Source organism: Heptranchias perlo, chromosome 26 (assembly GCF_035084215.1).
Source record: "Heptranchias perlo isolate sHepPer1 chromosome 26, sHepPer1.hap1, whole genome shotgun sequence".
In the NCBI taxonomy this organism is placed as follows: domain Eukaryota; kingdom Metazoa; phylum Chordata; class Chondrichthyes; order Hexanchiformes; family Hexanchidae; genus Heptranchias; species Heptranchias perlo.
Window position 1 is genome coordinate 12,045,307 of NC_090350.1, and position 72,089 is coordinate 12,117,395.

Consider the following 72,089-nt stretch of genomic DNA (forward strand, 5'->3'; position numbering starts at 1 on the left):
AACTGACTAAGTGGAGCAGGCTCTAGCGGCCCAGGCAATATACTGCACTCAGTTGCAATCACTGAGGCGAACAAGCAACTTCCAAGCCAAGGAAGTGGTGCAGAGAAGGGCTCTGAGGCTAATAGTGTCATAGAGCTGTATTATGATGAAAGGTTAGAAAAAAATTGGACTCTGTCTTGAAAGGAGGTAAATGAGAAGGAACATTACTTAAGTATACAAGATACTAAGTGGAATTGAAAATGTTAATCCAGAGCACTATTTCAAATTAAACTATGACTGCAGGATATGGGGACTTAGATACGAATTGGTAGTAGGCAAGTTCAGGATTGATATCAGGAAGCACTTCTTCCGACACTATTAGCCTCACAGCCCTTCTCTGCACCACTTCCTTGGCTTGGAAGTTGCCCATGTGCCTCAGTGTGTGCTGAGCTATTAATGGCTCAGTCTGCATTAACTATAGTTGCCCCAATAAATTTAAAAACAAACTTCTAGCAAACTTGTTGAGTAACTTTCTTTTATCGCACTGCGTTTCTTGTGGGATTGTCCCCCGAGGTTGAAATTCGGCCCTTTTCAGTGTATAATGCCTCTGGCACCTTGTGCATGGACTACTCGTGACATCTCCCACTACTTTTCCAGTAATTTTCCTGGGCAGATTTATGTGAGCTTTTGGTGAGTTTTATCCTTATGAACGTGAGGGATGTCTGTACCAGGTGTTGAAACGATTTTGCACTTTGTAAGGTTGGGTGCAGAGTAAATCTCCCATTACTGCCGATCCCTCAGAGCACTCCATCTGTACCAATGTGTTTTAATTTCTGAATGCGAATAGTCATTCATCACAAACTATGGGCAGTGTTGCAAATTCTTTTCCATTAAGACTTGTGCCAGACTTCGGTTCCTTCAGACTAGGTTAAACTTGAACCCAGGCTTCTCAAGTGAAACTGCATTGCAGCGACGTACTCCCCATTCCCTGTTCATTTTTTATTTCAACTGTTCTGCTTTTCTAACTGCTGTATGTAGATGATGATTGAGTAGAATTGAAATCTAACCTTTTGGAAAAAAAATTCTCCCAAATGTCTATAGGAATTTCGGGACCTTTGGCCTTTGTTGGGTCTTGTTGTTGACGGTGGGCCTGTTGGTAACATGATGAGCCCTGAATGTCGGTTGGGATCAACTGTGGTTAACTTGGCCGTACCTGGAAAATACAGCATCATCAGGCCTGGTTGGTAAGTATCCATTTTATGTTTTGAATGGGTAATATCTCTTTCTTTCATAGAATCATACAGTACAGAAGGAGGCCATTCGGCCCATTGTGCATTTGCTGGCTCTTTGAAAGAGCTATCCGGGTCAAACATCTTACATTAAATATACAAATACGTCACAGGTGTTAATATTTGTCATGCTCAAAATGCGTGCTACTTCAATGAATAGCAGGCAACCAAAGTCACTCAGCAGCATTAGTCAAACAGGTCCTTGTCCTTTTCTTCAAGTAGGTTGGCTGGTGCATCCAAATGGCATATCCTGTGACCTTCCTGCTCTTTTCCCATAGCCCTGCATATGTTTCCGTTTCAAGTACTTATCCAATTTCCTTTTGAAAGTTATTATTGAATCTGCTTCCACCATGCTTTCAGGCAGTGCATTCCAGATCATAACAACTTGCTGCGTAAAAAAATTTCTCCTCATCTCGCCTCTGGTTCTTTTGCCAATTATCTTAAATCTGTGTCCTCTGGTTACCAACATTTCCCCCCCCCCACCCCTGCTGTTTTTTTTTTAACTTGATTGCAACTCCTCTCCTGGATGAGTTGCAAGGGCACCAGGATCTCTCTGGTACCTTGCCCAGATGGCCACACTTGATGTGTGAACCTACAGAGTGATATTGGGGACTATATTTCCACAGGGAACATCATAGTCAAAACAATTCCAGGTCAGCTTGTTTGTATTGGTAGCATGCTTGCCTCTGAGTCAGAAGGTTGTGGGTTCAAATCCCACTACAGACTTGAGTACAAAGTCTAGCTGGCACTCCAGTGCACTACTGAGGTAGTGCAGCATTGTCAGAGGTGCTGACTTTCAGATGAGACATTAAACCAAAGTCCTGTCTGCCTGTGCAGGTGATCCCGTTATGCTGTCCAAAGAGTAGGCAGGTGTGTTGGCCAATATCTTTTCCTCAACTAACGACACCAAAACAGATTAATTAATCTTTAATTTATATATTTGTGGGATCTTGCAATGGGCAAATTGGATGCCACGTTTACCCACAGAACAACAGTCTCTGTACTTCAAAAATTACTCGTTGGTTGTGAAGCACTTTGGGACATCCTGAGAACGTGAAAGGTAAACTCAAGTATATCCTTTCTCATCCGCAATGCACATACTCACTTTTCAGCGATTACTTTGAATAGTAATCAGGAGCAGGAACCCTCTTGGGCTGGTGACTAATGTTGTGGAACTCAGGAGATTTCGGATATCCTGCACTTTTGGAAAAACTGCTGCTGCCACTTAATTGCTGGGTGGCATGGTACATTCACGTTTTAGTGGGTAATCAGCCTCACCTTATTTAGGAAACAAAACAAATTTGTGCAGCAGTACTGAAATTCATAGCTTATTGTACAATACAGTAACTAATCTTAACAAGAAAATATCTACTTTTACTGCGTTACAGTTAAGTGGAATTTTGTTGTTTGCAAAGATCGTCTCTCATTTGGGAGTTTACTGAACAAGTATGTAATTGATTTTTTTTCTTTTTTCCACTCCCCGCCCCCCGAGCAGTGCATTTGCTGCTACAGTGGGAATTCTCCAGAATGAGCATGGCTTGTCTTTGCAGTGCTAGAACTAGCAGAAACTTTATCGGAAGTGGTTTCTTTCCTACGCACAATACGTCGGACTGACTCTTGCATCTGTGTCTTTATTTTATTTGTTCTCATATAAAAGAAGAAAACTCGTCCGTTTCCTATTGATTGCACTGTGCAAGCACTACCGAATCCTCCTTGTCCCTGCTGATTGACTTCCCATTGCACGTTTACCTCGCTGTCATTCTTCCATGGCGCAGTTTTGGAAAGCGAGGGCCTGTTCCAAGAATAATGCAGGTGTGAACGTCGAACTTGTGTGCTCCATGGCCACGCTTTCATCGTACCAGGATTGCTGCACGCAGTCAAACCTTTTGTTAAATGGTCAGGACCAAGCTATGTTTTGGAATTCTGCACTTTTGTTCTGTCGCTTCCTACAGCTACCTGACCTCCTGGGATCCGGACCTGCCTTCCATGAGATACGACGGCCGAAGTCCGTGCGTTGGTTTTCTATGTGACTGCCGTTGTGGAGTCCTGTGCTGGGGAGCTCCTAACACTCGTGCTTCTTTCATTTTGTTTCAGTATTAGTTGTAAGTCAAGGAGATATTAAACATGAGTTCAGTTTGAATATTGTTATTTGCATTGAAGTTGTACGAAAGAACCTCAAATGCAGTCTGCTGTCTCAGGTACAATTACTCATATAGTTTTTAATTAAACCATAAGTGTTGCTTCGAGTGTGCTGTAACTTTTATGAATGAACTAAAAGCATAAAGTCCAGAGTAAGTTGATCTGGTGTAAGGACAAGCAAACAAAATTAAAAGATGTCTATCGTATCATAGTAGGTACAGCACAGGAGGAGGCATTCGGCCCGTTGTGCCTTTGCTGGCTCTTTGAAAGAGCTATCCAATTCGACCCAATCCCCTGCTCTTTCTCCTTAGCCTGTAAACCTTTTCCCTTCAAGTATTTATCCAATTCCCTTTTGAAAATGTTATGCTCTAGTGTCGTGTAATTAGGGGTTTAAAGGACTGGAGTTTGGGGTGTGGGGGGCGTGGGAGACCCTCTCTTTCCCTGTTTGCTGCCTGTACAGGTCGTGCTCATCCATTCCCCTCTGGAAGGTGAGTAAGTGGCCAACTTGCTCCCGGTCCTTCAACAATTTTGGTTTTCATCAAGAGCTGGGAGGTTTATGACCAGGACTTGCTGCTGACTCCCTCACTCTCTGGTTAATGACTGGTCTTTGCTCAGTACCTTTCCACAGCAGTGAGGCAGAGTGGGCAGAGGGGAATGGACCCTGTGTCTGCTCACTTGATGGCACTGGGCCATCTGCTTCTCCTCCACCCAACCCTGCCATCTTTCCATTGGAAAGGGATTCTGTTGCTTTACCCAAAAAGACAGTGGTAGTTAGTGCTCAATAGAGCAACCTCTGCCCATCTGCTCCAACTATTGGAATTACCCCTGTGCAAATCTGAAGTAATGAAAACCAAAAACGGAAACATTGAAATGACACACTTGAGGCGTTTATTTTGATCTGCAGTGTGTGACAGGTTTAGACTCTGTTTTGAGCAGCTATGCCAATTTTCAATCGAAGTTGACACTGTGCTCACTCAAAATGTTGCATTGAAAATTAAATGATTTTGTTAAATTATGAGCTTCAAGCAGCGATAGCCATCAAATGTTTTAATCTTGAATGATGATTCAAGGGGTATTAAATACTGTACGTATGAGAAATCCGTATATAAAATAGTCTTGTACCGTTGAGCAATAATGCAGCATCTTGGAAACAATGCAGAGTGTAGGGTAAAAGGGGGACTTTACCCTCCATCATGCAGTCTCCAATCAACAAGAGCAGCCACTTGTTTATCACTTACTGCACTGTGATTCTTGCCTCCTTTTAAACAAAACTGATTTTTTGTTGAATATTGTCTTAATGTGTACCTCTTAAACCACTGGTACTTTGGTTAACATCCATTTAAAATTGAAAAATTGCAGAAAAATACATCGTTAGGAAATCTCTGAAAGCGGTCTCCCTGACAGACACATAACCTGTGGTTGGTATAGTGTTCTTTATAGATGAACTAGTGGCCCTGGATTTTGTCCCCCCCCCCATTCAGAATTATGTGCTTTTTGAAAGTTAAATAAAACAGCATTTATATTCAGAAAACATTGGGTTTAATCAGCAAAATAATTGTGAAGAAATTATTTCTGGAATGGAGTGCAGAGGCTGTTGAGTGGTTTTCAAATGTTTCCATGTGGGGACCTGACACACTGAAGAGGCTCTTCCTGTTTCTAGTTCTGGAGGACAGTGTCAGTTTCCCCAAAAGCATCTTTGCAGAAAATGTTTTAGTATGGCGCACACAGAAATAGTGCACTAATAAAGCAACAAGTACAGAAATTTTAGGGGTCATAGTTTGAAAACCTAAGCTGGAAGCAAACGTGCCATTCGGCAACAGCAGCATTCTATAGCTAATTTGTTGAGTTTTTTTGGTTGAAGAAGAAATAATGACAGACATCAGAAGCATAACTTTTTATTCTAATGCTATAGGATCTTGTAAACAGGAACTCAGTTTAACATCCCAGCCACAGTATATAATACAGTATATCAAGATTACACACTTAGTCCCAGGCCTAGGGCCACGAAGTCACAACCTTCGACCCCAGCAGTGGGCGCGCTATTCAACCGAGCCATTCAAACTAAACACAGCAGCCCCTTGCTGTGTAGATCAAACCCGATTTTTAAGTGGATGATTGGCAGAAACTCTGTTTACACGGTTTATCAGAGGTTTCTGCCGAAGTTAGAGTGGCCGATTGCGAGGCAATTCCTGGCACTGGAACCAAAGGCAACATCGTTGATGAGTCTTGACTGGTTTGTGTTTTGAGTTGTGTTTGTGTGTCCAAACCAGTGCACTGAGTACACATGCACTATAGGAACATAGGAATTTGCTAGATTTAAAAAAAAAAGACCAAGGTCCATCCAGTTTGCCTTCTGCCACCCTGGTGGCCACATGATAATGGAGTTGTTGACTAATCATAGCAATCTCCATCAATTAGTCGACCTAGACGTGAGGTGAGGAAAACCCCAATAGTGGAGAACTTTGGGAATCATAGGTCAATAGTCACCTGATCCTCCCACACATGCTGCACTTACCACATGTCATGTCTCCAATTACTCATATATTGTATCCCAAAATGTTATTGCGTGAAAGAAATCGATCACATTTGCATTTGAATGAATCAGTACTAACTGCTTCCACCGTCTCCCTAGGGAACCTGTTCTATAGATTGACCACTCGCTCACTGAAATATTTCCACAAGTCCAAGGTCATCTTTCTGGGGAAAAACAACTCTGGACTACAGCAACCCTTTGCCTCTAGGTATATGTGCACTGGTGCCTTTTGCTGTTTGGCTACAGCACTTGGCTCCTGCATCCTGGGGAGACCCCACCTCACCTCACATCAGGCTACAGTTGACTCCACCATCCCCCCCCCCCCCCCCCCCACACCTCCCCACCACCACCACAGTGAGTCCCACTCACAAAGCTTCCCCTTAGATTTTAAAGATGAAATTTCCAACTGTTTGCCTCTGGTAAAGTGAACACATGGGGCAGTGTTGTCCACTAGAAATCGCTAACCATCCACAGGCGTGGCTACGGCACACCATTTTAACCATATTTTAATTGAAAATGCCTTACACAATAGGTAAATGTACGTCACTGGTATATTGACTTAACAAACATCTATCACTGTTCAGTAACTAAGGAAGTAAAGCATCCACAACAGTCATAGAATGATACAGCACAGAAGGGAGCCATTCGGCCCATCGTGCCTGTGATGGCTCTTTGCAAGAGCCATCCAATTAGTCCCATTCTCCTATCGCCCTGCAAATTTTTCCCCTTCAAGTATTTATCCAATTACCTTTTGAAAGTTACTATTGAATCTGCTTCCACCATCCTTTCAGGCAGTGCATTCCAGATCATCATAACTCGCTGCGTAAAAAGATTTCTCCTCGTCTCACCTCTGCTTCTTTTGCCAATTACCTTAAATCTCTGTTAATCGAGCCTTCTACCGCTGGAAAGAGTTTCTCCTTATTTACCCTTACTGAAACCCTTCATGATTTTGAACATCTCTATTAAATCTCCCCGTAACGTTCTCTCTCTGAGGAGAACAACCCCAGCTTCTCTGATCTCCATGTAACTGAAGTCCCACATTCCTGGTCGCATTCTGGTAAATCTCCTCTGGACCCTCTCTAAAGCTGTGGCATCCTAAAAAAACACTCTGCTTTTCCTCTTACCATTTTACTAACAAATGCACAGAAAGGTTAAAATTCACATTCATACGTTTTGCGAATATGAGTATTGAGATCACAGGCCTGAAGTCGGTGTCTATTCATTTTTTTAATTCACTAATCAAAAATGCAATTATCCACATCTGGATTTCCAATTAGCCACATGTGGCTAGTGGCTAACGTATAGGACAACACTGACATGGACTCTGAAGTTGCACACAGCAAGATTGTGTGTTTTGTTTTTATTTATTTTGCTGTAGCTAAATATGTACATGTGTAAATATTATACTCACACAGCTGTCTCCAGTTATGAGCAAGTGCACCAAGACTCCCTCGACTATTTATCTCGTCCCTTTTCTCCTGCCCTGCAAATTTCAGGGGGCTATCATAATGTCCTTCCATACACTGAGCACCCTAATGTAATTCAGTCACGGCTGTATGGACTGCTGTAGTGCTGGATGAATGCTGTATGTTATTTGTTTTAAATTCACTTCTTCCCCTCCCTACTTGCCCCAAGTTTTGCCATGATACCCAGCCTTTAAGGGAGTGAATATAGCCGATGTTTCCAGGGTGTTTTTGTGTAAAAAGCCATTAGGGGATGTTCAGAAATAGCCGGGTTAAGTTGCTGTCTGGTTAGTTTTTCTCCTCGCTGCCACCCCTTTCCCCACCATGATTACAGTATCTGGTGAACCATGGATATAAAACTGCATCTTGCAACCTCTGTCAGGATATCTAAACACCATTAGGTCTCGACCACAAATCAGCTAAAGCTAATAGCAAGGGTTGCTTGGAACCTCAGAAATGCCCTTTTGAATTGGTGAAAAAGAGATGAGTTGAACTGTATATCGAATATGCTTTTTGTTTCATTGCTGAAGGACAGGCTTGTAGACTGAAGGATCTCGCTCAACCATCTCACCCTTCAATCCAACAGCTGACTTGGCTTTTCACTGCCTAAGCGGATCAGGTAAAACATCAAGTGAATAGAAGTCCCATCACGCATTCTTGTTTGTGCAGACTGGAATCTCACACAAACCTCAGACTCTTCCCCCAATAGTGTACTTTCAGCAATGAGTACCACTGCTTGACACTAATAATTATAACCCACAGGGTCACTGGGGATGCCTGATAGGACATGCGCTACCTAAGCTACTACTTGCCACAGAGGAGCAAACATGTGGACCACAGCCTTGAATAATACCCTTAATTGGATGGTGCTCCTTACTTGAACTAGTAACCTATCCTCCCCCAAAACAGGAGCGTCTTAATTGCTTTTGAGGTCAATTTGCTACAGACAATATTTCTAACAGTTAGCGGGAGGGCAGCTTCTGGGAAAAAATAAATGCTGAACTATTTTTCTTGAGGGGTGAGTGTGGGCAAGGAGAAGGACGTGCACACTGTCACTGACTTTATCAACAGCTGAACACTGATATGAGCGGACTAAAGGCCGAGACTCCAAGCTAACCCAACTATTACATTAACTCAATCCAAAACCCTATCCCAAACCTGAACAGTGTACCAGCTGAATGGTCTCTTGGGATGTGCTATTAGCTAAAATGCCTCTGAGGCCTGCTGACATAAACTCCTCAACTCCAGCACTAGGAGCATAGCAAACTGGAACCAAAGATGCAGGGGGCTGCTAAAGGCATATTCTGTAAACTTCATAGATCAGAAAAGGCTTGTGGTAAATTTATTTTTAAAAAAACAAAGTCAAAGTTCAGTTGCGGGTATTTTAGGAGGAGCTTTTTTGTCTATAAAGCCTTACATCAGCCACTGTTCTTTCTCTTTGCAAAAGTGTTCTGCCCATTTGTGGGTCAGCTCCAAATACAGGTTCGGTCCATGTGGCAGATAGTCCAGGTAGGTGTACTGTGCGGTCTTCTTTTGCGCCGCCTTCTCTATCTGCGTGCCCTCGTGCCACTCGTTAAAAGATGTGATGGAGATGATCTCTGGCCTCACCGTGAGAGCGGCATGGAGTGCGGTTTCATAGTACTTTCCACTGACCCGGTTCCTTGTGTTATGATTATTCCATGGGCGTATCCTGGTGTCTACGTATCCAGGCCCCACACTCGGAATGAACATCAGGTTGTTGCTGTCACAGAAGGTCTTGATAGTCTTCCAGTTTTGGTGGGATGACCCAAATGAGAATCCGTTGGATGCAAAGTAGGTGTATAATCCATCAAATCCCGACTCCAGGATGTCCTGTTTGTGCTTCTCCTCCACTATCAACCCAATGAACATGCCATCATATGGCGTATTGCGGACACTGCGAGATCCTGAGGGTGTGAGGAGATTGGCCCAGGCAGCTGGGAGTGTCAGGTAGGAGTCGTAGATGTAAAACATGGGCAGTAATCTGCCAGTGCTGGTCCTGTACCTGTAAAAGGCTGAATGGGACCCATATCTACAAAAAATATATAATTAATTAGTTAAGTGTGAAGAACGGAGATCTTGGACAACAAACTATTACAGAATTTAAGCAAACGAGGAAAGATATAGCCCATGGCAAGACCTTCGTGAGCCCAGCTGGTCTTGGTCATAGCATGGCCTGTGTGGGACACTGCTCGTCCTAGCAATGGAGAGGCTTGCTTTGGAAGCTGCTGGGGTTTGGAGCATTTAACGGGGTGATTTTATCTTGGTGGTGAGCAGGGTGTTAAAAGGTAAAGATATCCCACTGAATTCCCCACAATTTCTAAATATTGTACAGGGAGGTAACTGTACACTTATCTTTGCTTTTTCATTGCTGCTGAATGGAGACAGTCTGGGAGCATCCATCATACATGTGATATTCTACCCCTGGCCCTCTCCCTTGTCTTCTTTCATGATGTCTTTGGAGTTGAACATAATGACGTTGTATTGGGGCAGTTCTACACCATATATCTGCCCCTAGCTAGCAGTTTTAAAGCATGTTAAACATGTTAATTAGGGGTGATTGAGTGACACCAAGTGTGTAGATACCTCCCTTTAGAAAATTGAATGATTATGGAATAACTTAGCACTGCGTACCTCCTCTTTTAGGTTCTGCCCACAACCAATAGTTCGCCAGTTTGGTTCCCCTCCCCCTCCTTCAGATCTGTTCTACGCAACACCTGACTCTTCCAATCCAAAGTTAGTAACACTCGTGATCCACTCATCGATCTCATGATGTTCTGAAGTGGGTTTTTTTGGTACTCGCAATCATACAGGAAATTTAAACATGTAGACACTTATATATGGAGGCATGTGATCAGTTCTCTTAACTTTTCAATTCTTTTTTCCTTCTGCCTCCATTTTTAGGGTACTGATTGTGCGTTTCCCTTGGTCCATTCCCTTCCCTTCCCCCATTCCCATCCCTTTCCTCCCTCCTTCCCTCCTCTGTCCCTAGACTCAGCTAACTCAAATCTTATGACTGCTGTATCCAAAAGGGCATATCCTTCACCCCCTCCTCTTGTCCACCTCATTCACTACAATCTTAGTCTCTGGGAGCTCATCCTAGTGTCCATCATACAGTGCCTGTAGCCCATGGACTCGCAGAGGTTCGCTGCAAGCACTCACTTGTCCACGATGTACTTGACGTTCTCGTACACCGTGTGGTCGTTGCGTCCTATGTACGGCAAGATGTGAAAAGCCACCTAGGAAAAGTGATGGGGCACACAATTAAAAAGGTGAAAGGGCACAGAGTTATTTTAGATTAAACGCCAAATGATCCACAGCTGAAATAGGACATTTGAGAAAAGTTTGTTGGAGTAATATCAGCGATATAACTGGAGAGTAACCAGTTCTGTTTCACATTAGATGGGAGCCTGTTACAGAACAGTAATTTCAGAAGAGTTTGGATGTAGCAAACCAAAGCTGCTCTAAACTCAAACAATCTTCATCTCCTACGGTGTATGCGAGTGTTCATCTGTCACCTGTGTTGCAATTTAGATTTGGCTATACTCCTGGAGTGGCATGGTAAGCAGATGCAGAATGTGGTGTAATACTCATCTGTACAGACCAGCAAGGTTCCATCCTTCATCTGTGCCGAGTTAGCTGATTTTAGCTGGGTTGCTGTCGGAAGCTCTACAATTGACCTTAGCACCCCTCTAGAGAGGGGAAACAATCAACAAGGGTTCCTGCTCCTGATTGATGTCCAGCGACCCTTGCTAGAATGGGCCTTGGCTCAGTGGTAACACTCTCAACTCTGAATCAGAAGGTCGTGGGTTCAAGCACCAGTCCAGAGACTTGAGCACATAATCTAGGCTGACACTTGAATGCTGTACTGCCAGAGGTGCCGTCTTTCTGACGAGATGTTAAATTGAGGCCCTGTCTGCCCTCTTAGATGCACATAAAAGATCTTATGGCACTTCTTGAAGAGAAGCAGAAATAGGAAATGGAAATTTCACACTGCTACACCAGGGACTCTTTGTGGGGTTGAGATTAAAACATGCTGTGGAGGTGGAGTGGAGGGTGTTTCACCCTGGATCTAACCCATGCTGTGACTGGACCTTTCCTTCCCCAAAAGGCTGTGGATGCTGGGTCAATTGACATTTTCAAGATTATGATTGACAGATTTTTGTTCGGTAAAGGGTATCAAGGGTTACGAAGAAAAGGCAGGTAAATAGAGTTGAGGTGCAGATCAGCCATGATCTAGTGGAACAGCGGAACAGGCTGAATGGCCTGCTCCTGTTCTTATGTTCCTATACCTGACCTGGGTGATGATGCAGAGTAAAAGGAGCTTTACTCTATAATAAGGCGTGTTACGTGGCCCAATTGTTTCCCTCCTGTCCGGGGAGTGTGATCTCCGTGCATCGCGCTCCCCCCTTTTACTTTTACAGTCGGATGTCGATTACACCTGACCCTGTGATAAAATGTGGAAACTGACTTGCCCCATCAGTCAAATGTGAAATCTCTGTGTTTACTTCAATGAAGCTAACTAGCTTAGTCTGAGGGCACATTTGTAGCTCTGTGTATTCATGGGTCTGTGATGTCTTTTGGTTTCCCACTATTTACACTATGGGGTGTGGCTGATAGGCAGGTACACCTCTCTCTGGCAGCACTGTGTATTAGTAGATCTCCTGTGGCAGAGCTCATGTGAATCAGAGGATTTATTGTTGTATGCCACGTAAGGGATAACATCAGGGCCACTGATATATCATGACTCAATACAGAGGCACTGGAGAAGGTGCAAAAAAGATTTAGAAGAATGATACCAGAATGATATCAGGAAAGAGTGTACAGTCTGGGAATCTTTTCTCTAGAAAAGAAGAGGCTGAGAGATGACCTAATAGAGGTCTTTAAAATCATGAAGGGGTTTAATACTACTTCATCTAACCCTAGAGCATATCCTTCTATTCCTTTCTCCCTCATTTAGCTTCCCCTTAAATGCATCTATGCTGTTCGCATTAACTACTCCATTTGGTAGCTGGTTCCACATTCTAACCACTCTCTGAGTGAAGAAGTTTCTCCTGAATTCCTTATTTGTAACTACCTTATATTTATGGGCCCTAGTTTTGGACTTCTCCAAAGTGGAAACAGCTTCTCTGCGTCTACCCTGTCAAGCTGCACTTGGGGGCAGCTCTGTGCTTTGGTATCGAGGACAATCCAAAACATACAAAAAATGGATGGAAAAGGACCAACTGGTCCATAAAGACTATCCCAGCCAGCCTATATATACCACTAACCTCTTCTCTCCCACTCCCCCACCCACACAATCTCCTAAAAGAGACAAAAAAGCAGAAAAAAAACACTAGGCCAATTTAGGAAAAGACTTATCAGAAATTCCTTTCTGACCCTCAAATGGAATTCAGCAAGCTCCAGGAGCCGACAGTAACTGGAGTCAATAATTACAGGTGCCCTTCATCTACCTCCTATAACTTGAGATGCCCTTGAATCTCAGGAACTTGTCCAGCTCCCATCTGAAGGACTGCAGTGAATCAATATTTACTGCACATTCTGGTAATCTATTTATGAGGTTGATGACGCTGTGAAAAGGAATATTTCTTGGCATCTAACCTAATACTTTGGTTTCCTGTGTATACTAATGCTTCTTAGTCCTCCCTTCCCTATGTAGCTCAGATAACCTATCCACCCAAACACAATCCATTCCCTTCATCATTTTAAAATGCTGAATCATATTAGCTTGAGAGTCTATGCTTCTCCAATGAAAAAAGGTCCAGTTCCTTAAGCCTATCCTGATAGCTAAAAGCCCTAAGACTAGGTATCATTCTAGTGGCCCTCCTCTGAACCTTCTCTAGGGTCTTTAGATCCTCTACACTGCAAGGGGCCCAAAATGGGACTCAGTATTCTAGATGTGCCTGTATTAAGGTTTTGGGCTTTGGCAGGACTGGGAATGGCCCAGTGTTTGGAAGAATTGGAATGGGGGTCTGAGGCTTGATAGTATTGCAGAGGGGCTACTGGACTTTGGCAGCATTGAGGATCCTTTGACCAGGCATCACTGTGGAGTGGAAAAAAGAGAAATATGAGTACCCAATACAAGCGGGTGCTATATGAGGTTTGACAGGACTGGGGTTGGAATGTGAGGTTTGGCTCACTGGTGGATTCCTGTTAGCAGAGTGGGGAGGGGAGGGGGCAGGGCAAAGGCCTGACAGCACAGGATGGAGGGTACCATATCTGGCAGCACTGGTTTATGACTTTCTAAAGGATCTGTGTAAACATTGAATTTGGATTCCCAGATATGTATCTCTCTGACTCTTCTTCTGTCTCTGTCTGCCTCACTCACTCATTGAGTCACACGCACACACACACCTGTAAGTAAATCTGAAAATGCTAATTACTATAAGCAAAACCCAGGTGAGAATGAAAGCTGTCAAATTTCAACTCAATTTTTTTAGTTTGAAAAAAAGAACTCAAATTATGATGAGGAAAAGCACACTGCCTTTTTCCTTCTGTGCCATACAGGTACTAATTAATTACAATGTTAACATTTTCTGACTGTCAATATAAATGCTAATCAGAGGCTTGATTGCTCTCCCCCCCTCTCTCTCACACACTCTCACTCTCACTCTCACATACTTCCCCTATCTCTGTGTAACAAGTATCACTAATTAGAATGTTATCATTTTCTACCTGTCATTGTAACACAGGCCATTATATAGAATCATAGACGTTTACAACATGGAAACAGGCCCTTTGGCCCAACATGTCCATGTCGCCCAGTTTATACCACTAAGCTAGTATCAAAGGCAGTTTGCTTCAAAATTCAACTAATTTGTTTGTTCAAAAAAATGAACTCACTTTATGATAACAAAAGACATTCTGTCTCTTTAATGCCCTTTTTGACATTTATAGAACACAAAGCAGGTGTGAAATCGGTAATCTGTTTTTTTTTTCTCTCTCACATGAATCCATGCCCACGCAGCCTCTCTGTTTTTTTTAAAAGTCAATATACACTTTACCTGAACAAAGTTATTGAAATTTGTTCTCTAGCTTTTTTTCAAATAATATTGCAAAACAACTCAGCAGAAACTTCTAGATGCTAGAGAAAAATATTCCAGCAGTTCAACTACTGAATGGTACTGATTCATCCCGGGAAGGTTAATATACTGCACATGCTCAGATTGTATAGACTAAATTTTGCTACAATCATACAGGGCTCTGGTGAGACCACACCTGGAGTTGTGTGTACTGTTTTGGTCTCCTTACCTAAGGAAGGATATACTTGCCTTAGAGGCAGTGCAACAAAGGTTCACTGGATTGATTCTTGGGATGAGAGGGTTGTCCTATGAGGAGAGATTGAGAAGAATGGGCCTATACTCTCGAGTTTAGAAGAATGAAAGGTGATCTCATTGAAACGTATAAAATTCTTAGTGGCCTGGCAGGGTAGATGCAGAGTGGCTGTTTCCCCTGGCTAGACAGAGTAGAACTAGGGGGCATAGTCTCAGGATAATGAGTGGGCGATTTAGGATTGAGATGAGGAGTAATTTCTTCACTCAGAGGGTGGGGAATCTTTGGAATTCTTTACCCCAGAGGGCTGTGGATACTCAGTTGCTGAGTATTTTCAAAACTGAGATCAATAAATTTTTGGACTCTAAGGGAATCATGGGATATGGGGATAGGGCAGGAAAGTAGAGTTGAGGTCGAAGATCAGCCATGATCTTACTAAATGGCGGAGCAGGCTTGAGGAGCCGTATGGCCTACTCCTGCTCCTATTGCTTATATTCTTATGTAATTTTGCTTACAATAGCACAGTTCTGGGCAAAAGTATCAAGCCCAGGCTTCTGAGAAAGGCTGAGGCCTTCAAGTTAAAACTTTAATGAAGGCATTAAAAGACACAAAGGATGAATCAATGGATACATTTAATTATGTTATAGTGAAATATGTAATTTTTATGAATTTTTGATTTTGTTTAAAACATTATTTTGGACATTGGGAATTTCAGTTACTGGGAAAAATGGTCAATCATTTTTTTTTCCAGCAAGAGTTTTGAGTGATTTGCAAAGAAAAGATAAATAAGATGGCTTGCAGTACACTCATTAAAACAATGTTATGTGACAGGCAAATCGTGTCACATCTAACACAGAAAATCCAAGTATCGTAGGTAACAATTTGGACACCTTTGGAATGAGATTTTCCAGAAGAGCTAGTTTGCAAAGGAGCTTTCAATGGAATGCATGCTCCACATATTAGTCGATCTCCCATAATGGGTAGTCAAGACCAATTCAAATTGTTCACATTAAGCAGGGTTAGAGGTTAGGGATAATGGAATCAATGTGAGTGTGGGGAGGGACAAAGGAGGAGGTGGTGGGTGAGAGAAGGAGAGAGAGGGGCAAGTAGAGCAGGGGGGAAGGGGAAGGGGAGAAAGGGAGAGGGGAGGTGGAGAGGAAGGATGTGCTGAGGAAAGGGAATTCAAATTGGGGTGGGTAGGAGGTTTAAGACATGGAACAATCAGCCATCAGAGGAGGAGAAATGTTGCCAGTGGGGGGGGAGGGGACGGGGTTGTTGCAGATTGGAAGTGCAGTTGAGGGGGGACAGATTGGCTGGTGGTGAGGGGGGTGGAATGTGAAATGTGGGCAGCAGGGGAGGGGGGAAGAGGTTAAAATCTTGCTAATTGGGAGAGGGACCATAATTTTGCTCATGGGGGTGGGTGGGTGGGGGCTGGAAACTTGGTCAGCGGTGGTTTGGAGTGGGACTAGGGGAGTCTTGCATCTAACTGAAGCACAACTGTATCCAGGAATACTTGTTTCTGACACTGAATCATAAAAGTTGGGAGTATTCCATTCCTCCTAAGCTCCAAATATGTTGTTCTACAAACTCTTCCCCCTTAGATCTCACTGAAATCAAGAATTATTTTAATCACTTCTTCTAATTCATTCTTTATCAGGTGCTTAAAACTGTGGAACACTTCATCCCCAGGTACCAGCTTGCCTCAGTTGGTAGCATCTAATGGTTTTGTCAGACGGCTGTGGCTTAGCTCATTCCATGATTTTAGCATAAGTTCTAGGCTAACGCTCCAGTGCAGTACTGAGGGAGTGCTGCACTCTCTGAGGTTGCATCATTCAAATGGGAGCTTAAACTGAGGCCCGGTCTGCATGTTAAGTAGATGTGTAAAAAACCCATGGCACTATCTGAAGAAGAGCAGGGAGCTCTCCCAGTGTCCTGACCAGCATTATTCCCTCAATACACATCACCACGAAAAACAGATTAAGCAATCACTCATTTCATTTCTGTGTGTGGGATCTTGCTGTGTGCAAAAACAGCCGCTTTATTATTTGTCTACGTAACAACAGTCTCTTGCACTTCAAAGTAATTCATTGTATGTGGAGCTCAACCATCTCCCCAGCCTTCAACGGCAGCATCATCACCAGGTACCCTAACAACCTGGTGAGTGTCACCATTGAAGCTTAACTGGACTAGTCGTATCATCAAGAGATAGGCTGAGACTGGGTATTATGCGATGAATGGCTCACCACTTGACCCCTCAAACCCTCTCCACTATCTACAAAGTTCGAGTCAGGAGTGTGATGGAATACTCACCATTTGGCTGGATGGGTGCAGCAGCAACAACACTCAATCAAGGCACCATTCAGGACAGAACAAATCTACTAAATCGGCGTCCTTGCCTCTGCATTCCACCACTGGCACACTCTGGCTTCAATATGTACTATCTACAGGATGCACTGCAGTAACTCACCAAGTTTACGTCGCCAGCACCTCGCAGACCTGCGACCTCAGTACTGGGTCCCTTGCTTTTTGTGGTGTATATTAATGGTTTGGACTTAAATGTAATGCATTTGGGGAGGGCAAACCAGGCAAGGGAGTACACAATAAATGGGAAGATACTGAAAGGTGTAGAAGAAGAGAGGGACCTTGGAGTGCATGTCCACAGATCCCTGAAGGTAGCAGGACAGGTGGATAAGGTGGTTAAGAAGGCATATGGAATACTTTCCTTTATTAGCCGAGGCATAGAATATAAGAGCAGGGAAGTTATGCTGGAACTGTACAAGACAAAGGTTAGGCCACAGCTTGAGTACTGCGTACAGTTCTGATCACCACAATACAGGAAGGATGTAATTGCACTAGAGGGGGTGCAGAAGAGATTTATGAGGATGTTGCCAGGACTGGAGAATTTTAGCTATGATGACAGATTGGATAGGCTGGGATTGTTCTCTTTGGAACAGAGGAGGCTGAGGGGTGATTTGATTGAGATGTACAAAATTATGACGGGCCTAGATAGAGTGGATAGGAAGGACCTATTTCCCTTAGCAGAGAGGTCAATAACCAGGGGTCATAGATTTAAAGTGACTGATAGAAGGATTAGAGGGGAGCTGAGGAAAAATGTTTTCACCCAGAGGGTGGTGGGGGTCTGGAACTCACTGCCTGAAAGGGTAGAAGAGGCAGAAACCCTCAACTCATTTAAAAAGTACTTGGATATGCACCTGAAGTGCCATGACATATAAGGCTACGGACCAAGTGCTGGAAAGTGGGATTAGGCTGGGTGGCTCATTTTCGGCCGGCGCGGACACGATGGGCCGAATGGCCTCCTTCTGTGCTGTAAATTTTCTATGATTCTACCACCAAGAACAAGAGCAGCAAGATCTACAAACATCATTACCTTCAAGTTGCCCTCCAAGTCCCAAACCATCCTGACTCAGACAAATATCCCCGATCCTTCGTTGTTGCTGGAGTTCCTAATGCCTTTGTGGGAGCACCATCACCACATGGACTGCAGCAGTTTAAGGAGAAGGCCCACTACCTTCTCTGGACCTAGGGTTGGGCCAGGGATGGCGTTAGGACTGTGCAACCTGTGTGGTTGTACGGGGCCTCGAGCCACTGAGTGGATCCAGTGACAGGACACCTGCTCAATGGTAATAGCTGTTTCCTGATCATTTGGTCAACTATTTTTATATTACCTATTGCAAACACGCCTTTTCACTATCGTACGTGTGGGGATTTGTTGCCGGAGTAAGTCGGTTGTATTTAGGATCATTGTGCAGTGAACTCTAGGGGCTCCAAACCAAACCTTTCCACGAGATCCCCACAAGGCAAATGCCCAGACCCTAAGAACTAATGCTTTAAAAAATACTCAAAAGCATTTTTTTGCAGTCATAATAAGGTGTTATATAAATGCAAGTCTTTTCTTTCTTTCATTCTTTTCCTGCTCTAATCTACAAACTTTTAAAACTCAATGGGGGCAATTTTGACTATTGATTCAGCCGTCAGCCATACATATCTCCTGATTTTTATTTCCATTGAAATCATACGGACATACGAAAATGAAGGGCAGGAAAAGACCAGCTGGTCCATCAAGCCTGCCCCACACTAATGACGCCTGGAGCATCCTAACTAGACACTTCTTACACTCCAGCAGCCATGTAATCTCCCGGGAGAGGCAGAAAACCAGAAAAGAACCCACCGCCAATAAGGGAAAAAAAATTTGGAAAATTCCTCTCTGACCGCCCCCCCCCCCCCCCCCGCATCCCCCCTCCCCCGGCGATCGAAACCAGAGAGATCACATTGACCGTGTGTAATATAATGAGTGGCTCAATCGATATCACCCGTTTTACATTATCACCCAAAGTCAAAAATACCATTTCTTGATACATTTTGTTGTCTCTCCTATTCTTTTCAATGTTAATGGTATCTAACACTACCCATTGGCCTTGCGTACAAAAAATTCTAAAATCATGAGGCAAATTGATCAAATTTCCACACAAACAGGGTGATGATAATCTGACACTTCCATTGTGAAGATTTGACAGCGTCAATCAGAGACAGTAATTGTGCGGCTGTTTCGATATTCTGTTTTGGGACACCCGGGAGTCTCTCTGTTATTTCAGTATCTCACAAGCCCACTGCTAATCTTTTGTTTAGGCGCTTTACAACCTTTTGGACTCAATACTGATTTCAATAACTTCAGATCATAACCATTGCTCCCGTTTTTTCAGACAGCAAGTGCTGGTAATGGTTCTGCTGTTGCCATTTACAGCTCCTCTAGACCCATCTTTTGTTTCTTTACTTGTCCCATTACCACCCTCCTTACCTTGCACCATCATCCCTTTTGTCATTTAATCACTCTTACCCTCCACCCTATCAGAGACCTTCCCTTTTGTTCTTTCCTCCCCTCCCTCTCCCCCCTTTTCCTGTACTTGCTTATAAACTGTTTAATCTTCAACTTCTTCCAGTTCTGACAAAGGGCCATCAACCTCAAACATTGGACTCAATGTTACCAGGGCTGCGGGTTCGCGGCGGGGGGGGCTATTGGGTGCGTGGGTAACGCACCCGGTGAAATCAGTCTGCCCCCCGCGCGATCGCTGCCTAATTGGATCCATTTACCTGTTGTTATAGAATCATAGAAGTTACAACATGGAAACAGGCCCTTCGGCCCAACATGTCCATGTCGCCCAGTTTATACCACTAAGCTAGTCCCAATTGCCTGCACTTGGCCCATATCCCTCGATACCCATCTTCCCCATGTAACTGTCCAAATGCTTTTTAAAAGACAAAATTGTACCCGCCTCTACTACTGCCTCTGGCAGCTCATTCCAGACACTCACCACCCTTTGAGTGAAAAAATTGCCCCTCTGGATCCTTTTGTATCTCTCCCCTCTCACCTTAAATCTGTGCCCCCTCGTTATAGACTCCCCTACCTTTGGGAAAAGATTTTGACTATCGACCTTATCTATGCCCCTCATTATTTTATAGACTTCTATAAGATCACCCCTTAACCTCCTACTCTCCAGGGAATAAAGTCCCAGTCTGTCTAACCTCTCCCTGTAAGTCAAACCATCAAGTCCCGGTAGCATCCTAGTAAATCTTTTCTGCACTCTTTCTAGTTTAATAATATCCTTTCTATAATAGGGTGACCAGAACTGTACACAGTACTCCAAGTGTGGCCTCACCAATGCCCTGTACAACTTCAACAAGACATCCCAACTCCTGCATTCAATGTTCTGACCAATGAAACCAAGCATGCTGAATGCCTTCTTCACCACCCTATCCACCTGTGACTCCACTTTCAAGGAGCTATGAATCTGTACTCCTAGATCTCTTTGTTCTATTACTCTCCCCAACGCCCTACCATTAACGGAGTAGGTCCTGGCCCGATTCGATCTACCAAAATGCATCACCTCACATTTATCTAAATTAAACTCCATCTGCCATTCATCGGCCCACTGGCCCAATTTATCAAGATCCCGTTGCAATCCTAGATAACCTTCTTCACTGTCCACAATGCCACCAATCTTGGTGTCATCTGCAAACTTACTAACCATGCCTCCTAAATTCTCATCCAAATCATTAATATAAATAACAAATAACAGCGGACCCAGCACCGATCCCTGAGGCACACCGCTGGACACAGGCATCCAGTTTGAAAAACAACCCTCGACAACCACCCTCTGTCTTCTGTCGTCAAGCCAATTTTGTATCCAATTGGCTACCTCACCTTGGATCCCATGAGATTTAACCTTATGTAACAACCTACCATGCGGTACCTTGTCAAATGCTTTGCTGAAGTCCATGTAGACCACGTCTACTGCACAGCCCTCATCTATCTTCTTGGTTACCCCTTCAAAAAACTCAATCAAATTTGTGAGACATGATTTTCCTCTCACAAAACCATGCTGACTGTTCCTAATCAGTCCCTGCCTCTCCAAATGCCTGTAGATCCTGTCCCTCAGAATACCCTCTAACAACTTACCCACTACAGATGTCAGGCTCACTGGTCTGTAGTTCCCAGGCTTTTCCCTGCCGCCCTTCTTAAACAAAGGCACAACATTTGCTACCCTCCAATCTTCAGGCACCTCACCTGTAGCGGTGGATGATTCAAATATCTCTGCTAGGGGACCCGCAATTTCCTCCCTAACCTCCCATAACGTCCTGGGATACATTTCATCAGGTCCCGGAGATTTATCTACCTTGATGCGCGTTAAGACTTCCAGCACCTCCCTCTCTGTAATATGTACACTCCTCAAGACATCACTATTTATTTCCCCAAGTTCCCTAACATCCATGCCTTTCTCAACCGTAAATACCGATGTGAAATATTCATTCAGGATCTCACCCATCTCTTGTGGTTCCGCACTTAGATGACCTTGTTGATCCTTAAGAGGCCCTACTCTCTCCCTAGTTACCCTTTTGCCCTTTATGTATTTGTAGAAGCTCTTTGGATTCACCTTTGCCTGATCTGCCAAAGCAATCTCATATCCCCTTTTTGCCCTCCTGATTTCTCTCTTAACTCTACTCCGGCAATCTCTATACTCTTCAAGGGATCCACTTGATCCCAGCTGCCTATGCATGTCATATGCCTCCTTCTTATTTTTGACTAGTGCCTCAATCTCCCGAGTCATCCAAGGTTCCCTACTTCTACCAGCCTTGCCCTTCACTTTATAAGGAATGTGCTTACCCTGAACCCTGGTTAACACACTTTTGAAAGCCTCCCACTTACCAGACGTCCCTTTGCCTGCCAACAGACTCTCCCAATCAACTTCTGAAAGTTCCTGTCTAATACCATCAAAATTGGCCTTTCCCCAATTTAGAATTTTAACTTTTGGGCCAGACCTATCCTTCTCCATAGCTATCTTAAAACTAATGGAATTATGATCACTGGTCCCAAAGTGATCCCTCACTAACACTTCTGTCACCTGCCCTTCCTTATTTCCCAAGAGGAGGTCAAGTTTTGCCCCCTCTCTAGTCGGGCCATCCACATACTGAATGAGAAATTCCTCCTGAATACACTCAACAAATTTCTCTCCATCCAAGCCCCTAATGCTATGGCTGTCCCAGTCAATGTTGGGAAAGTTAAAGTCCCCTACTATTACCACCCTATTTGTTCCGGGTTCCCCGCTGCTGATCTGTGCGTCAGGCGGACTGCGCATGTGCAGTAACGTCTGTCAGCTGGAGGAGCTCGATTTAAAGGGGCAGTCCTCCACTGACTGATGCTGCAAGAAATAGGAAAAATTACAGCATGGAGCAGCCCAGGGGGAAGGCTGCTCCTAGTTTAATGATGCCTCACTCCAGGTATCATTAGATGGGGTGAGGAGGAGGGGGAGGACAGAGATCTTCCCCCCGGCGGGCGGGAGGAAGCGGCCTGCCTCTGCCACCAGGAAGGCCTGGCTCGAGGTGGCAGAGGAGGTCACATGCACCACCAACATATCACGCACCTGCATACAATGCAGGAGGCGCTGCAATGACCTAAGTAGGTCAGCCAAATGAGCTTACTCATTCCCCTACATTCCGTCTGCCACATCACCGCCCCCACCCCACATCTCCTTCTGCACTGCCAACACTACTCTGTCACATCACCCCTCACACCCACTCAAACCTCATCCTCATCTTACCTGTACTTACTCACCTCGCCAGTACTCATCCCGCCACTACCACTCAACCCAATCCTCATACAATCTCATGGCTCTATCTCATACTCACCCTCTGATGCATCTCTTTCATGGTCAGCCTCACTCAACCTGCCACTACCTGTGCTGCAGCCACAGGGCATGCATCACATATGTGCAGTAGGCAGCGTAAGGCAAACATGTCATGAGCATGAAGGGGATACACAAGGGTGTTTGAGGGTTTGTCATGGCTTTTACTTATATTTAATTTCTGACCAACTCACATCACATATTATATTGGCACCACTACTGCCATGTCTTTGCAAATCTTGTCTGGTTTGTGCAATAATGCCCTTTCCTGAGGATCACAATTAAGACCCACACCTGATGCCACCCATTGTGTCACTGCAAAGTGGGTGTAGGTGTATTTGCAGGGCTCTTTTGTGCAGACGACTGAGAGACACCAGCGATATCCCCGGTGGCACCCTGGAAGGATGCGGAGGAGAAGTTGTTGAGGGCAGTGGTGACTTTGACAGTGACAGGTAAGAAGATGGTGCTCGGGCCAGCCGGGAGCAGCTCGGCATGAAAGAGGCTGCAGATGTCCACGACTACATGTCGAGTGACTCTGAGCCTCCGTGTGCACTGCTGCTCAGAGAGGTCCAGGAAGCTGAGCCTTGGTCTGTGGACCCTGTGGTGAGGGTAGTGCCCCCTGCGACGCATCTCTCTCTCTGCGGTTGCCCTCCCTCCTGCTGTGCAGGTGGATGTGTCACAGCACTGTGTTGTGGAGCTCCACGTGTCAGAGGTGGACGCTTGGCTGGCGAGGCTGGTGATGCTGTTTGCCCTCCAAGGAGGTCATGACTGCAGCTACGGTGGCCCCCATCCGGAAGATGTATATCTGAGGGGGTCCGCAAGGTAGGTACATGTGTCTGGATCCCGGGGTAAGTGTGCAAGTTGGTGAATTTGATTGTCAGGAGGAGGGTGGTGGAGGCCAAACTTTGTCCCAAGTGACAGAGTGGCCTCCTGCAATGAGTGAGGGTCCCCCCCCAACATCTGTCAAATGGACCTTTGCAGCTGCCACAGGCTGATAGCTGCAACACGTCCATTTCAACTGGGAGTGTTTCCCCCAGTATGGGAAACAGTCCCAGTTGTTTCTAAAATCCCACCCCTCCTCACATATTCCCTTAACCAGTTCTGTTAATGACCTGAAATACCTCGGTAAATAGTCTCAAGTGGCACCCCGCCGGCTTTAATTGCCTGCGGGAATCCCACATGCGGGGGCTGCGCGCGCACGTCGGCGCGTCTGTGGGGAACCCGGAAGTGGGCGGGTTGGAGCCGGGCTCCCACCCGCTCCGGGATTCCCCGATTTTCGGAGCCCCCCCTGCCAGGAACACACCCGATCGCGGGTGCTAAAATGGAGGCCATTAACTCTGTTTCTTTCTCCACAGATGCTGCCTGACTTGCTGAGCTTCTGTTTTTATTTCAGATTTTCAGCATCCGCAGTATTTTGCTTTTGACCATTGTTTTCACCCTCTGAAAGTAATTTACAAAACGTCAAAACCAAAATAACTCTATTTATAATTAAACATAGGAATAACTCTTAATGCACAATAATGAATCTCAATACATAATTAGTTGCTTTCCTTCTGTCCTTGACATGCTTATTTTTCATCTTTTTAAACCGTTGTCAGGGGCTATTGATTAAAATGAGAACATGTCAGCATTTAAGTACACTTTAGTTTATGTATATTGATCAGTATGTCCTTGTAATCCTCTAATTGTAAGGGAAGTCAAGATTTAAAGACTTAAAAAAGATTGGCAACGCAGCGGTGTGGTGAGCTGGAATATCATCCTTTCATTTCTGGGACCAGGCTTCAAATGCAGTCGGCATCAATGAGATAATGACTGCCCTCTCCGCTCCTGTGAGGACTATGCAGTAAATAAATCTGTGGTGATCTGAATCTCATTCCTTTCGGGTCAGAGTTCATTGTGCAAAGCTGCCCGTAGATTGGCATTAAATTGGTCTCACTCAGAAAGAGTCTACAAGGATAGGTGGTGGAGGAAACAGAAATGGCACACTGTAGGGGCTGCTCTTCTGAGGTAGGGGTTAAGGATGTTGTTGGGGTAAATTTGGCACTGTGTATATAACGTGTTTGCTCAGATAGAACAACACAGCTTAATCAAAATAGTACTACATGAGCTCCTTAAATTAACATGGTTTACCTGAATCCATGGTAAGAGGAGAATAAGCCTTCCTCCTGAACCGTGGCATGAGATTCTGAAATAAACTCGTCATCAATTTTTTCCCATGATTATCGGTGCTACAGTTTGGTATTTGTTGTTAGTGAAATTTCTAATTTGATTGAACCTAAATTGGACTGTGGATTTATTCAACCAATCTGAATTGGTCTCAATTTGGGTCGGTTAAGATGTCTCCTCCAATCTTCTACAAGATCATGACCAGATCAGCACAGCTTCACTCTGCCTCTAACCTGACTTATAAGTGCTTTACATTGACACTAGATGCAAAAGAATGGGCTATCACTGGCCTCGGAACTGACCTCCATTGAACATTGAGTGAAACAAAGAATAATCAGAATGTGCCTTGCGTACCAGTGAAGAGCACAAGCATTTTCACACAAGGTTGAGTTTTGTTTCTTGTGAGTTCTCCAGTCAGTGTCACGTTTTTTTAAAATTGAAAAATCAAGATGAAGATCCAAGGCCCATATTATAGGACACTACCATGGCTGAAAAGACTAAAATTGAAGAAGAGCTAATTCAGGTAGTAGAGGAGAGAATTAGGCAAAGAGCCAGGGAACCATCGAGAGGGACCAAAGGAAATGTCAAGACAGTGATTGTAAGAGTGAGATAGAGGGGGAACGTTGGCTTAGAACATCTTTGGGTGTCTTAATGTCTATGAGAGGTGGCGGTGGCAGTAGTCCAGGTACAATTAGATCTGTTGCCTATTAATATTAACTTGTAGAGGTATATATCACATCAATTCTGCTGGTATCCTTTCAGTTCTCTTTTGAAGATGATGTGTTGGTTGTATGATGTAAGACATTCTCTGGGTCTTACTCACAGAGTGCTGTTCAACAGATTTCTGAAGGTTTTGCATTCTGATTTTTATGATTTCTATACTCTGAGGTGTCAACGATGTCACATGATTTCTATACTCTAGTGTGAGTTCATCCACTTTGGACTTAAGGAAGACAGATGAGAGTATTTTCTAAATGGTGAGAAGCTAGGAACTGTGGAGAAGCAGGGGTCCAAGTACAGAAATTACTAAAAGCTAGCGAATAGGTACAAAAAATAATTTAAAAGGCTAATAGAATGTTACCCTTTATTTCAAGGGGACTGGAATACAAAGGGGTGGAAGTTATGCTACAGCTGTACAAAGTTTTGGTTAGACCGCATCGGGAGTACTGTGTCCAGTTCTGGGCACTGCACCTCAGGAAGGATATATTGGCCTTGGAAGGAGTGCAGTGTGGATTCACCAAAATGATACCGGGGCTAAAAGTGTTAAATTATGAGGATAGGTTGTATAGACTAGGCTTGTACTCCCTTAAGTATAGAATATTAAGGGGTGATCTAATTGAGATGTTCAAGATGATTAAAGGATTTGAAAGGGTAGGTAGAGAGAAACTATTTCCTCTGGTGGGGGAGTCCAGGACAATTACATAGAATTTACAGCACAGAAACAGGCCATTCGGCCCAACTGGTCTGCGCTGGTGTTTATGCTCCACACGGACCTCCTCCAACCTTACTTCATCTCACCCTATCTGCATATCCTTCTATTCCTTTCTCCCTCATGTACTTAACTAGCTTCCCCTTAAATGCATCAATGCTATTTGCCTCCATTACTCCACATGATAGCAAATTCCATAATCTCACTACTGTCTGGATAAAGAAGTTACACCTGAATTCTTTATTGGATTTAGCAGTGACTATCTTATATTTATGGCCGCTAGTTTTGGACCCCCCCACAAGTGGAAATATCTTCTCTGCATCTATCCTATCAAACCCCTTCATAATTTTAAAGACACAGAATCACAGAATGGTTACAGCACAGAAAGAGGCCATTCGGCCCATCGAGCCCATGCCGGCAATCTGTGTCCTCTGGTTCTTGACCCTTCCGCCAATGGGAACAGTTTTTCTTTCTTTACTTTATCTAAACCCTTCATGATTTTGAACACTTCTATCAAATCTTCTCTTAACTTTGTCTGCTTTATTAGGTCACCCCTCAGCCTTCTCTTTTTTTAGAGAAAACAGCCCAAGCCGACTCTGTCTTTCCTTATAGTTAGAATCTCTCAGTTCTGGTATCATCCTTGTAAATCTTTTTTGCACCTTCTCCAGTGCCTTTATATCGTTTTTGTAATATGGTGACCAGTATGTAGTACTCTAAGTGTGGTCTAACCAAGGTTCTATACAAGCTTAACATAACTTGTCTGCTTTTCAATTCTATCCCTATAACAATGAACCCCAGAGCTTTGTTTGCACTTTTTATGGAAAATTAGCACTAGGCCATTCAGGGATGATGTCAGGAAGCATTTCTTCACACAAGGGTAGTGGAAATCTGGAACTCTCTCCCCCAAAAAGCTGTTGAGGCTGGGGATCAATTGAAAAATTCAAAACAGATATAGATAGATTTTTGTTAGGTCAGGGTATTAAGGGTTACAAAACCAAGGCGGACAGATGGAGTTAAGATACAGATCAGCCATGATCTAACTGAATAGCAGAACAGGCGCGATGGGCTGAACGGCCTACTCCTGTTCCGATGTTCCGACTCCTCAGCGCTGTGTACAAGGTCACATGATTTCTATACTCTGAGGTGTCTACAATGTCACCCGTCTCCATAACTCATAGAGCTGGAACCTTGTCATGGGTCCAATCAAGCATTTATTTATGATGCCTCATTAATTACTGCTGCAATGACTCATTATATTCTGCATTCTTATTAATTGCACAGTAAAAAACAATTAAAACAATGAACCTCGTTAGTCCTCTCAGACCTGAGGCACCTTTCAAAATTGTTCTCCTTAACAGACAGTCTGGCAGAATGATTTTCTGTGAATTTGCTTCAAACTGTTTTTAAACACAAACAATTCCAGGAATGAGGCACATTGTTGTGTACAAAGAGGTGAGAGGAGTGTTTTATTTTTAGTAGATTATCCCTCCAGAGATTGCAGTGTGTGCATTTGTCAAATAATTATTTATTTTCCTTTTCTTGGCTTTCTCTCTACTATTGCTGGCTAACACCAGATGTGGCAGACTGTTCAAAGACCCCCCAAATAATGCTGCTCCAAAACACAGTGCTGGCAGGGTGCAAGAACAGATTAATGTACTTCCACCAGGGAAGAGAGGGTGTGGAGGGGTGGGCATCTATCAGCTGTGGCTCAGCAATAGTGTTCTTGCCTCTGATTCAGAAGGTTATGGGTTGGTTCATGGCCCACTCTGGAGACAGTGAGCACATAATACTCCAGCGCAGTACTGAGGGAGTGCTGTACTGTCGGAGGTGCCGTCTTTCAGATGAGATATTAAACTGAGGCCCCGTCTGCCCTCTCAGGTGGACGTAAAAGATCCCTATTTCGAAGAAGAGCAGCAGAGCTCCCCCATCCAGTGTCCTGGCCAATATTTATCCCTCAACCAACATCACTAAAACAGATTATCTGGTCATTATCACGTTGCTGTTTGTGGGACCTTGCTGTCTGCAAATTGGCTGCTGTGTTTCCTACTTTGCAACAGTGATTACACTTCAAAAGTACTTCATTGGCTGTAAAATGCTTTGGGACGTTCTGAGGTTGTGGAAAGCGCTGTATGAATGCAAGTCTTTTTTTTCCCTTATCGACAGATGCTTTAAAGGACTCAGATGTTGCTGCATCCCATCCCATCCTAGAATACTATGCTGAGGCTACCTCAGCTCATTAAAAGTTTGGTAGCAATGAGTGCTTGTACTCCATACTGTTTCTGTGGAATTGGTAAATTATGGCAGTGAACTCAGTGTGTCTGGGGGCTCTGTATTCACTGGGGAATGGGCATGGGTGCATTTTAAGGGCACATCCCAGCGAGTTAAAAGCAGTGCTCAAGCAGACTGACTACAGCTGCTCCATCCCTCACCTGACTTGTGTGGAGGAGCAATTAAAGGAAACTCATGAATATTAATAAAGCAGAGATGCACGCTAAATTATGCATGTGTATGAAGATAAAATATTTTCCAAAAAATTTGTCTAGTCTTATTTATTTTGGACTGAGTGTGAGAGGCTCTTTATGCACCCTACATTTGGATGAAGAGTGTGTCCAGTTCCAACGGCCAGCAGCTACGTTACATTAGCTAATTAAAATGGAGGTTGCGGGAAGCTTGTTTTAAGCGTAATTCAGGCTAAGTTCAGGGAAGAATGCTTCATTAAGTAGCAACGCTTATCCATCAGCCAAATTAAAGCATCTTCGTTGAACTCATTCCCTGGCTGTCAGTATAATAAACATGAACGCAGGATAGGCCCAGCGGGAGCAATAGAGTTCCGTGTCTAATTACAGCCCAGAAAATTAATTAAAAGCCTTAATCAGCCACATCGCATTGCCCTCACCCCAGTGAAAAAAGAAAATTGCAGAGATTCAGCTAGTATACATTCCCTTTTAAAAATAAAAGGGAATCCTAATAAGTGCAGCATCCATACCAGTGTAGTTAGTGATATTTAATATCCATTAAGCGCTGGGAGTTTCTACAATGCAAAGATAGATTTGTGTGCTCTCCATTTGCTCTGAAATCTCGATTCCTTTAGACCTTCCAATGACCTCTCCTCCTCTCCTGAAGACGATGACTATTGCCAGTGTACATTCCTTTAGCAATAGCTTCCCTCGGGCACCTCGTGCAAAACAGACACTTTTCATGCATGGACCATGCTGAAGGCACGGCTGCCAATGGTGGGGTGTAGGAAGGGGGGGGGGATGGACAAGAGGTTAGAACTGGAGAAAAGCAGTGTTCTCGGAGGGTTGTGTCGGGCTGAAGATGCTACAGAGATAGGGAGGGTTGAGGCCATTGAGGGATGTGAACACGAGGATGAGAATTTTAAAACGGTGGCAACGTTGAGACTGGAACACTACAAGACTCACTTGCGTTTAGGCCAGATAGCCGAGTTTGGAACAGGAACACAAGTGCTGCAGCTGCATTTCAATGCTTTGTACCAATCTAAAATATCTGTATGGAATGTCAGAAACAAAGGGCTCGATTTTACCACCCGCTATCGGGTGCGTTCTCGGCGGGGGGGGGGGGGGGCCCCGAAAATCGCGAAATCCAGGAGCGGGACCGGATCCCGCCTCGATCCCGCCCACTTCCGGGTTCCCCGCTGACGCGCCGGCGTGCGCGCGCAGCCCCCGCTGGTGGGAATCCCGCAGGCAATTAAAGCCAGCGGGATGCCACTTGACAATATTTAATTAGGTATTTCAGGTCATTAACTGACCTGATTAAGGGACTATGTGGGATTTTTGAACAACATGGGACTGTTTCCCACACTGGGGGAAACACTCCCAGCTCGAATGGACGTGTTGCAGCTGTCAGCCTGTGGCAGCTGCAAAGGTCCATTTGACAGGTGGGTGGGGGAGACCCTCACCCATTGCAGGAGGCCATTCTGTCCCTTGGGACAAAGTTTGGCCTCCACCACCCTCCTCCTGACGGTCAAAGTCACCAACCTGCACACTTACCCCGGGCTGTAATTAGACACGGAACTCTATTGCTCCCGCTGGGCCTATCCTGCGTTCATGTTTATTAGACTGACAGCCAGGGAATGAGTTCAACGAAGATGCTTTAATTTGGCTGATGGATAAGCGTTCCTACTTAATGAAGCATTCTTCCCTGAACTTCCCGGAGACATGTACCTACCTTGCGGACCCCCTCAGATGTACATCTTCCGGATGGGGGCCGCCGTAGCTGCAGTCATGACCCCCTCGGAGGGCGAACAGCATCACCAGTCTCACCAGCCTCGCCGTCCACCTCTGACACGTGGAGCTCCACAACACAGTGCTGTGATACATCCATCTGCACAGCAGGAGGAAGGGCTACCGCAGAGAGAGATGCGTCGCGGAGGGCACTACCCTCGCCACAGGTTCCACAGATCGAGGCTCAGCCTCCTGGGCCTCTCTGAGCAGCAGTGCACACGGAGGCTCAGAGTCACTCGACATGTAGCCGTGGACATCTGCAGCCTCCTTCATGCCGCTCGACATGTAGCCGTGGACATCTGCAGCCTCCTTCATGCCGAGCTGCTCCTGGCTGGCCCGAGCACCATCTTCTTACCTGTCACTGTCAAAGTCACCACTGCCCTCAACAACTTCTCCTCCACAACCTTCCAGGGTGCAACCGGGGACATCGCCGATGTCTCTCAGTCGTCAGCGCAGAAGAGCCCTGCAAATACACCTACACCCACTCTGCAGTGACACAATGGGTGGCATCAGTGGTGAGTCCTCATAGTGATACCCAGGAGCGGGCATTATTGCACAAACCGGACAGGATTCGCGAAGACATGGCAGTAGTGGTGCCAATATAATGTGTGATGTGAGTTGTTCTGAAATTCAATATAATTAACAACCATGACGAACCCTCAAACACCCTTGTGCATCCCCTTCATGCTCACGACACGTTTGCCTTACGCTGCCTACTGCACATATGTGATGCATGCCCTGTGGCTGCAGCACAGGTGGTGGCAGGTTGAGTGAGGCTGGCCGTGAGAGAGATGCACGAGAGGGTGAGTATGGGATAGAGCCATGAGATTGTATGAGGATTGGGTTGCGTGGTAGTGGCGGGGTGAGTACTGGCGAGGTGAGTAGGTGCAGGTAAGATGAGGATGGGGTTTGAGTGGGTATGAGGGGTGATGTGACAGAGTAGTATTGGCAGTGCCGAAGGAGATGTGGGGTGGGGGCAGTGATGTGGCAGACGGAGTGTAGGGGAAAGACTACGTGTACTCACTGTGGCTGACCTACTGAGGTCATTGGACCGCCTCCTGCACTGTGTGCAGGTGGGCGATATGTTGGTGGCGCAGGTGACCCCCTCTGCCACCTCGAGCCAGGCCTTCCTGGTGGCGGAGGCGGGCCGCTTCCTCCCGCCCGCCGGGTGGAAGATCTCTGTCCTCCCCCTCCTCCTCACCCCATGTATTGATACCTGGGGTGAGGCATCATTAAACTGGGAGCAGCCTTCCCTCTGGGCTGCTCCATGCAGTCATCTTTGCTATTGGTTGCAGCATCTGTCAGTGGAGGACTGCCCCTTTAAATAGAGCGCCTCCAGCTGACCGATCTTACTGCGCATGCGCAGCCCGCCCGACGCGCAGATCAGCAGCGGGGAACCCGGAGGAGCAGGTAAGTGAATCCAATTAGTGGGTTGCCTGCTACGATCGCGCGGGAAACCCACTAATTTCACCGGGCGCGTTACCCACGCGCCCGCTAGCCCATCCACCGAGAACCCGCAGCCCTGCTAAAATCGGGCCCAAAGAGTCACTCTCAACATACTACATATGGAAATCTCCCTGACAGTGGCATTGCCTGGGACACTATCTCTTCCTTCACTTTTCCTTCGGTAGGAAGAATGAGGAGAGGCAATATAAACTAAAAGGCACAATTCTAAAAGGGGTACAGGAACAGAGAGACCTGGGGGTATATGTACACAAATTGCTGAAGGTGGCAGGGCAAGTTAAGAAAGCGGTTAAAAAAGCATACGGGACCCTGGGCTTTATAAATAGAGGCATAGAGTACAAAAGCAAGGAAGTTATGATGAACTTTTATAAAACACTGGTTTGGCCACAGCTGGAGTAATGTGTCCAGTTCTGGGCACCACACTTTAGGAAAGATGTGAAGTCCTTAGAGAGGGTGCACAAGAGATTTACTAGAATGATTCCAGGGATGAGGGACTTTAGTTACGTGGATAGACTGGAGAAGCTGGGGTTGTTCTCCTTGGAACAGAGATGGTTGCGAGGAGATTTGATAGAGGTCTTCAAAATCATGAAGGGTCTAGACAGAGTAAATAGAGAGAAACTGTTCCCATTGGCGGAAGGGTCAAGAATTAGAGGACATAGATTTGCAAAAGATGATTGGCAAAAGAACCAAAGGTGACATGAGGAAAAACTTTTTTTCACAGTGAGTGGTTAGGATCTGGAATGCACTGCCCGGGGGTTAGGGGGGGGGGTGTGGTGATGGAGGCAGATTCAATCATGGCCTTCAAAAGGGAACTGGATAAGTAATTGAAAGGAAAAAAATTGCAGGACTAAGGGGATAGGGCGGGAGAGTTGGACTAGCTGGATTGCTCTTGCATAGAGCTGGCATGGACTCGATGGGCCGAATGGCCTCCTTCCATGCTGTAACCTTTCTATGATTCACTTGCTGCAGCCATCATTAGGCCTTGGGAACATTCTCCATTTTGGCCACTGGCATCTCAAGAGAAGTTCTCTGGTTTAGTGCTCTCAGCACCCACCAAGTCCCATTTCACGAGATATCTGTCCTAGTTACTATTGTCTATGGCTGCAGCCTGTTATTCCTTCCAATATACATGTGAATACTACACAATGGTTGTAAATGGCAAGGGGGCCTGGTCCAAGTGGAAATAACAGACTGAAGGAATGAAATTTGTTCTATTTTATCTAAATTTCTCTGAAATATACTGTCTCAAATAGTGTAACATTAATAAATCTGTACACGATGAGAGTTCCATAATCTGACTACAGCGTTCCAGGTCTCCAAGTAACAAGAAACTCACAGCAGGTCAGGTCAATATCTGAACGAGAAAGATAGATTAATGTTTTAGTTGGCACCCTTCCTCTGAAGTGAGTGATTCAGATGAAGAGTCCTTTTCTACACAGATCTCTCTTTTACTTTCAGATACTGACTGGCCTGCTGTGTATTTCCAAAATCTTCTATTTTCATTTCAGATTTCCAGCATCTGTTTTTTTTCTTCTTATCTCGAACAATTTTTCCCCTAAAACACTCTGTGCAACAGAATCAATTGTAATAACCGTTTCACTGGGAATCATTTTGTATGCCTCAACGTCCTTTGATTTCTGTGTCAGTCCACAAACAAAAGCCACAATGAGATGCTGTCCATAAAATATTAAAGTGAATGGAAGTATGTAGTGTGCATCGCACATTAACTCAGTATTCCAAATTGGGCCATCTTTATAAAGAAAGAAAGAACATGCATTTATATCGTGCCTTTCACAACCTCAGGACGTCCTGAAGCGCTTTACAGCCAATGAAGTATTGTTGAAGTGTAGTCACTGTTGTAATGCAGGAATCGCAATAGCCAATTTGTGCACAGCAAGATCCCACAAATAGAAATGAAATAAGTGACCAGATAATCTGTTTTAGGTGTTGGTTAAGGGACAAATATTGACCAAGACACCATTAGAACTACCTTGTTCTTCTTCGAATAGTGCCATGGGATCTTTTACATCCAACTGAGAGGGCAGACGGGGCCTGGTTTAATGTCTCATCCGAAAGATGGCACATCTGACAGTGCAGAACTCCCTCAGTACTGCACTGAAGTGTCAGACTAGATTATGTGCTCAAGTCTCTGGAGTAGGACTTGAATCTACGACTTTTTGACTCAGAGCGACAGTGATACCGCTAAAATGGTATGAAGAAATACAAATGAAGAAATATGAAGAAAGGCTTGAAACAATTGGGTCCATTTTGATTGGAACAACACAGATTACGGGGTGATATGATAGAAGTGTTTAAATTTGGAAATATCTCGCCGTTCCTTCATCGTCGCTGGGTCAAAATCCTGGAACTCCCTACCTAACTGCACAGTGGGAGAACCTTCACCACACGGACTGCAGCGGTTCAAGAAGGCGGCTCACCACCACCTTCTCGAGGGCAATTAGGGATGGGCAATAAATGCTGGCCTTGCCAGCAATGCTCACATCCCATGAACGAATAATAAAAAAATGTGAAGGGATGGGAAGTGTAGCCATAAGTAGTACGTGAGGAGTCAAGAGTGCGGGACCACAGATTAAAGAGATTTACAACAGAGTGCAAGAGAAACTTCTTTACACAGAGAGTTGTGGGGCTGTAGAATTAGTTTCCAGGGTTTAGTAGTTGATGCAGAAACTTTGTCAATATTCAAGCTTATATTGGATAGGTGGCTGAAGGAAAAGGGGTTGAAGGGATATGAAAACAGGGCATCTAAATGTGATTAGGATTATTTGCTCGCGTGCAGGGTAAATGCCAACACGTACTGATTGGGCCGAATATATTGTGTCGTCTATGTAGATTCTAAACAATAACAACAACAGCAACTTGCATTTATATAGCGCCTTCAATGTAGTAAAATATCCTAATGTGCTTGACAGGAGCGTTATCAAACAAAATTTGACACCAAGCCGCTTAAGCAAATATTAGGTCAGGTGACCAAAAGCTTGGTCAAAGCGGTAGGTTTTAAGGAGCGTCTTAAAGGAGGAGAGAGAGGTGGAGAGGCGGAGAGGTTTAGGGAGGGAATTCCAGAGCTTAAGGCCTAGACAGCTGAAGGCACGGCCGCCAATGGTGAAGCAATGAAAATCGGGGGGTGTGCAAGAGGCCAGAATTGATGGAGCGCAGAGATCTCAGAGGGTTGTAGGGCTGGAGGAGGTTACAGAGATAGGGAAGGATGAGAATTAAACTTCAAATGCTTGGGTCTAGCAATGAAATTAAACACTGCAAGAGGAAACCCAAGCAGCAGGCCTGGCGCGCATTGTAATAAAAACCTTCTCATGACATCCAAATGTCCTCTTTATGAATCTAAATATGCATTATTGTTTAATTACAAGTTGATATGTTGCATCAGGACAGATCTCCAGTGAGTGCAGACATCTAAAGACTTGCTACTTACTGATGATTTTGAAGCTCTTGTTTGGGTTGTACATTAGGCCACAGTACTGAGTGAGAGCTGAGAAAGTGGTAATGAGATGTCACGTGGCATTTATCTTTTCAGTGGAATTACTGTAATTAAAATTCAGCTTCCATTAAAATCTCTCTCAGTACTGCACTGGAGTGTCAGCCTGGATTGCGATCTCAAGTCCCGTGGTGGGGCCTAAATCCACAACCTTCTAACTCAGAGGCAACAGAGCAACCAACAGGTCTACAGTATTCCATCACTGATTCTGTTGACTGCAACAAATAGTCCCAAGTCTTTTTGAGGATTCCCATTCTGCTAAAAGCTGCCTGAGCTGCCTTTGACGTCCATTTGATCCAGTACAGCTACAAAGCCAAGGAGCTGGACCTAACTAAAGACAACTTGGATGTCTTCTCCTCCTTTCTTTTTGACCACTTCTTGGGTTTTCTTGCCCAATTCTCTTTCTGAGAGGACAGGTTACTCGCTTCCAGCCTTTCTGCTACCAAGAGGTGTGAGGCAGCAACTAGGGGTACTTTCCCTCCCTGTGAGGAAGCAGTTGCCAGTTCCACTTAGCAATCGTACAGTCAAGGTGGGTAAATCTGTACAGAAGATTGTGGGTGCATCCAGGCTCTATTGCTTTCGTATAATCTCTCTCTGTTAGACTATAAGCTTTCCTTATATTTCCCCTAATACAGGACCACAAGTCAGGATTTAGATTCCTTTTTGGGTGCATGTGCATTGGGCACTCGAGTTTAATTCATGCTGTTTCATTACCACCGACACTATTACAAAAACATCATCCTAATCTCAGTGGTACAAGCCTTTTGCACCACTTACAGTCACTACGTGCAGAGTCAAATGAATACAGCAACAACATGCATTTATACAGTACCTTTAATGCAGAAAAACGTCCCAGAGTTTCACAGAGGCATGAAGAAAATTGCATGAGGCAGTGGAGGCGAGGGGGTGGAGGCAGTGGCGGGGGCTGAAGATGACGGCTTTGCTCTACCTAACGTTTAACTGGAGGAAATTGCGACTCATCCAAAACCAGATGTTGGACAAGCAATCTGACAAAACAGAGGCAGTGGAGGGGTCACGAGTACACATTTGGAAGCTGACCCCTGTGGATGATGTCGCCAAGGGGTAGCATGTAGATGAGCGAGAGAAGGAGGCCAAGAATGAATCCTTAGGGAGCTCTTGAGATGACAGTGCTGGGTGGGATGAGAAGCCATTGCTGGAGATGCTCTGGCTATGATTGGTTAGCTGAGACCGGAACCCACCGAGGGCGGTCCCATTGAGTTGGACAATCGGAGAGGTGTTGGAGGATGGTACGATCGACCATGTTGAAGGCTGCAGAGAGGTCAAGGAGAATGAAGTCGAATAATACACCATGGTCACGGCCAGTTATATAGAATATCATTTGTGACTTTAATGGTCCTTTTGACCCCACAAAAATCTTTCCTCCTGATGCCCCTCCCTCCATGTTCTCCCCTTTAAAGACATACCTGGTGTGTAGATTGGCTCTGCAGAACAGTTGCCAGGTTTCCCGCACCTCCCATCGGTGAGCTGCTTGTCTGCGCTCACTCAGCATTGGCAGCTTGCTGTGCATATTAAAATGAGGCCTGACCACGATGTCATTGGGCAGACTGGGTGCTCTGCCCAAATGCCCAATGCCTGCTCGATGAATACTGGATACCAAAATAGATCACTTTTGTACCTAATAACCCCTTCCCCCCACAGTGCAACTCATGAATAAACAGTGCAGTCCAGACCCCATAATTCCCATTCACAATATCACTGCCATGGAACTTCAGTGAATCTTCAGAGGAAATTTGATTGTCCCATTGCCCTGAGCTCAGAAGACCCCACCCTACTGTAACAGTATGAGAGTACGGAACAGCTGTACTTATACCCACTCTGAGCACAACTAGGTTATATAGCGTCATCTACTACTGCAGCATATTATAAACAATTTGGCCCTTATTGAAAAGCTAAAAATTGGATTGACACTTCCCAAATTCATTTCACTTAGGCTCTAAACAGCTGGCAGAGAGAGATGACTTTCATCCCATCAGTCCAGAAGGGATTCAAGTACCTGAGGTGAAAGGGCAGCGTTTTAGCCCACTGTACAATGAAATATGGTTTTTCCTTCCACAGTAGAAAAGTTATCTTATTCAGACTACAAACCTGAGCAGATTCAGCCACTTTCTGAAAACATATTTTAGGTGTCAAGAAAAACAAAGAGATTGTGCACCTGTGCACAATGGAATCAGTGATGCTGTTTTAATTATTCTGCTTCATGCAGCTAATTACTCAAGTCTAAGGCACTATTATTAGGAAGCAGGGAAACCCCTCACTCCTCTCAGGTGCTAGTGAGGAAGAGAACAGCATCGAATTACAAAAGGAATAAGTAACTGTAATACAAAAATGTCCAATTCTGGGCACCACACCTTAGGAAGAATGTCAAGGCCTTGGAGAGGGTGCAGAGGAGATTTACTAAAATGGTAGCAGTGATAAGGGACTTCAGTTATATGGAGAGACTGGAGAAGTTGGGATTGTTCTTCTTTGAGCAAAGAAGGATCGGGGAGATTTAATAGAGTTGTTCAAAATCATGAAGGGTTTTGATAGAGTAGATAGGGAGAAACTGTTTCCACTGGCAGGAGGGTCGGTAAGACACAGGTTTAAGATAATTGGCAAAAGAACCAGGCGGGAGATGAGGAGAATTTTTTTTATGCAGCGAGTTATGATCTGGAATGCACTGCCTGAAAGGGTGATGGATGCAGATTCAATAGTAACTCTCAAAAGGGAACTGGATAAATAATTGAAAAGGAAGAATTTACAGGACTATGGGGAAAGAGCGGAGGAGTGGGACTAATGGGATAGCTCTTTCAGAGAGCCGGCACAGGCACAATGGGCCGAAAGGTCTCCTTCAGTGCTGTAGGAACCTATGATTCTATGAATATTAAGCACCAGCACCTGCCCAATCCTATGGTTGATGTGCTATATACATCAACATTACTACAGGCCACAAATTGTGCAGTTTCTCCAGATTGAATGAAGCAAATGCATAATTCACTGCAGGCGTTACCCTGTGATCCTGCCTGCCCACGATTTCCACAGATGCACTTTTGTGTGAGCACCACTCCATATTGGGAGCGCTGGATCACGGAATCATCCCTGACATGTTCACCCAATCTTCACACGCAGATAAAGATTATTTTGTGTTTCACAATCTTTTCAAGAATATCTATTTTGTGGACATGAGTTAAATACAGAGGTAGAGTGAGACCGTTCAGGGGTGATGTCAGGAAGCACTTCTTCACACAAAGGGGAGTGGAAATCTGGAATTCTCTCCCTCAAAAAGCTGTTGAGGCTGAGGGTCAATTGAAAATTTCAAAATTGATAGATTTTTATTAAATAAGAGTATTAATGAAATTAACATACAGATCAGCCATGATCTAACTGAATGATGGAACAGGCTCGTGGGGCTGAATGGCCTACTCCTTTTCCTATGTTCACACAAGCAAAGGCTATTCATTCCATTGATTCCTCCTATACCCTGACTCTCCAAACCAAGAATCCAATTGCATTTTCAATGCCTCAAATGTTCTTGTCTTTACTATGTGGCTGCAGGATTATTCCAATTATTCGTCATTCTTTGAATAAAGAGGTTCTTCTTAATATTTGTTTTAAATTTAGTTTTCATTTTCCTCATAGCTCATGCACTTCGCGTTTGGGATCCTTTCTAATTGCTTTTCTCCGCACCCTCTCCACTGCATGAATCTTTTAATATAGGAGTACAACCAAGAGTGGTTGTGATGTATCTGCATAATATGGTAACCATGAATACTGTCCATCTAATTTTCATACTAAAACAAAATATCAATGATTCAATTTGATCCTGTGGGAAAGCACCTTGAGTTAGTGACTTAAATGGTGAGGGAAAGAGAAAGAGAGAGAGAGAGAGAGAGACAGAGGAAAGCAATCGCACTTAGTGAGAGGAGGTTGTGAAGAACAATTGAGAGTGCAAGATCTCAGGTGAGAAGAGAGCTAACAGATACAAAAAAAAGTGAAAGGTAGATAGAAAGTGTTTATGGAAGAAAGTAAGAAAGGGCAGGAAGTATAGAACCTCACAGAACAGAAGGAGACTGCACTGCATTTTGCTAGAGCAATCCAAAGCTAACCATACCGGTCTGCTTTCTCTCCACTGCCCTCTGCTTCAAATATTATTCAGTTTATCTTTAAAAGAAGCAGTGGTTTCTGACTGAATTACTCCTGTAGTGAAGCATTCTATGCTGCCACATCTCTGAGTACAGAAATTTCTCCTTATCTTTCTTCTCTGTCTCTTTATGACAATTTTTAAATTGATGACCCTTCATCACTGATTGCCCAACCAAAGGAAATAGTCTTTCCCTATTCACCCAACCAAAACCCATCATAATTTTAAAAACCTCAATTAAATTTCCTCTTAGCCATCTCCCAGTATCTCAATTCTCTTCTCATAACTATAGTTTCCCATCCCTGGCATCATTCTGGTGAATCTACACTGTATGTTCGCTACAGCTTTAATGTCCTTTCTATAATGGGATGCCCAAAACTGCATACAGTACTCTAACTGTGCCTTGTACAGATTTATCATTACCTCTTTGCTCTTGTACTCTATGCTCCAATTTATAAAATACAAAATGCTATTGATCCTTTTATAGTTTTAACTACTTGTACTTGCACTTTCAGGGGATTTTGTATTTTCAACCCCCGGATGCCTCACATTCATTGTGCTCTTTCTGTTGAGTGTATATGCCTATTCCTTGTTTTCTTTCCCAAACTATATTAACTCCCATTTCTCCACATTAAGTTACATCAGCCGCCTGCCTGCTCATTCTCCTAATCTGTCTTTTATAATCTGCCTCGCTGTTTATCAAACCCTTTACTTTTGTGTTATCAGTAAATTTTGAAATCATGCACCCTGTGCCCAAGTCCAAATCATCTGTATATATCAAGGACCAAAATGGACTCAACACTAACCTCTGTGGTGCATCACTTCCAAACTTTCTCTGGTCTGAACAACAGCCATTAACCCAACCCTTTTGTTTCCTGTCCATCATCCAACTTGCTAACCATCCTGCTACATTTCCACTTATCCCATATGCCTGAATTTTTGTGCCTAAATTGAATGCCTAATGAAAATCCATAAAGACCGCACCTCCGCAATTGCCTTCATCTATCCAATTGGCCACTTCTTTAAAAACAGTCTATTAAATTTGTCAAACACACTTGTCTTGAAACAAATCCATGCAGGCTGTCCTTGATTAATCTGTGCACCTCTAAATGCTCACTAATTTGACCTCAAATTATGGATTCTAAGAGTTTCCTGGCCACTGATGTTAGGTCTGTGGTTTCCCAGCTTATCCTTTTCCCTTCTTGAACAAAGCTTTTACACTAATTATTCTTTGGTCCCCTGCATAATTTGTATATCTAAGGAACATTTACATTTGTGGTTACAACCTCTGCTTACTCCTCACTGAGCTTCCCTCACCAGCTTGGGCAGCATGGCATCAGGGCCTAGTGACTTACCACCTTGAGTTCCGCTAATCTATTAAGAAAGAATTCCTTTTCTACAGTTATCCCTCCCAACTGTTCCACATCCTTCCTCACTACGCCTACATTCTCAGTTCTACCATCATTTGTAAAACTGATGCAAAATATTTATTTAATGTCTCTGTCACACCTTTCTCCTCCATAATTGATTTCCCCCTTCATCCTGATTAGTCTTATCCTCTATTAATTATCTTTTTAGGTGCTCATAAAAGATTTACTATTTCCTTTCATATTATCTGCTAGCCTCTTTTCATACTCCCTTCTAATCCTTCTAATTTCCCTTTGTACCTCCCCACTACACCTTCTATAATCCTCAGGATTTTCTGAGAGAGAGACAGAGACAGAGAGAGAGAAAGAGAGAAAAGAGAAAGTGAGAGAGAAAATCATGCTAGAACTCATTAAAGTGAATACGCGCTGATGAATAGAGGATATGCATTTAATACATTGCTGGCAGCCCATAAAGTACCTTTAAACCGTATCTGTCTGCAGCAACCAGTATGGCAGGTACCAGGTCATCCACTGGCTTGCTGTTGTCATCTTCTAGTCCAGAAGGATACCAGGACAACACCAATACACCTGGAATTGGGTTAGAGGAAATACAGTGACAGTTGCACAGAAATAAAGTTGAAACCTTATTAGCATGTATCTAGTAACCATATTCTTTCAATAAACTGTTGATTGAAACATGGCAACGTTGCTGTGCTTACATCACAGCCACTCACTGCCCCAGTACTCATGGATGAAGGAGGGGGCACTGGCAGTTGACCCAGGGTATCCGAGCCATTGCCTTACATCATGGCAGAACTGTTGGCAAACTTTCTCTTTGGGTCAGCTGGGTTTTTAACTTGCGGAAACTAGTCACCAAGTTTAAGAGTCTCCAAATCAAGCTACTGAGAAGTGTACACCTACCTGTAGGGGTTTTGTTTGACCAATATGGAGCACACACTCTTTCCCAATAGGGACATGTTCCACTTACTCAAATCGAGAGAGATTAATCACAGGTGGGCAACATCAGGTTTTAGGGACCCCCCCCCCCAACCCCATCCAAGTGTGCACAGGGATACTGTAACCATCTTAAACTGCACAGCTTACTAGAGATGTTTAATGCCACTCTGTACATCTTGCCAAGAAAGAAAGAACTTGTATTTGTATAGTGCCTTTCACAACCTCAGGATGTCCCAAAGCACTTTACAGTCAATGAAGCATTTCTGAAGTGTAGTCACTGTTGTAACGTAGGAAACACGGCAGCCAATTTGTGCACAGCAAGACCCCACAAACAGCACCGTGATAACGACCAAATAATCTGTTTTAGTGATGTTGGTTGAGGGATAAATATTGGCCAGGACATCGGAAAGAACTCTCCTGCTCTTCTTCGATATACTGCCATGGGATCTTTTGCGTCCACTTGAGAGGTTTAACATCTCATCCGAAAGGCGGCACTTCCGACAGTGCAGCACTCCCTCAGTGTTGCACTGGAGTGTCAGCCTGTGCTCAAATCTCTGGAGTGGGACCATGATCCCACAACCTTCTGACTCAGAGGCCAGAGTGTTACCACTAAGTCTCGGCTGACACAAGATCACAAAACCTTCTGAGCTTTTGCAGAATGCGAGTCAGTGCACTACATAGTGAAGCACTGTTCGTAAAAACAATTCGCTTCCACTAATGCAACATTATTGAGCTTTGATTTCATACAACCTGATGGAAGGTGCTGATTTTATGGTAATGTAAGTGAATGCAGATCTGCGATTACAGCAGCGTTCAGCTCCTGCATTAGCATTGCCAGCACGGCCCTCAAATTATAATCTTAATGCAGCTGGGAGTCTCACTGCAGTTTATGGGCCGAAATAAGTTAATCATTGATGTGAAATATGGGCTTCACCTCCAATTAGTTCTCATTCACATCTCCTCATCGGGGGCCTGCGAGGACCTACTTCAACACTACTTCAGTGTAAAACTGATTTTCTGCAGATTTTATACACGTTTCTGGAATCTAAAGTAAAGTGGAATACATGTAAAGTGTGCTGTGTGAGGAAAAACTCATTTACTTTGTAAAGTGTTGTCTTAGATTTACAATGATAGGACAGATTAAGAACATTTGAAAGAGTTTTTCAACACTCTATTTGAACAGTTGAGGAATAATGAGGTGTTTAAACTGATTAGTTCACATGAACAATTAACATAATCGTTTTCAAAACTGCAAACGAGCTGATTTGTGCTTTGCAGATTGTTGCTGCTGGATTAGCAAAGATTCAAGTGGAGAACTGCGTCAAACCCATTCCAATTAGCCACCATTGCATGGAACTCCAATGGTGACACGTCCGTCCCATTTGCCTGCGTTATAGAGAATTCCAAAGGACCAAACTCTGCGTGGAACAAAATCCTTCCTACGTTTTGGAATTCTGAATGAGCACACTCCTTTCCGTTCACTCCCAAGGTATGGAATTCCAGATCTAAACAAAGGGGATGGGGGAAAGACTGACTGAACTGTATCGTGCCCTCAGCAATCCAAACTTCCATGGAAAAGAATGGGAAACAATTAAGTCTAGTGACAACGGCATTAGTAATAGTGGTTTCTAACCTCAACCCTAAACCCAACCCCAAACCAGTAACCATACCCATTAACCCCTAACTATAACCACTAGCCCTAACACCCTAACCACTAACCGTAACACCCTAACCTTAATCCCTAACCCAAACCATTAACCCCAACCCCTAGTCCTAACCCTAAACAGCACAGTGTCAATAGCGCGGCACACGGCTGGCTACAGTGCAAATAGTCATTGTGACATCTTTGACGCTGCATGCCGACCGCATTGTCGATTGTCGCTCCGTTCGGCCCATCATGCCTGTGCTGGCTCTTTGGAAGAGCTATCCAATTAGTCCCACTCCCCTGCTCTTTCCCCATAACCCTGCAAATTTTTCCTTTTCAAGTTTATACCCAATTTCCTTTGGAAAGTTACTATTAAATCTGCTTCTACCACCCTTTCAGGCAGTGCCTTCCAGATCATTACAACTCGTTGCGTAAAAAAATTTCTCCTCATCTCCCCTGGATTTTTTTGCCAATTATTTTAAGTCTGTGTCCTCTGGTTACTGTCCCTCGTGTCGGTGGAAACAGATTCTCTCTATCTGCTCTATCAAAACACCTCATATTCATATCAGCTTTAAAAAATAATGTTTCCAGATTTCTTCCCTTCTCGGAGGCGGTGACTCATGTGTGTACCATGGAGGACAGGAGCCACTTTCTTGTCCAAGTGGCCACTCTTTACATGTGAGTGAAGAGAGTGAGTGTCAGCAGGACATTTAATCACATTTTTCCAACCCTCCCTAACCCAGGGGGACTAAGGGCAATTAGAGAGATGCCACAATCATTCCTGCTGTGATCAGCTGACTAAGCACAGACCAGGGATTGAACCTGGAAGCTGCATCATGTGTACGACTGAATATCGCAATATTAATCCATTGAGCGATCAGTGTCTGGAACAATTAAAAAATATATAATGAGCAATCAATCCAAATCTGAAATAGCACATGGGGTCCCTTTTTCAAGCTCTAAGGTTTGGTATATTGCTGTCCTTCCACCTCTGGGATCTGGGTTCAAATTCAGCCCAGGCTGACGCTGTCTGCACGGATTCTAAGTGAAACAGGCTTACAATGGTTCTCGGTCTATTCACCAGTGGATGCAGGTCAACCAAACACAACCTCTGACAATCACCATTAAACTGGCATTCTCACTCACACAGGCCCCGAGGATGGTTAGCTTGGGAAATGGAAATGTCACACTGTTGAGGTTGGGGTTAAGGAGAACTGCTCTTGTTGTTACTTGCACCAACATCATAAATGCATTCAAGAAGAATGTCTTTACAATGCTGCTACACATAGTGGCCACAGCAATCTTCCCCCTCATTGTGGGACAGAGGAGTGCTTTACTCTGCACCTTATGGTCCCGTACTTGAGCTGGGTGGCTTGATGTAGAGACCAGTTGCAAAAGGTGTTCCATACTCCAGCTCTGGCATTCCTCACCTCAATGAGCAAAACAAAAAGTGACCAAAATAAAAATCATGGGATTATCATGCCTTCTCTTGAATACCGTTCAAAATTTATCCTTAAGAAGGTAAAAGTAGCCTTTGTATTTGACCTCTGGCAGCTAGGCTCTGACTCTCTGTTTCTTTGAATTATTTGTGTATTGTTTTAAATAATTCCCCCTTGAATCTCTATCTCTATCTCCATCATGACACAATATTGAAGGTACACTTTGGTTGTCCAGTACTTTGCTTAAAAGTTGATTTTAAAACAACTATGTCTTGCATTTTCTAAAGCCATCGGCCATATTTTCAAATGTTGGGAATAACGGCATTAATAACTCTCTTATTTTATCTGGAGTTAGTTTTCTGCTGTGAGGGTCCTTTGCCCATTTATCTGTTGCAAATGCGAGACATTGTTGATAATGCTGGCTTCACAATGTCTTAACAGGTATTTAACTAGGAAAAGTAACAGCAAAGGACTTTAAAATCCCCCCGCTGCCCACTGGAAATGGAAACTGAAAGTTCAGGCTATATCAGGTCAAAATAGATTGCAAAGCTGGGTGACCCAGCATCTGGGTATCCTATGGGACTCCCATTATTTAAAAGGTGGTGAGCTTTCTGGACTGAATAGACATCCCACAAAAATCCCTTTTAGTGGCAGATTTTGTAGTGACGTGGGGCATTGTAGTGACATTGGCAATCTGTCGGCCTCTGGTAGTACTGACCTGACACAACTCCTGCAATACCTGAAGAGCATCACGTACTGTACACAATCAATAATACAGTGCACGTCAATCCTTAGAAGAGAAAGAAGCAACATTTATAAAATGCTACTAGCATTCCGGCAAAGACTGTCCTCTTAGTAGCTTCTTAATTGTATCTTTACAAAGCCAAGAGCAGACTTAACAATAGGACAGTCTCATGTAGTATATTACAGCATGGCTGAGGCGGCCTTTTGGGTCACTTAACTGCATAACTTAATCTGCCAACTAGCTCTACCCTTTCCACATTAGGAACAACTGACCTGGAGTTAGTGTCACATTATCAGTTATGATTGAGATGATAACTAATAGTTGAGGCCTGACAGCCACAAATTTACCTCTATCACCATTGAAGAGCAACAAACCTTATGTCTCACCATGAGTGAGTCCTTACTGGACACTACCAATTTGGAGCATTCAGACAGGGGTCTAGCATATGAGAGATCATAGAATATGGTACATGAAAGGCAAAGATACTGAATGGTGAAGATGGCAGCACAGCCTATAACAGTGACCGACCATTGGGTTTATGGGGAGAGTAGAGTCATCCTGGACAATACTTACTGGTTTCTGAGCAGCGTTATGGAGCTGCTATAGATCACCCACCCATGCTCTTGCTTAAGGAAACACACGATAAAGGGGAGTGGGATACCTTAAAAATAGGTAGCTTGTCTCTGGAAAAATAAATGAGTGTTACACAGAGGAGTAAGATCGGGATGTAGCCTATACAGTGACTCTCAGGAGTGATGTCACAGGGAGACACATGCAGTGAACAAGTGGTACCCAGAAAAAGCATGTGATTGATCCCCAGCTGCCCCCCGCAGCCCTCCTCACACATGGCCATAGAGTAGCAATGGCAGAGGCCATCGAGACAGGTTGTTTGCTGTCTTTAAGGCCAGGGCTGGTGTATGGGAAATTACAAAGAGTGAAGGGGAAGGAAAGATAAATAATAATGAAGGGTATTGTCACCAGGATGTGTTAGCTACCTCTACATCTCCTTCAGAGGTAGAGACAGTGAAAATGGCAAAAATGGTATGGGTTATTTTAGCAGAGGAAAAAATAGTTATATTGCTTCTGTAATGTTTGTTGGTGGGACTCCATTTGGAGAATGGTGTGGAATTCTGATCACCTATAGGAAGGATGTTATTGCCCTTGAGAGGATTTATATGAGGAAAAGTCAGCGATTCAGAGATTGTTTTTTCTAATGAAGAGGAGATTGTGTATGATCTAAGTGCAATGATCTAATTGTGAGGAGATTTAAATGCGAGGTAATCTAAATGCGAGGAGATTTAATTGCGAGGAGATTTAAATGCGAGGTAATCTAAATGCGGTGATCTAAATGCAAGGAGATTTAACTGCAAGGAGATTTAAATGTGAGGTAATCTAAATGCGGTGATCTAAATGCGAGGAGATTTAACTGCGAGAAGATCCAATTCTTATGGGTGTTTCTGAAAAGAAAAAATTGATTGAGGGATAGTGTGAAAAGACAGGTGGAGTTGAGATCTATCAAATAAATGATGGGCTTGTTGGATCTATATCTTTTTATGCTCCCTATTTACCATTACTGTATTCAGAATCTTTCTCTTGCTGCCGTGTTTGTCGACATTGCAACAGTGACAACGTTTCAAAAGTACTTCATGGTTTGTAAAACGCTTTGGGACATCCTGAGGTTATGAAAGGCGCTATATAAATGCACATTGTTGTTGTTGTTGCATAGCATTGTGACTGGAAATTTACAGAAAATGGCTCCTCCAAATGGAGTCCTGTTTAAGCATGTGTACTTTGAAAGCCTCACAAGATTGACATGGTGAAAAGATCGCTAAGGATCAAAGAGTTGCTCTCAAATTAAAAAGAAAATCAAATTTTAGAATTTCAGTCATGCCTGTACCTGTAGAAAATGCTGTTTCCAGCTGGGCCGGTCGATAAATTTGATAGTTGGTTGTTGGATTGTTAACAATGAATCCAGGAGTCCGATGTCCAGTGCCGAGAGGAAAGCTGTGTTCAGCTTCTTGCTCAGTGGATGGCGGAGGTTGCACCAGACAAGTCAAGTTTACATTTCTCTAGCTTTGCCCACTGATCAGGGAATAAATTGTGGTCTGAGGCTGTGTTTGAGGCCTGTGGTTACACAATCAATTTCAACAAAAGTGTGAGATGCTTCCCCAGGGGGAGAGGAGTGGAGAGGAGGGGATCACACTGCTCTGTTCCACAGTCAGACCAGGATCCGACTCCAGAGTTCTTGCAAAACTGCATAACTGTATCCGCAAAAAACATAAGTGTATTTGTGTTTCATCCACGTGAAATCAGTGCTCCTATAAAGACCAGGATCAAACTCTGTGTGTTTATATGTGTGTGTGTGTGTACGACTGTGTGTGGATAAATGTGTGTGCCTGTGTGTGTGACTGTGTGTCTGTGCGTGACTGCCTGTGTGTCTGTGTGTGTGTGACTGTGTGTGTCATTGTGTGTGTGTGTGTGTGTGTGTGTGACAGACTGTGTGTGTGACTGTGTGTGTGTGTCTGTGTGCGTCTGTGTCGGTGTGACTGTGTGTGTGTGTGTGAGACTGTGTGTGTGTGACTGTGTGTGTGTCTGTGTGCGTCTGTGTCGGTGTGACTGTGTGTGTGTGTGTATGTGTGTGTGAGAATGTGTGTGTGTGACTGTGTGTGTGACTGTGTGTATGACTGTGTGTGTGTCTGTGTGCGTCTGTGTCGGTGTGACTGTGTGTATGTGTGTGTGAGACTGTGTGTGTGTGACTGTGTGTGTGACTGTGTGTGTGACTGTGTGCGTCTGCATGTGTGCGCGCGCACACGCCCCTATGCGTGTGTGCATCTGTGTGTGTGTGTGTGTGAGTAAAATCGGGCGGGTGTAAAACCAATGTTGCAAATGATCCTGTCAGTTTCCCGACGGGTGAGTTAGGTTAAAATTAGCCCCACAGTCTCTGGTGATAAATACCTATGCCCTGCTTATGTACCTCTAAAAATTTCTGCTCGTAACCACATAATGACCAGAAACCGATGAGCACTGGTAGGTTTTGGGATATAAGGATGAAGTTCCCCTTTGAAGTTGAAGCAGTTTCTTCAAAGAGGCCTGGCAAACAAACTATTAACACTCTCCATACCTTAGTAATCAACAGGACGATGACTTGGCCTTGGCTTCCCTGGATAATGGCCTCCTTAGTTTAACGCCTGAAAATCAGGAATTACAAATCAGTCCGTCCCACCGCGCCAGGAGAGATGCAAGCAACAGTCACAGAGAGGCCTGCACTTGTATGTCAAAACTGGCTGGGGAATTTCTTCGGAGTTGCTCCCGCTCCGCTGCTGTAACTCTGCCGGAAGTGTGGCGAAAACGGGGCTTCCGCCACACTTCCGGTGAAATTATGGCAGCTCCGAAGAAATTTAGCGCCACCGAGCAGCCATTTCAGTTTTCAATAAAGGGCATGGAATCTGTTTTAGAATTGGGTCACCAACACTTTCAAAAGACATTTATTCATACATTATGTATAAAAATATATGAACGCACAAGAAATACATCTCTAATAGCACAAACATTCTATGCTGTAGAGCAGGGCAGGTTAAGGGGAGATTTGATAGAGGTGTTCAAAATTATGAGGGATTTTGATAGAGTAAATTAGGAGAAACTGTTTCCACTGGCAGGAAGGATCGGGAATCAGAGGACACAGATTTAAGACAATTGCCAAAAAATCCAGGTGGGAAATGAGGAGACATTTTTTATGCAGCGAGTTGTTATGATCTGGAATGCCCTGCCTGAAAGGGCGGTGGAAGCACATTCAATTGTAACTTTCAAAAGGGAATTGGATTAATACATGAAAAGGAGAAATTTGCAGGGCTATGGGGAAAGAGCAGGGGGAGTGGGACTAATTGGGTACCTTTTTCAAAGAGTCAGCACAGGCACAAAGGGCCAAATGGCCTCCTTCTGTGGTCTATGATTCTATGATCACACCAAGTTTCACCTTGGACACACTTGGTTCTTGATTGTATATTGCTGTATCCTTGTATTTGTGATTCTATTTTTAAGGCACTATCACCAGATTTCTGTGTTGGAAGATTACTGTTGCTTAGACTTTTGTTCTTTTCTGTGCCTTGCCATCTTTGAATTACTGGTCTTCAGTAATTCTCCCAGTATGTAGATTTGTTCCTATCAGTCTTCCTGTGAGTACTTGTACTAATGCTAATCCACTATGTACTAGGGTACTACATTAAACTATAGGACTCCCATACCCATCACTCTCACTGTCCCATTATTTCTACGTTACAGTCTGCACTGACTTCTCCAGGAGTTCATTTGAATGTGGAAAATTCGGACTTGAAGTTGTGTGAAATGAAATCCCATTCTTTGGCCAACTGCCTGAAGTAATCTTTTACAAACTGTAGTCCATTAGGTATTTTATGTCTGGAGAAAAATGGTTTCATGCAATTCATCACCATTCTGCAAGTGGCGTTGTGCAGTTTGTTCACCTCTGGGTAAATGGAATAGTAATTAGTCACAAGTGAGCAGTCTTTCCCCTGACAAATGAATAGAACGATACTAAGATTCTCATACAGTTGATGTGAACTTTAATGGTTTAGTCTATATTTTACGCACAATGACCAATGTCCTGAGTTATTCTGGATGAAAACAGGACCTCCTAAACCCGATTTTTACAGTTCTCTGCCTGCATGTCCTCATGAATCTTTGGCAGCATTTCTTTGCATGATTCTTTTTGCCATTGTAATCTCACTTCCATTATACATTATTCCATCTATTACTGTTAATTCCTCTTTTAATTTCTGATATTTTTTAATGTCCTGCCATCCTCCACTATTGTTTTTTTCAGAATTGCAAAGGTCGTGACCCCATCAGTCTCAATCCTGGTTAGCTTCATATTTTAGAGGGACAGTAACATACCTATAGTGGCCATGTCCAAGTCAGCATGAATACCCCAGTATGTTTTTTCATTGACTTTTGCATTCTGGTTTATTGCTCTTGGTAGTGGATCAGTGCTGCACATAAAATTTGTCTGGTGTATATGATACCCATAGATTATACTTTTGTAATAATCGTTCTGAAGCCTACTCCAAGACTAATGGTGGAGACATTACAGATTGAATGAGCTTTCACAAGCAGTTGTAAAGCTTAACAGTTCCTTCTCAATCCCTGGATATGTTGAATCTCTATTGGTGAATGAATGTATGTGAAATTGGAAGGCAGCGGAAACAAAGGCCAGCAGCAAATAAGGTCAAAATAGGAAAAAATGTTAAAAATGCAAAATTAAAGGCACTTTATCTGAATGCACGCAGCATTCGCAACAAGGTAAATGAATTGACAGCACAAATAGAAGTAAATGGGTATGATCTAATTGCCATTACAGAGAGGTGGCTGTAGGGTGACCAAGGCTGGGAACTGAATATTCAAGGATATTCGACATTTAGGAAGGACAGGCAAAAAGGAAAAGGAAAAGGAAAAGGTAGCCCTGTTAATAAAGGATGAGATCAGTACAATAGTGAGAAAGGATTTTGGCTCAGAAGATCAAGATGTAGAATCAGTTTGGGTGGAGCTAAGAAACAGCAAGGGCAGGAAACATTGGTGGGAGTTGTTTATAGGCCACCAAACAGTAGTGGTAATGTAGGGCACGGTATAAAGCAGGAAATTAGAAGTGCATGTAACAAGGGTAATACAGTAATCATAGGGGATTTTAATCTGCATATAGATTGGGCAAACCAAATTAGCACTAATACTGTGGAGGACGAATTCCTGGAATGTATACGAGATGGTTTTCTAGATCAGTATGTTGAGGAACCAACTAGGGAACAGGCTATTTTAGATCTAGTATTGTGCAATGAGAAAGGGTTAATTAATAATCTTGTTGTAAAGCAGCCCTTAGGGAAGAGTGACCATAATATGATAGAATTCTTCATTAAGTTTGAAAGTGATGTAGTTCAATCCGAAACTGGGGTCTTAACTCTAAACAAAGGAAACTACAAAGGTATGAGGCGCAAGTTGGCTGTGGTTGATTGAGGAACTACATTAAAAGGTATGATGGTAGACAGGAAATGGCTAGCGTTTAAAGAATTAATATATAAATTGCAACAATATATATTTCTTTAAGGCACAAAAACCCAACAGGAAAGGTGGTCCAACCGTGGCTAACAAGAGAAATTAAAGATAGTATTAAATCAAAGGAAGAGGTGTATAAAGTTGCCAGGAAAAGCAGTAAGCCTAAGGATTGGGAGCATTTTAGAATTCAGCAAAGGAGGACCAAGAAATTGATAAAGAAAGAGAAAATAGAATATGAGAGTAAACTAGCGAGAAACATAAAAACGGGCTGTAAAAGGTTCTTTAGGTAGGTAAAAAGGAAAAGACTGGCGAAGGCAAATGTGGGTCCCTTACAGACTGAGACGGGAGAATCTATAATGGAGAATAAGGAAGTGGCAGAGAAATTAAACAAATATTTTGTGCCTGTAAGACACAAAAAACCTCCTAGAAATACTAGAGAACCAAGGGTCTGGTGAGAATGAGGAACTGAAAGAAATTAGTATTAGTAAAAAAATAGTACTAGAGAAATTAATAGGACTGAAAGTCGATAATTCCCAAGGACCTGATGATCTATATCCCAGGGTTTTTAAAGAGGTGGCTATAGAGATAGTGGATGCATTGGTTGTCATCTTCCAAAATTCTATAGATTCTGGAGCAGTTCCTGCAGATTGGAGGGTAGCAAATGTAACCCCACTATTTAAGAAAGGAGGGAGAGAGAAAACAGGAAACTACAGACCGGTTAGCCTGACATAAGTAGTGGAGAAATGCTAGAATCTATTATAAACGATGTGATAACGGGACACTTAGAAAATAATAATAGGATTTGGCAGAGTCAACATGGATTTATGAAAGGGAAATCATGTTTGACAAACCTATTGGAGTTCTTTGAGGATGTATCTAGTAGAATAGATAAGGGGCAACCAGTCGATATGGTGTTTTTGGATTTTCAGAAGGCTTTTGATAAGGTCCCACACAGGAGGTTGGTGAACAAAGTCAGAGCAAATGGAATTGGGGGTAATATACTGGCATGGATTGAAAATTGGTTAACAGACAGAAAACAGAGAGTAGGAATAAACGGGTCTTTTTCAGGTTGGCAGACTGTGACTAGTGGGGTACCGCAGGGATCAGTGCTTGGGCCCCAGCTATTCACAATCTATATCAATGATTTGGATGAGGGGACTAAATATAATATTTCCAAGTTTGCTGATGACACAAAACTAGGTGGGAATGTGAGTTGTGAGGAGGATGCAAAGAGACTTCAAGGGGATACACTCAGGCTAAGTGAGTGGGCAAGAACATGGCAGATGGAATATAATGTGGTACTTTGGTAGGAAAAACAGAAATGCAGAGTATTTTTTAAATGGTGAGAGATTGGGAAATGTTGATGTTCAAAGGGACCTGGGTGTCCTTGTACATGAGTCACTGAAAGCTAACATGCAGGTGCAGCAAGCAATTATAAGGCAAATGGTATTTTGGCCTTCATTACAAGAGGATTTGAGTGCAGGAGTAAAGATGTCTTACTGCAATTATATAGGGCCTTTGGGAGACCGCACCTGGAGTATTGTGTACAATTTTGGTCTCCTTACCTAAGAAAGGATATACTTGCCATAGAGGGAGTGCAACGAAGGTTCACCAGACTGATTCCTGAGATGGTGGGTTTGTCGTATCAGGAGAGATTGAGTTGACTAGGCCTGTATTCTCTAGAGTTTAGAAGAATGAGAGGTGATCTCATTGAAACATACAAAATTCTTACAGAGCTCGACAGGGTAGATGCAGGGAGGATGTTTCCCCTGGCTGGGGAGTCTAGAACCAGGGGTCACAGTCTCAGAATAAGGGGTAGGCCATTTAGGACTGAGATGAGGAGAAATTTCTTCACTCAGAGGGTTGTGGAGGCTCAGTCATTGACTACATTCAAAACAGAGATCGATAGATTTCTAGATATTAAAGGCATCAAGGGATATGGGGATAGTGCAGGAAAATGGCTTTGAGGTTGAAGATCAGCCATCATGAAGGGTCTAGACAAAGTGGATAGAGAGAAACTGTTCCCATTGGCGGAAGGGTCAAGAACCAGAGGGCATAGATTTAAGGTGATTGGCAAAAGTACCAAAGGTAATATGAGGAAAAACCTTTTTACACAGCGAATGGTTAGGATCTGGAATGCACTGCCTGAGGGAGTGGTGGAGGCAGATTCAATCATGGCCTTCAAAAGGTAACTGGATAAGTACTGGAAACAAAAAAATGTGCAGGGCTATGGGGATAGGGCTGGGCCATGCGACTAGCTGGATTGCTCATGCATAGAGCTGGCGCCGACTCGATGGGCCGAATGGCCTCCTTCCATGCTGTAATCTTCTATGATTCTATGATCTTGTTGAATGGCGGAGCAGGCTCAAGGGGCCGGATGGCCTAATCCTGCTCCTATTTCTTACGTTGTTATGTCATAAATTATACTTTTTCAGTGATTTATTCCATTGGTGATGCATTAGTTGGAATTTTTATTGGCCTTTCAGTTTGTCATATTTCTTCCTCTTCATCCAAAACTCTGCTCCCCGTATTCTGACTCACATCAAGTCCCTTCCAACCATCACCCCTATGCTCGCTGACCTACATTGTCTCCCGGACCCCGAAGACCTTGATTTTAAAATTCTCATTCTCATGTTCAAATCCCTCCATGGCCCCCCATCCCCCCATCTCTGTAACCTGTTCCAGCCCTACAACCCTCCGAGATCTCCGCGTTCCTCCAATTCTGGCCTCTTGTGCATCCCTGACTTCCTTCGCCCCACCATTGGCGGCCGTGCCTTCAGCCGTAGAGGCTCTCAGCTCTGGAATACTACCTTTGAACCTCTCCATCTCTCTCTCCTCATTTAAGACCCTCCTGAAGACCTACCTCTTTCCTGTCCTAATGTCTCCTTTGGCTCGGTGTTAATATGTTTGCCTGATAACGCTCCTGTGAAGCGGCTTGGAACATTTTACTACATTAAAGGCCTTATATAATTGCAAGCTGTTGTTGTTGTTCCTGATTCTGGTTCCATTCAGTCTTTTCTAACAGTTTTGCAAGAGCTGATTTTTTTTTTCCTGAAAGATTTGGCATGAATTTACCCAGGTAATTGACAGTGCCCAGAATCCTCCTCATACCTTTCTTGCTGGAGATGTGGTATGTGGTCATTTATGAGACTTTCATATTGTCAGATTTAATGCCTTCACCAGTAATGATGGCACCAACATTCTCAGCACATTGACTCCAAATAGACATTATTTTTACTAAATTTTAGATTGACTCTTCCAATAACTTTAGGTACCTTCTGGATTTCATGTTCCTCTTTGGATGAACACTGCACCATTTTGCCATCCTTCGATGCTTTGATATCAACAATCTACTCACATATCTTATGAGTGGTTTGCTAATAAACTACCAGAGCGGAGGCATTGTCAAAGGGAAGTCATTCGAATCTGTACCTCCCATAAGAAGTATTGTACATGCCGACATGTGGAAATTGTTTCATTCAGTTTCAGTTGCCCGAAACTTGAGAATATCCTGAGACATTTTGCAATAGCAAACTGGGCTACAATTTCAGTTTAAAATCCCGTTTAAGTCTGTGAAATTGAACCAAATTCAAAATGTGCTTATTCTTTTGTCAATAACCAATACTGAACTCAGCCATTCCATTGGTTCATCTATTTTGTTTATGACCTCTAAGTCCTCCATTTTATCAAGCTTTTAGTTCACTCCCCCCTCCCCCTGCAGTGCAAATGGTGCTTTCCACATTGGTAACTTGTTTACCTAACCTGATTCAGTACTCCTATGGTGAAACAGTCCTAACCTGGAAATTGATCCTTGTATTCCTGTACAAGTGTTCAGTATTTCACGTCACACTGAGTCTTTATTGTGATCACTATAGGAGATCAAGATTTCATAAGCACGCAGGCCTAAAATTGGCAACACTACCGACGTCAAATTGCATTTAGCGTTGTTATATGCAATGCTAGCAACTAACCTTCCTTTCACTAGTTTTTCTGTTCCTGAGTACTACACAGCCGTGGCTCAGTGGTAGCACTCTCGCCTCCGAGTCCGAAGGTTGTAGATTCAAGTCCCACTCCAAAGACTTGAGCACATAATCTAGGCTGACGCTCTCAGTGCAGTACTGAAGGAGTGCTGCACTGTCAGAGGTGCCATCTTTCAGATGAGATGTTAAACCAAGGCCTTGTCTGCCCTCTCAGGTGGATGTAAAAGATCCCATGGCACTATTTTGAAGAACAGGGGAGTTCTCACTGGTGTCCTGGCCAACATTTATTCCTCAACCAACATCAATAAAAAACAGATTATCTGGTCATTATTTCATTGCTGTTTGTGGGACCTTGCTGTGCACAAATTGGCTGCCATGTTTCCTACATTACAACAGTGACTACACTTTAAAAGTACTTCATTGGCTGTAAAGCGCTTTGGGACATCTTGAGGTCGTGAAAGGCGCTATATAAATGCAAGTCTTTTTTTACTCTATAATCTGTTGCAATCTCGCACAGCCATTGCTTTCACCTGTGCTCCTATATTTAATTTAAATGGTATAACTCTTTTAGTTACTGCTGATGACAGCATCCAATCTCTCATTCACTTGCCTTGCAACTACTACATTCAAGTTAAATATCTCCAATGACCTTTTTCCCACAGAGTGCGCTTGATTTTACTTCCTCTGTGATCTGCAACATAGAATCATAGAACGTTACAGCACAGGAACAAGCCATGTGCCCCATCATGTCTTTTTCTCCAAGAGTCCAATCCCACTCTCCTGCTCACTCTCCATTCCCTTTGATATTCCTCTTTTTCTAGCAACTCTCTAATTGCCTTTTAACAGAATGTGTGTTGTGGTTATTGCTTCAACACTAGTTTGTGGCAGAGAATTCCAAATTCTAACCATGCTCTGAGTGAAGATTTTTTTTTTCCAATCTCTCCTTTTAATTCTTTTTGTGATTACTTTAAATTTGACATTGCTTATGAATTCTATCCCAAGTTGCCATCCTCTTCTGCCTCATAGGTATACAATGCTGGATACCTATCAACAACTTCAGACTCCAGGAGTTTCCTGAACTGCCTCCATCCGAGTCCTCCTTCCTCCCTGGGGGATGATCACCCACTTCTCTTTCTCTGCCTCACTATCTCTCCCTAGCTGCAGGGTGACCACCTCCTGTAATGTTTGCTGTAGGAACCCCTTCCTCTTCCAGTAGAGTCCAAAATGGCTCCGACTGTTTCTTGAGCTCAGTAGCTTTGAGCTTGAGTGATTCCGCCTGGAGACACCTCTTACACCTCTGGTTGCCCTGGACCCCTCAACGTTTCTAGAAATGTCCAAGTCATGCGAGTTCCATACAATGTTGCTTTCCATTACTCTGCCATAATAAATGGACTCAAAGTAGTTTCAAGCCAACTACACTCCAGTGCTGAATTCCCGTTCCGGCCAATCTCCCAATACTCACTCAGTTGTCTTCTCACTCTGATCAACATGATTGCCTCTTCCTTGTACAATATACTTCAACTGAACTTTCAACAGGGAATCGGATATATACTTGAAAAGGAAAAGTTGGCAGAGCTACGGGGAAAGAGCAAGGGAGTGGGACTAATTGGATAGCCCTTTCAAAGAGCTGGCACAGGCACAATGGGCCGAATAGCCTCCTTCTGTGCTGTATGATTCAATGATTCAGTCTTCTTAAAGCAACATGGTCGCACAGATACAGCCAAACACAGGTACCAGTTCCAAGACAGCCAATCAACATGGTTCACCCAGCCACTCGTACTTTCACGCCTAATTAATGGCTAGCTTGTCAATCAAACCAGCCCAGTCGGATGGTAACTACAGTTACTGTTTTACTTTAGTAGCTAGCTGCTCACTTGTTCCAGCTTTTGGATCTACCCCTATTCCCTACCATCCTCACAATTTTCTCTTATCTCACTCTCTCTTTTGCCTTGATGGGTAGTATTTATCATTTCTTGTTTTACTGTTATTGATCCTTCTCCAAATTATAGCTCAAAAGGTTTTTTTTTCTCAGTTCACAACTCTTTGGACACATTTTTTTTTGCTAAGCTAAGATCTTTTTTCATTGGCAGCTTTTCTCTCAGACAAATTGTGGTTCTGTCAATTCATGGGTTTGACTGTAAGTCTGTCATTCAGGCACGTACTGATCAAGGAATTGTCCCATTTTCCCTACAACTCTTCTTGTATTGTTTTTATGGTTCTCAAGGACCCAGCATTGAATGATAAAGGGACAGTTAGATCTTATTGTGGGTTTTAAGCAATTTCACATTCAGCAGCAAGGCTTCTCTTACCACAACAACAACTTGCATTTATATAGTGACTTTAACATAGTAAAACATCCCAAGGCTCTTCTCAGGAGCATTATCATACAAAATGTCATCTTTCACCTTGCAGATTAACCGACTTCTCTAGTCTGGCTCTAACCATTTGCAGAATCGCAATCTTGATGCTGCATTTACTATTATTGAGGCAACGTCTGGAGATTCTCATTCAAACTGATGTATCGTAACATTTCCGAAATGAATATTGGTCTGTTTACATTTTTAACACTGTGCACTATTGAAAAACATGGTGTTAGACTTTCACCTTTCTTCATGCATAGCAAAGCTGATCTCTTTGTTGAGAGATTTTAATCTCCATAATAAAATTCTTGATTAAATGCTCCAACAAAATCCTTGAGTATGCATCTTCAAGGCATAAACCTGTGCAGAATATGGTGATGGAGGGTTAAACCTAGTAATATATATCTGCATCCATGATTGTGTGTAATTATATCCACTCTGTGCATATATCATACATACTGTACATTGATATTATACATACTATATATTGATATATATATATATATACACCAGACACTTACATAATTATACATCGTGAAGATTACACGGATATCTTAGTACATTGTCTTTAAGGATTCAGTCTGGCCTCACTCCAATATACAATGTCATTGTTAAAATATTGATTATGGTATAATTACATGCTCACTTTTAAGTTTTTAGACACCTTACCTACGGCTGCAGATCGAAGTTGCCTCATGTGTTCCTCTATAACACGGGGGTCCCTGGAACTGTAGGGTCCCAGTTCTGGGTAGAAGCTGGAGCCGATGTCCTCGGGAGGGCTGTGCCTGCCTTTAGGGTAACTGGCGGCCACTTTAGGGTCCCAGTGAGGCACCAGCAGGTGATCCCAGTGCACGAATCTCCCATCGAACCTGGGATTGCCGTACCAGCCGTAGTAAAAGATGTGGAGGTCGTAATTTGCGGCGGGGTAACCTTCCAGGTGGGCGGCGTTCGCTCTGGTAACGGTGGGGGGCAGCATCAAGTTGGCTTTGGGCGAGATAGGCCGCCTGGGGTCCACTCTCTCCGCAAAGGGCATCAAATGAAGTCCAGGGCCAAGGTCTCCGAAGCCATCTGTCGGTTTCAGTGTCTTCAAACCCATCATAGTGCCGAAAATGAAAAGTGTGAAAAGTGATAAGACGATGCAGGTTTTCCTGCGGAACCTGGCCATGATTTCTCAAATTCCCTTTTTTCCCCTCTCTGTTGTTGTATTATTTATCTTTTAATATATTTAGAACAAAAAAAAAACAAGCCCCGGGTTTATTTCACAAAGCTATGCCGCAAATGTAGTCTTATCGTTCTGGTGACACATAACTCAGTCCAATCTGTTTCCACAAATCCACAGGAATCCAGGTCAATATCCTTGGGTCAGTTTCACGCTCCACATTCCCCTAATCCGATCTTCCACCTATTCCTGTCTTTCCTCTCCCCCCTCTCCTCCTCCCCCTTGTTCAATGTGTGGATGGAGACATGTAGAGGATCGGCTGGATGCAGAGTCTCCAGCTTTCCATGGAGGCCGCCGATCAGATGCAATCTGCAAAGTCAATCACACACAAAGCATCTCCCCAAACCCGAGACTTAGCACAGAGGCTGCCCAGCCCAGTGCATGCACTTGCTTCCATTTGTAGATATCCCCCCTCCTCCTCCTCCTCCCTCCCCCGCATCTCACGGCAGGGGTTTAAGAGGGGAGTGCTGTCTTGTGAAGTGAATGCAGTTTTTTTTTTAACCTATATATATATATATATATAAATGTAGCAGAAACCGATCGCCTTTTTGCCAGGTCCACTGGGAGGAGCGTCTGGCTGTCACACGAGCTTGGAGGAGTGATGCTGAATCTGGGTGTCTGTTTAGAGATGATGCTCCCTCCTCATTGTCTCCTCCTACAAAAATCAAACAGCACCTGGGACTGAGAGGAGCAGCCAGAGAATTCATGGGGAGCGGTTTCCAGCCCACTCTGAAATCACATTAGCATCAATCCTTGTCGCCAGCCTGAAAGGGATTTTTAAAAAATCACTTGTTTTTAAATGGGTTTAATTTAAAAAATCTCCAAAGCAATCAAATAAGGAAGTAGAAATATTTGTCTTAATTTTTAACACCAGGGTGGATATATATATATATATTTAACAGATTGTTAAAAATTAAAACTATTTGGGTTCCATGAAGCATTAAAGGGGGAACTTTCCTATTAAGAAGCTTAACATTAGAAGATTGGAGAGATTGCTGATAGTTTGATCATTTCCATTTTCTGCTCCCACTCCCTTCGCCCCAAACTCTGGATTTCCCTCCCTAATCCCCTGCACCTCTCTACCTCTCTCTCCTCCTTAAAACCTACCTCTTTGACCAAGCATTTGGTCACCTGTCCTCGTGTCCCCTTCTTTGGTGTCAATTTTTGTCTGATTGCTCTCCTCTGAAGCATCCTGGGATGTTTTACTACATTAAAGGCGCTATATAAATGCAAGTAGTTGTTGATTCCTTTTGAACGTTGAGTGTTGGGAGCGGACTGGCTAAATGGGAAATTGGGAGAATTCCTGAGTGCCGTTGTGATTAGTTCCATAACACTGTATAATCTACGCCGCTGCCTTTTTCCATTGATTTCAATGTAAATAAAAATCAGGAGAGCTGTAAAACGGGCTGCTGATTCTCTGTCATCCATTTTACACTATTGCACAAAGTCAAAATCTACCCCAAAGAATGAAGAAATTCTGATAAGTGTTCTAAATTTACCTTTCACTAATTTAAATTTATGCTCACTGGCCCTACTAGCCTGATGTATTTTGAAGTATTATTCTGGGTTTGCCCTATCTACACCATTTAATATTTTATATCCTTTGGTGAGGTTGCCCCTTAATCTTCTCTCTAGTTTGTTCAGATTAAGTTTCTTTAATCTTTTCTTGTACCTCATTCCCCTTTACACTTATGATTTCATTAATATTTCAGTGATAAAGCTAGTCAAAGGCCACAAGTAGCTCTTATAGTAATAGTTACCTTATACAAAGAAAGATAGAAAGAAAGATCTCCCAAGGCACTTCACAAAGGCATAATTAAAAAAATGGATTTTGAGCCAAAGAAGGAGATATTTGGAGAGGTGACCAAAAGGTAGACCCAAAGAGGTGGGTTTTAAGGAGGGAGATGGAGAGGCGGAGAGGTTTAGCGAGGGAATTCAGAGCGTGAAGCTAAATGCACAGCTGTAAATGGTGAATCGAGGGGGGGGGGGAGGTGGATGCACAAGAGGCCAGAGGAACAGCAAGTTCAGGGAGGGGGTGCTGGTTGTAGGACTGGAGGAGGTTACAGAGATAGGGAGGGGCGAGGCCATGAAGGGATTTACACACTAGGATAAGAATTTGAGGCGTTGTGGGTCAGGGAGTCACTGCAGATCGGCGAGACAGTTGACTATTCAACTATAGGGATACCACAGCAGAGCCAAATCTGACTCAATGCCCACACACGTGCACTTTCCAACAGGGGTCAGTGGATAAGTGATCGGGAGTGGGAACACCAGCTGATTTTTAAAGTTTGTCTCAGGCGAGGAGAACTGTACTGTGTACAGTTTTGGTCTCCTTATCTAAGGAAGGATATACATGCCTTAAAAGCGGTGCAATGAAGGTTCACTAGATTAATTCCTGGGATGAGAGGGTTGAGAGATTGAGTAGAATGAGCCTATACTCTCTAGAGTTTAGAAGAATGAGGGGTGATCTCATTGAAACGTATAAGATTATGAGGGGGCTTGACAGGGTAGATGTTGAGAGGCTGTTTCCCCTGGCTGGAGGATCTAGAACTAGGGAGCATAGTCTCAGGATAGGGGGTTGGCCATTTAAGACTGAGATGAGGAGAAATTTCTTCACTCAGAGGGTTCTGAATCTTTGGAATTCTGTACCCCAGAGGACTGTGGATGCTCAGTTGTTGAGTATATTCAAGACTGAGATCAATAGATTTTTGGACACTAAGGGTATCAAGGGATATAGGGATCGGGCGGGAAAGTGGAGTTGAGGTTGAAGATCAGCCATCATCTTATTGAATGGCGGAGCAGGCTCGAGGGGCCTTATGGCCTATTCCAGCTCCTATTTCTTATATTCTTATATTCTTGACATAGCCAATTGTACTGCTTCCCTGGCTGAGATGAGCCAACTCGGTGTAGACTAAAGATTGAACCAAAGGTCATCCCAGGCATGCAGCACATTAAATGGGAAACTTGTGTTTGAACCAGGGCCACTTGTCTCCCTATAAGGTGGCTCAGAGAGCAACAAAGATGACCGTTATTAATAGAAGGTTCTAGAGCATCCTTCTGTTGTCACACTATAATCCACAGGGAGCCCTCAGAAGGAACACTCTAAGTAATCTATTCTAATTGTGTAACCTTTTGAAAGACCCAAGTGAGGTTCAGTGATAGGCCTGAAACATATTTTGAATATTAATGCAGCTCAGTATAGATTATGATTTTCATTAAATGGACTTTAAAACCATTTTGCTGTTCTCAGGAGGCAGGGTTTCGTGAAGGAGAAGACTTTAGTACTTAAACCCTTTGATGCTTTCACCGTAATAATTTTAAGTTTCCAATTCTGAGATTTTACATTATTAATTTTTATAATGGGAGGCTCCCAGTATTATTCCCTACACATACCAGAGATACATTTCAGTCTATTCATCGTGTATCGCTAGGGGAGAAAATGATGTTTTTCTCAGTTTCCGTATATATAACTGTCATGGTGTATTTTTGTTCTGTTTTCTTCTTCATGGTTTTTTTCCAGGTTCGCTTAAAGGAATAATCTAGTTTACACTTTTTATTATGCCAGTGTACCCACTCTGAGAGATAAACCTACTTTGATGAGGCAAATTGCTGTTGATGCATTATTAGTTATTAATGGCAGTCTTGCAGCATTTCGGTTGATCTCACCAGAAGCTTTTCCTTTTAACTGCTTGCTCTGTTCTGTAAGTGGTTGATCGAGGCAAGTGGGGTCTGCATCAAGGTGACAAATGGATGTTTCTAACAGCTATTTGTTAGAATCTGCTGACACTCCACAGGCCTTACGTCTGCAGAAATTCTCAGCGTCTTTAATTCTACAAACAATAGCAGCTTTATTCGATTTGGAAAGATACATATTTAATTGCCTTTGTCCCCGTTCAAACTTCAAAGTTACAGAAAGCATATCTCGGCTCGCCTTGTGGCAATTCCTTCAGTTCTTCAGAGGCCATGGGATAGAGGGTCAAGGCTTGGTGGGTCAAACAAAAGCCTTGCGTATAAGTCATGCTATGGAGGCTGCGTCATTGCTACTGAGAGAATTAGTCAAGGGTTGCACATTTGTTATTTTTGTATCGAGGTATGGTTAACATTCTGTATGCTTCTGTAATCTGCTGTATTGTTTTTTCTACCACTCATTTGCTACCTGTGCAGGTTATATGTGAAGCCACCTTCTTTCTGGTAGAGTGATTATTATATTGCTCTTTGATGTCTAAGGGATCACAAGATGGCTTGTGACTTAAATAATAAGTTAAATAAAGTCACAGGCTCTACACACCCAGATATTGTGCATATAAAGTTCACATTGATTTGCATGGAGCGAAGGCTTGCTTCCAGCAATGGTACTTGATGCTGAGCATGAGAGAGAAGATGGAGGAGGAGGAACAACAACAACAACAACAACAACAACAACCTGCATTTATATAGCGCCTTTAACATAGTAAAGTGCCCCAAGGCGCTTCACAGGAGCGTTATCAAACAAAATTTGACACTGAGCCTCAAAAGGAGATATTGGCCCAGAAATTACTCACCTGAGGACGCCGTTCCATAATGACGTCCTCTCCGACCGCTGGTGAATCCGTGGAGTAAGTAAACCAGGAAATCGCAAACTTGCTCCCATTGGTTTGCCGTTGGTTTGACAGGTCCGAATTAAAGGGCCACCTATGCTAAAATCAAAGAAATCATTAAACATTCGTAAACTTACCCATTTGCCCAGCTGGAACGAAGATACTTACACCACCAAAAGGAACACTGGAAAATACCAGCCCAGCACTACTTTTTAAAAGTGCGGTGGCTGTTAATGACAGTGAAGCAACAAAAAATTAAATTTTAAAAGTTTGGAATGTCAAATTACTCTTATTTTAATATTTTTTGATCATTAAAAAAATGTTTTAAAATTTAAAAAGGTAAAATATTTTTTACTTTTAATTTCTGTAAGTTTCATTGTATTAAATCATTTTTTTATTTTTATTTTTTTTTATTCGTTCATAGGATGTGGGCGTCGCTGGCGAGGCCAGCATTTATTGCCCATCCCTAATTGCCCTTGAGAAGGTGGTGGTGAGCCGCCTTCTTGAACCGTTGCAGTCTGTGTGGTGAAGGTTCTCCTACAGTGCTGTTAGGAAGGGAGTTCCAGGATTTTGACCCAGCGACGATGAAGGAACGGCGATATATTTCCAAGTCGGGATGGTGTGTGACTTGGAGGGGAACGTGCAGGTGGTGTTCTTCCCATGTGTCTGCTGCTCTTGTCCTTCTAGGTGGTAGAGGTCGAGGGTTTGGGAGGTGCTGTCGAAGAAGCCTTGACGAATTGCTGCAGTGCATTTGCTTGGCTTTTTATAATAAGGTATGTTACATTTTTATTTACACTAACATAGAGAAGTTCGCTTTAAATGAATGAGTTTTACTTGCCTGCTTGTGGGCGGGCTTCCGTTCCCACAGCCATTTCTTGTGCGCATCAGCCCTCGCTGTTCAGAGACTGGGCTGATGTCGCGATTCTTTTCAAATCTTCCAATTCACGCTAGTGGATGCCTCTGATCTGCGGTAAGTAAATCCGTACCTTTTCTTCGTAGGGACTGCTGCGGAGATTGCCACGCCAATGTGTGCAATTTCAAGCCCATTCGGACAGGTGACCAAAAGCTTGGTCAAAGAGGTAGGTTTTAAGGAGTGTCTTAAAGGAGGAGAGAGAGGTTGAGAGGTTTAGTGAGGGAATTCCAGAGCTTAGGGCCTAGGCAGCTGAAGGCACGGCCGCCAACGATGGAGCGATGAAAATCGGGGAGGCGCAAGAGGCCAGAAACGGAGGAGCGCAGAGATCTCGGAGGGTTGTAGGGCTGGAGGAGGTCACAGAGGTAAGGAGAGGGTGAGGCCCCACAAAGATAACAGACAGTTTCTGTTTGTGCAACTAATATATAAATATCATGCTAATTTACATAAAGCTTATGTAGCAGAACTAATTTTCAATGTGCATTTGTTCTTCATTATTTCTCTTAATGGTTTTCCAGTAGAATCCCTAGCAAGAGCGAGACAGACCTTAACGGTCAATTTAAAAATCCCAGGTTAATTCATGAATACTTGGATGTTGGCCAATTTTTAAATATATTAGCATTGAAAGGAGACTCCCTGCATTTTCTGGTGCCTTTTGTTTGTTCTGCACATTTCCTTCATAGGTCATATGTTCCCTTTAAGGAATTCTCAGGGGTTAGTTCTATTGCAGGGTTCATGTCCATACAACATAGCTTTGGCGTTGTGTTAATGGGAAATCTGCAGTATGACTGGTGGTGCAAGTAGTGTGAGACCTCGAGGTGACTGATCACTTTGGCTTTGCTCGACCTGATGGTTAGTAGCAAAACTGCAGTTGGTATGAAGTGAAATTTAGAATGTTGGACCAACTGAGGACTTTTTAGACTTGAGTTTTAGTGTATGTCAAGAGCTGACTGATGCACTGGTTCAGCATGAACATTAAAGTTTAACTGGGGATGTGTGGAGTTCTGTACGTGGTTGTTAAACATGCACAGACATCCTCTTATCTGATCAGAGAGTGAGGTGGAGCCAGCTGTATAACTCAATGTTGCTGCCAAATGCTGCTTAAAAGCAATTTCTTTTAATATTCGTTCTCGGGATGTGGGTGTCGCTGGCAAGGCTGTCATTTATTGCCCATTTCAGTTGCCCTGAGAGGGTGGTGGTGGGTCTTCTTCAACCGCAGCAGTTGTGGTTTGATACAACTGAGGGCAGTTCAGAGTCAACCACATTGGCGTGGGACTGGAAAGTAAGCCGTGAGGAGGATGCAGAGGCTGCAAAGGGATATAGAGAGGTTAAGTGATTCGCCGAGAAGGTGGCAGATGGAGTATAATGTGGGGAAATGTTTAATTATCCACTTTGGTAGGAAGAATAGAAAAGCAGAATATTTTTTAAAAGGTGAGAGACTAAGAAATGTTGGTATTCAGAGGGATTTGGCCGTCCTTGTCCACGAATCTCAGAAAGTTAACATGCAGGTGCAGCAAGCAATTAGGAAGGCAAGTGGTATGTTAGCCTTCAGTGCAAAAGGGTTGAGTATAAGAATAAGGAGATCTTGCTGCAATTATTTAGGGCTCTGGTGAGACTACACCTGGAGTACTGTGTACAGTTTTGGTTTCCTTACCTAAGAAAGGATATGCTTGCCTTAGAGGGGGTGCAACGAAGGTTCACCAGATTGATTCCTGGGATGAGAGGATTGTCCTATGAGGAGAGATCGAGTAGAATGGGCCTATACTCTCCCATAGAAGAATGAGAGGCAATCTAATTGAAACGTTAAAAATTCTTAGAGGGTTTGACAGGGTATTTGCTGAGAGGCTGTTTCCCCTGGTTGAAGAGTCTAGAACGAGAGGTCATAGTCTCAAGATAAAGGGTTGGCCATTTAGGATCGGTAGCATAATGGTTATGTTACTGGGCTAGTAATCCAGAGGCCTGGACTAAAAATCCAGAGTCATGAGTTCAAATCCCGCCACGGCAGCTGGCGAATTTAAATTCAATTAATTAATTAAATTCAATTAATTAAATAAAAATCTAGAATTAAAATACTAGTATCAGTAATGATGGCCATGAAACTACCGGATTGTCGTAAAAACCCATCTGGTTCACTAATGTCCTTTAGGGAAGGAAGCCTGCCGCCCTTACCCGGTCTGGCCTATATGTGACTCCAGACCCACAGCAATGTGGTTGATTCTTAATTGCCCTCTGAAATGGTCTAGCAAGCCACTCAGTTGTAAAATCTCGCTACGAAAAGTCATAATAAGAATAAAACCGGACGGACCACCCGGCATCGGACCACTAGGCACCGGACACGACAACGGCAAAACACCAAGTCCAGTCGACCCTGCAAGGTCCTCCTTACTAACATCTGGGGACTTGTGCCAAAATTGGGAGAGCTGTCCCACAGACTAGTCAAGCAACAGCCTGACATAGCCATACTCACAGAATCATATCTTTCAGCCAACGTCCCAGACTCTTCCATCACCATCCCTGGGTATGTCCTGTCCCACCGGCAGGACAGACCCACCAGAGGTGGCGGTACAGTGATATACAGTCAGGAGGGAGTGGCCCTGGGAGTCCTCAACATTGACTCTGGACCCCATGAAATCTCATGGCATCAGGTCAAACATGGGCAAGGAAACCTCCTGCTGATTACCACCTACCGTCCTCCCTCAGCTGATGAATCAGTCCTCCTCCATGTTGAACACCACTTGGAGGAAGCACTGAGGGTAGCAAGGGCACAAAATGTACTCTGGGTGGGGGACTTCAATGTCCATCACCAAGAGTGGCTCGGTAGCACCACTACTGACCGAGCTGGCCGAGTCCTGAAGGACATAGCTGCTAGACTGGGCCTGCGGCAGGTGGTGAGCGAACCAACACGAGGGAAAAACTTACTTGACCTCGTCCTCACCAATCTACCTGTCGCAAATGCATCTGTCCATGACAGTATTGGTAGGAGTGACCACCGCACAGTCCTCGTGGAGATGAAATCCCGTCTTCGCACTGAGGACACCATCCAACGTGTTGTGTGGCACTACCACCGTGCTAAATGGGATAGACTCAGAACAGATCTAGCAGCTCAAAACTGGGCATCCATGAGGCGCTGTGGGCCATCAGCAGCAGCAGAATTGTATTCCAGCACAATCTGTAACCTCATGGCCCGGCATATTCCTCACTCTACCATTACCAACAAGCCAGGGGATCAACCCTGGTTCAATGAGGAGTGTAGAAGAGCATGCCAGGAGCAGCACCAGGCGTACCTAAAAATGAGGTGCCAACCTGGTGAAGCTACAACTCAGGACTACATGCATGCTAAACAGCGGAAGCAACATGCTATAGACAGAGCGAAGCGATTCCACAACCAACGGATCAGATCAAAGCTCTGCAGTCCTGCCACATCCAGTCGTGAATGGTGGTGGACAATTAAACAACTAACGGGAGGAGGAGGCTCTGCAAACATCCCCATTCTCAATGATGGCGGAGTCCAGCACGTGAGTGCAAAAGACAAGGCTGAAGCGTTTGCAACCATCTTCAGCCAGAAGTGCCGAATGGATAATCCATCTCAGCCTCCTCCCGATATCCCCACCATCACGGAAGCCAGTCTTCGGCCAATTCGATTCACTCCACGTGATATCAAGAAACGGCTGAGTGCACTGGATACAGCAAAGGCTATGGGCCCCGACAACATCCCAGCTGTAGTGCTGAAGACTTGTGCTCCAGAACTAGCTGCGCCTCTAGCCAAGCTGTTCCAGTACAGGTACAACACTGGCATCCACCCGACAATGTGGAAAATTGCCCAGGTATGTCCTGTCCACAAAAAGCAGGACAAATCCAATCCGGCCAATTACCGCCCCATCAGTCTACTCTCAATCATCAGCAAAGTGATGGAAGGTGTCGTCGACAATGCTATCAAGCGGCACTTACTCACCAATAACCTGCTCACCGATGCTCAGTTTGGGTTCCGCCAGGACCACTCGGCTCCAGACCTCATCACAGCCTTGGTCCAAACATGGACAAAAGAGCTGAATTCCAGAGGTGAGGTGAGAGTGACTGCCCTTGACATCAAGGCAGCATTTGACCAAGTGTGGCACCAAGGAGCCCTAGTAAAATTGAAGTCAATGGGAATCAGGGGGAAAATTCTCCAGTGGCTGGAGTCATACCTAGCACAAAGGAAGATGGTAGTGGTTGTTGGAGGCCAAGCATCTCAGCCCCAGGGCATTGCTGCAGGAGTTCCTCAGGGCAGTGTCCTAGGCCCAACCATCTTCAGCTGCTTCATCAATGACCTTCCCTCCATCATAAGGTCAGAAATGGGGATGTTCGCTGATGACTGCACAGTGTTCAGTTCCATTTGCAACCCCTCAGATAATGAAGCAGTCCGAGCCCGCATGCAGCAAGACCTGGACAACATCCAGGCTTGGGCTGATAAGTGGCAAGTAACATTCGCGCCAGATAAGTGCCAGGCAATGACCATCTCCAACAAGAGAGAGTCTAACCACCTCCCCTTGACATTCAACGGTATTACCATCGCCAAATCCCCCACCATCAACATCCTGGGGGTCACCATTGACCAGAAACTTAACTGGACCAGCCATATAAATACTGTGGCTACGAGAGCAGGTCAGAGGCTGGGTATTCTGCGGCGAGTGACTCACCTCCTGACTCCCCAAAGCCTTTTCACAATCTACAAGGCACAAGTCAGGAGTGTGATGGAATACTCTCCACTTGCCTGGATGAGTGCAGCTCCAACAACACTCAAGAAGCTCGACACCATCCAAGATAAAGCAGCCCGCTTGATTGGCACCCCATCCACCACCCTAAACATTCACTCCCTTCACCACCGGCGCACTGTGGCTGCAGTGTGCACCATCCACAGGATGCACTGCAACAACTCGCCAAGGCTTCTTCGACAGCACCTCCCAAACCCGCGACCTCTACCACCTAGAAGGACAAGGGCAGCAGGCGCATGGGAACAACACCACCTGCACGTTCCCCTGCAAGTCACACACCATCCCGACTTGGAAATATATCGCCGTTCCTTCATTGTCGCTGGGTCAAAATCCTGGAACTCCCTTCCTAACAGCACTGTGGGAGAACCGTCACCACACGGACTGCAGCGGTTCAAGAAGGCGGCTCACCACCACCTTCTCAAGGGCAATTAGGGATGGGCAATAAATGCCGGCCTTGCCAGCGACGCCCACATCCCGTGAACAAATAAAAAAAAAGATGAGGAAAAATTTCTTCACTCAGAGAGTTGTGAATCTTTCAAATTCTCTACCCCAGAGGGCTGTGGATGCTCAGTCGTTGAGTTTATTCAAGACTGAGATCGATAAATTTTTGGACTCTAGGAGAATCAAGGGATATGGGGATCGGGCGGGAAAGTAGAGTTGAGGTCGAAGATCAGCCATGATCTTATTGAATGGCGGAGCGGGCTCAAGGGGCTAATGGTCTACTCCTGCTCCTATTTCTTATGTTCTTACGTTGGTCATTAAACCCAATAGAAGTGAATATCGGTGGGGGGGGGGAAGGGTGAGGGTGGGGGGGCATATAGCGGGCTGCCGTTGCTATGCCGCCCATTCTCTGCCACTGTCCAAGACAAAATTCGCCCCCAGTGTCTCGTGCACAGCTTTGTCCTGTAAAAAGTCTGTCAGATAATCAGAAAGGGAAGGGCAGGGATGCAGATAATGGAGGAAACATTGGGATTTCTCTCTCAGGAGGGGCTTTTCTGAGGTCATGGTTGGTGTTCTCATCGGCCCCAAACTGGATGAACAAAAGAAGTGACCAATAAGGTTAATGCTTATATTAATTTTTATGAATGTCGGAATGGCTATTTTAATATATTAATAGATAAACCTTAAAGGAGGGTGAGGGGGGGGTGGGGGGTGGTCATCGGGAGAACCATATCTGCGGATCTGATTTCCCCTCCCCTCCCTCACCATCTCCCCAAAGAAGCTGGTGAACATTCCTGATGGTTTTATGCTGTTGTTCAGATTTCTCGCATCTCAGAAACGAACCTGTACAGCTGTTCAGTTGACAGCTGTGGAAAAATCTTCCTTTCAGCTGACCTCAATCATCTCTTCTGCGTGCCCCCTCCCTTCGTGTTTCCGCTTAGTCATTCAGTTGCACGTGGCTGTACCTGTGATGGTCTCAGTTACATTTTCATAAGGGATGCTAACTTCTCTGTACAGTTAATCACAGAGATCCATATTCCACCTTGAAAAAGATAAACAAATCAATTAAACGTTTTTTTTCGGCTGTTTTGACTGAATGCTGTTTAAAGTCTGAAATAAAAACAGAAAATGTTGGAAAACACTCAGCAGGTCAGGTGGTCATCAGCGGAGCGACAAACAGAGTTGACGTTTCTGGTCGATGACCTTTGATCAGATTGGAAGCAATCAGAGATTTAACAGTTTTTAAGCAAGTGCAGAGCCAGGGAAAAGTGGGGGGTGGGTGGGTGGGAAGTACAAAGGGAAAGGTCTGTGAGAGGGTGAAATGACAAAAGGGATGATGGTGCAAGGCAAAAGGGGGTGATATTGGATGTTTAAAGTCTGTTATTTTGAGGTGCATACATTCTCCTGGCTCTGCAGCATGACCTATATTGAAGGAAGCAGGCGATGCAGAGGTGTGATAGATTCGCTCTTGAGAGAGGTGGGGCCGGGTGGATGAGGGAAACAGCTCCCCTAATTAGTTAGGCCTCTTCTGTACCTCATATATCATAGAATTATAGAAACATACACCACAGAAGGATACCATTCTGCCCATCGTGCCTTTGAAAGAGCTATCTAAATAGTTCCACTCCCCTATTCTCAGACTCCCTCTCTGGAATCAACCCTGGTTCCCCGATATATTTGTACTAAATTCACAAAAAACAAAGCAACACGTTCATCTCCTTTAAAGCTGAAGAAAATACCAACTAATGATTCAATTTAATCCAACAAGTGTTTTCTGACC

General features: G+C 44.0%; 2 protein-coding genes across 2 annotated transcripts in view; one reads left to right on the top strand and one right to left on the bottom strand.

Annotated features, from left to right (window-relative positions):
* yrdc (yrdC N(6)-threonylcarbamoyltransferase domain containing) overlaps positions 1-3,514 on the top strand; it is a 10,102-nt gene extending 6,588 nt beyond the window's left edge. The window contains exons 5-6 of the mRNA XM_068006434.1: positions 1,081-1,223; positions 2,764-3,514. Of these exons, the coding sequence (XP_067862535.1) occupies positions 1,081-1,223; positions 2,764-2,824 (204 nt within the window). The 3' untranslated portion in view covers positions 2,825-3,514. The remainder of the gene's footprint in view (positions 1-1,080; positions 1,224-2,763) is intronic.
* A 5,302-nt stretch (positions 3,515-8,816) lies between these two features.
* On the bottom strand, positions 8,817-59,576 carry LOC137342794 (glycoprotein endo-alpha-1,2-mannosidase-like protein). The gene is made up of 4 exons (XM_068006980.1): positions 59,081-59,576; positions 41,707-41,816; positions 10,584-10,660; positions 8,817-9,453 (listed from the first exon to the last, which is right to left on the bottom strand). Exons 1-4 carry the CDS (start codon positions 59,574-59,576, stop codon positions 8,817-8,819), a joined length of 1,320 nt encoding a protein of 439 aa, XP_067863081.1.
* Positions 59,577-72,089: the final 12,513 nt, after the last annotated feature.

Coding starts and splice junctions, on each gene's coding strand:
- LOC137342794 (XM_068006980.1), bottom strand. CDS start 59,576: ATGGCCAGGTTCCGCAGGAAAACCTGCATCGTCTTATCACTTTTCACA. Junction 41,817..59,080: donor ACTTCGATCTGCAGCCGTAG/GTAAGGTGTCTA, acceptor ACCCAATTCCAG/GTGTATTGGTGTTGTCCTGG. Junction 9,454..10,583: donor GTCAAGTACATCGTGGACAA/GTGAGTGCTTGC, acceptor TATTTTTTGTAG/ATATGGGTCCCATTCAGCCT.